Raw genomic sequence first — 67,567 nt, 5'->3', positions numbered from 1 at the left:
CACTCTCTCCCTTCAAGGTCCACATCTCTTCGGTGACAATCTGGCATTTGCGTCCCCAGCCAGGCTCTAACCTCCATCAGGGCAGGGACCATGCAGGGCTGTTCCAGTCATCCCTGTTGCCAGAGCCTAGCACGCAGTGGTTGTGTCACAGGGACTCAATGACTGTTGGTTGATTGAACGCACACAGCACGTGCAGAGGTGTGGACAGAGCAGGAGCATTTTGTAGGTGACAAGGCGCCCACAGGGACTGGCCCAGAGGCTGGGATGGTGGCTCAGAAACTCTCAGGATATGCTCTGCCCACATCCTCAGATCCCTTTTCTGCTTCCTGTACACCAGCTTCTGGTCCACGCTCATTTCCACAGCCATTACCTGGGTCTCTGTCCTGGGCTGCCTCAGGCTGCCCAGAAGCCCCATTTCTTGTGTCTGGGAGGGAGTTAGAAGAGCCTGGAAGAAACTTTCCAGCTTTCAACTTCCAATCTCTGCTGAGTGTCCTTGGTCCTGACCCTGGCATACCCACAGCATCCTCTTGTCCTTTGTCTGGGTCAGAGCAGGTGTTAGGGTACTCAGAGACAAAAGCATCAGGGATCTGCATGGTTTCCCCAAGCCTTACTTTAGGATGACTGGCTTTCTGGCTGCTATTTAAAGAAGCTGTGCTCTCCTGCTCCTCCAGGCCTTTGCACCTGCTGTTTTCCTATGCCTGCCCTGCAAACTCCTACACATTCTTCAAAGCCCAGCTCCAATGTCACCTCCTGCTGGAAGCCTTCCCTGACCATGCTTTTCCCCCTTACCTGGTGACTTCTCTGGGTACTGACTCAGAGTCTCCTGTTCCTGACCCAACATAGAGCTGGCCACATATATGCCTTTTGGTAACTGCCTCTTTTCTAGTCTGCCTCCAGGAGAACTGGGACTGATTTGTTCATCACTGAATCCAAAACACCCACCATAGGGTTTGGAATAGAGTAGGTGGTTGAACAACTGTTTGGTAAATGAATGAATGAAGAAATCCAGCCACTCCTGGATTTATCATCTAAATTTGTAGCTCAAAGGTCAGGATCTGCAGTGGATCCAACTGCTCATTGTGGGGTTTTCTGGTTTGGGGTTTCATTTCATGTTGGTTTGTTCTTTTCTAAGGAAGTGGTTTCAGTCCCAAGGGGCCCTGTCTTAATTCTCTCATGACCAGGAAATTGTGGGCCTTGGCATCATGAGAGCATTGGGCAGGTCCTGGGGGAGCTACTGATGCCCTCCCCTTTGGGGATTTCACACACACGCTGCCCCCTCCCAGGTTCTTCCTACCTCCTCGGGGAGGCCCTGGGCTGTGTAGAGAGCTGGGCTCGAGAGTCCAACACATGTCTACTTTGCTGGCTCACTGACCCTGTGTAAGTCACATCCATGTTCACTGCCTCAGTCTCCCCAGTGGATAAATGGGCATCTTAGGAGTCCATGTGGGCATTCGGGGTCTCCTCTCCCTGTCCCTTGGCCCTGGGGAAAATGAAGGGTCAAGACATGTCAAGGGGTTTTCAGAAGAGGAAGACAGAGCTCAAGGCAGGGCTGGGAGCCTCAAACTCTTGGGGCTGAACGTCCTGCCAAGCACAGCCTCAGCCCCAAGGAGGGCGGCCTTGCCACCAGGCCCCTAGCAGGGCTGGGAAAGCTGAGCTGGCAGAGAGGGAGGAGGCTTGTTTTTCAGTGCCTGGACTTCCCTGGGGGAGGCTCCTCCTTAGCCTCAGGGCTCGGCCCAGTCCCTGGCACAGCCACGCCTCAGCTGGGGCGGGAGTTACCAGGGGGCGACCCTGGCCTGGCCAGCCTCCACTTTGGCATTTCCTGCTTTTCGGCCTTGACATATCTTCCCTGGAGGCCACCCTCAGGAGCCTGGTTCTCTTAGGCCACAGACCAGTAGTTGTGAGGGCCAAGGGGTCTGCCTGTAGCAGCGACCATAGGGCTTGACCAGGGTGAGATCTCTAGAAAAGTATAGCATGGTGGTGAAGGGCCTGATGGCTGCTTTTGCAAATCCTAGCTCTGCCTTCTAACTTTGCTGGGCCTCAGTTTACCCATCTTTAAAATGGGACTAAGAATAGTGTCCATGTCTTGGAGTTGCTAAGAAGCTTGGATAAGTTATATTATACTCACTTGGCACACAGCCAAGGCTCTATAATAAATTTGTACTTAGGTTCAGAGACCTGTGGGAGACCCAAAGTACTGACCCTTTCATGAAAGTCTAGTTCATGGGGACCTGAGCAATCCCAAAGAGATGAGCAGCAGGACAGACAGGCAGAGTGTCCCAGGAGGGAGAGAGGAGAAGAGAGGGAAACTCCCCGGCAAGGCAGAACGTGGAGCAGGTGGAGCGGGCTTTCTTTGACTGGGAGGATGGAGCGCTTTACTGTAGGTTAAAAGACCCTGAGGGTGTGTGCATGTTGTAGGGGTAGGTGGGGGTGAGGGCAATGACCTGGACTGGGGTCAGGAGCGCTGGGGTGCCATTTCTAGCCTGTGTTGCTGGGTGACATAGGAAAGCCATTGCCCAGTTGTGAGTTCTGGATTTCTTGGAGGCTGGGAGCTAGAACCATCTGGTCTTAAGGGGTTGCTTCCAGTGCAACTGATGGGTTGAGGCTAAATCTCAGAAACCCAACTCAAGAGCCCGTCGGACTCTGAGTCAGAGGCAGGAAGACACGGTTTTAAGCCTCACTCTGATTAATTCTTCCTTCCTACCCAGAAAGGACCTTCTGCTCACTTTATGGATGAGGAAACAGACTCAGACTCAGCAGCTCACTAACAACCTCTCACCTTTTAGCAGCAGGAATGGGTTCCAGAGCTCTTTCGCATGCACCGCCCACTTAAATAAAGTGTCTGTCTGTTCCCCTGGGGCTTTCCCGCAGCAGTGAAAAAGCCGCCTGCCAGTATAGGAGGTGCAGTTTCAATCCCTGGGTCAGGAAGAGCCCCTGGAGGAGGAAATGGTAACCTACTCCAGTATTCTTGTCTGGGAAATTCCATGAACAGAGGAGCCTCTCGGGCTACAGTCCATGGGGTCGCAAGAATCAGACAAGACTAAAGGACTAAACAACAACAGCAGCAGCAACTGTTACCATATCACGGGACGACAATTGAGTGGATGTTCACACACCAGAGAGGGTGCGGTTGGGATGTGTTAAGTGTTAGTTGCTCAGTTGTGTCCAGCTCTTTTGTGACCCCATGGACTGTAGCCCACCAGGCTCCTCTGTCCGTGGGATTTCCCAGGCAAGAATACTGGAGTGGGTTTGCTATTTCCTTCTCTGTGAGATCTTCCTGACCCAGGGATCAAATTCAGGTTTCCCACATTGCAGGCAGATTCTTTACCATCTGAACCACCAAGGAAGCCCATGATGTTAGATACAGGCCACCCTCGAGTATTTAGAACTCATGCTGGACATTTCAGAAAGAAAGCAGATACCATCTAGCGGGGCTGGACCTGAGGCACAAAGAGAGACAAGTGGGAGATGAGGCCCGTGTATTTAAGAGGCAAGTAAAGAAAGAAAACAATCAGGGTGGAGGGATGGATATTTCAGATACAGACACTGATTTTTTTTTTTTTTTTTTTTTTTGACAGCACAGTGTCCCACATGGGATCTTTGTTTTCTGACCAGGGACTGAACCTGAGTCCCCTACAGCGGAAGCACATAACCCTAACCACTGGACCACCAGGGAACTCCCAGGGAAGCCAATTTTCAATGAAGATATCATCACAAATTCAAGTGCATGCTGTCGGAGTCAAGTGCTTCTCTGGAAGAGACAGCAGAGGTTATTTATTTAATGACAATCAACTTGATGTTTCCACTTGAGGCAACTCAAACTTCCCAGGTCCCAAAGCAAACTTCTGCTCTAGGCTACCAGTCCAGCTCCTCCCGCAGCCATCCCATTGTAGACAGTAACAACTTCCTCCTTCCTTAGGTCAAAATCCTTGTAACAATTTTCTTTTTCTTTTTGGCTGCCCCACGTGGCATGCAAGATCCTAGATCCCCGACCAGGGATTGAACCCATGTCCTCTGCAGTGGAAATGCAGAGTCTTGACCATGGGACTGCCAGGGAAGTCCCACTTGGAATCATCTTTGATGCTTGTCTCTCAATCTGTTAGCAAATCTTATTGGCACTACTTCAAGATGCATCCAAATAAGGACTTCTCTGGCTCTTCAGTGGTTAGTACTCTGTGCTTCCATTTCAGGGAAACAGGTTCAATCCCTAGTTGAGGGAACTACGACCCTGCAAGCTGCATGGCACAGCCAAAAATAAAAAGAGATATATCCACAGATATCACCACCTGCCCAACTACCAACATCATCGCTCACCTGGATGACTGAGACAGTCCTCTCATGCAGCCACACCTCCCACACACAGAATCCAGAACACCCTGTGAAAACCTAAGTCAAATCACTTGTCTGCTCAAATGCCTTCATTGTCTCTCACCTCATCCAGAGTAAAGGACAATGTCTTTGGAATGTTCTAGAAGGTCCTCCTTGCTGGCTCTTTACAATACCCCTGGGAGGTGAGCAAAGGAGGAGAGATAGCTTTCACTTTACAGAAAGGGAAACAGAGGGCTGAAGGATGGTAACGCTGCTTGGGCCACCCGTCGTGGGCTCCGTCCGCCAATCTGTCCTGGATGCCTGAGAAGGCAGCTGCTGGTGTCTCTAATCTCGTGAGCACTCATCCCACACTCTCCATGGAGTGCTGGCTCCCTGCCCATTCTCCAGAGACAAGCCAGATGCCAAAATAGACTTGCGGACACTTTGCCCTTGGCTGGGAGAGGCCCCTGGATTCCACCCCTTTTTAGGCCAGCTCGGAGCAGTGCACGGTCCACCCTGGGCTTCTGAGTAGCCATCAGAGGAATGTAAATCTCCTGGAGCCTGGAGTGGGTCAGTTCTGGGGCAACCAGCTGTACCCCAGCTTGGACTATCATTTGCCGAGTGACCTTGGGCAAGTCAGTTTTCTGTTCTCACTGTGCTCTTTCTGCTCTTATGAAGTTCCAGCATTTAAGCATTCTACTTAAGAAAAAGCCGGTGCAATGTGGGCTGCATCCTATGAGACCAACAAATAACCAGCAGCCAGAAAATATCTGATGTCAGCTCCCTGCTGGCCTGAGCAAAAGTCTAAAATGGACTGTCACAGGGTTCTGTCCCAGCTCCATCCTGTTCAACTATCTATCCATCATTTTACGGTGGAAAGATGGCCCTTTCCAGGGTGTCTGGGAAGGGGTGGGGGGAACAGCACGCTGGGTATCAGAACCAGGGTGTCCAAAGACTTTGATCAACAGGAACAATGGGCTGACTATATGAAGATGAAATATAATATGAGTGAATATCAGCTCCTATACTTGAACCCAAATGCCAACAAATGAGTTTGGGATGAAGACAAAATTGAGATGAGGTCGATTTAAGTCAATAGTTCTCTAGGGGAGCATTTTACATACTCACAGGGTCATTTGGGGCTGTCACACACAACTGGGGGCCCTAGTGACATTTAGGGACAGGGACCAGGGATTCTGGGCATCTCACTATGCATGAAACAGGCTCACTCTGTTGGAAATTGCCCTGCGTCCTTCACAAATTTCAAATGCCCATCCAATGAAAACTCAAGACAAATATAAATAGGTCAAGCTTTAGTGCATTACAATATTGAAAGCTTTTCAGGAACTGTCACATGAAAAACTCAATAACTTAGGAGAAGGTTGTTATTGACAGGAAAGCATAAATGGAATAAGGACATTAATTCAATTATTGAATAATTTTCTCTTTCTGCAGTCTGCCTGGTCAATATATTAGACCATCACTGATTACATATTGAGAGGAAAAGGTTTCAAGGCATGGATGATATTACTGCAGAAAAAAGTGAAACCAATTATAAATATTTAATAGAAGAGATATGTAACTCATAATCCATTATGTATACATAATCCTTTTTTTTAAACAGGTTTGGAGCCAAATATTAATAAATTAGAGATGCACAAAATCTGAGTTCCTTTAAGGATGGTTGCTTTGAACTTATGTTGTGAAAATTTAACATTGAGATGATTTACTTGAAGGTTACCTCTCATTTTTCAGTCTTACTCAGAAACTGTCTTCATGGAAGCACCACGAGCTTTCTTGACAGCATTAATTGGAAAACTTCCTTTTGTGAACCACCTGCTAATCCCTAATGAGGGATGTTGCAGCTAAGGACTCTTTTAAAGTCCTGAAGGCAGAATGCACCTGTCTGTTGAGGAATGAGATTCTAAAGAAGATGTGTTTTCTGTGTGGCCACACCATTCTCCTGTCCTGTGCCATCACTCAGTCAGTTCAGTTGCTCAGTCGTGTCCGACTCCTTGCGACCCCATGGACTGCAGCACGCCAGGCCTCCCTGTCCATCACCAACTCCCGGAGTTTACTCAAACTCATGTCCATTGAGTCGGTGATGCTATCCAACCATCTGTCGTCCCCTTCTCCTCCCACCCTCAATCTTTCCCAGCATCAGGGTCTTTTCAAATGAGTCAGTTCTTCACATCAGGTGGCCATAAAATGGAAATTATTTGTCATGACACTCGGCTTCCCTTGTGGCTCAGACGGTAAAGAATCTGCCTGTAATGTAGGAGACTCAGGTTCAATCCCTGGGTTGGAAAGATCCCCTGGAGAAGGGAATGGCAACACACTCCAGTATTCTTGCCTAGAGAATTCCATGGACAGAGGATCCTGTCCAGCTATAGTCCACGGTGTCACAGAGTTGAACACGACTCAGTGACTAACACTTTCATACTCCAATGCTCACCTTCCTTTCCTCTACCTGTCTTGGCGTGTTCTCCTTACTCCAATGAAAGTTATGTCTGTTATCTTACACAAATGAGTTGGGTCTGTTGTGTCTTGCTCTAACAGCTGTTTTGATTTTAATTTTCACCTGCGCCTCCTGCCCCGTCATTTTCCTGCACGGCTTGTGTATCGTGGCGTCTGATCTGTAATGTCCTTGGAATCCAAACTTATTCATTATGAGCAGATATGGGTTATTATGTCTTTTTGGGTGGTTGTTCCCAAGAACATATGGAGTTACACATAATTTTATTGTAAATGACTTCCCGTTTATACCTCCTTTATATTACAGACTAGGCATTCTATTGACATAGACATGTTTCTGTAGATTATCCTTCATGAATTTCATTTTGGAAAACAAAATGCAAGGAAGCATAAGATATTTGCTATGAAAAAGGGGTTTTGGCAATTACAGTTTTGGGTTTATGGCTGACTAGAACTGTTACAAGTTTTTACTGATAAACATGTGTAAGAATGTTGGTAATGACACATTCCTAATAATCCCAAACTAGAAACAATGTTAATATCCATCAGAGCTGGATGGATACATAAACTGAGGTGAGCCACACAATGGAATCCTCTGGAGCAAAAACAACAAGCTTTTTACAAGAACAAGCAACAATGCAGATGAATCTTAACTAAACACTGGATGAGAGAAGCCAGACACAAAAGGGATTGTCCTGAGCAAAAGCTGTTTCTATAAAGTCCTCAAACCAGCCCTATCTGATGCTATTAGAAGTCAGTATACCATATATATTAGTATGGATTAATCTATGCTATTAAAAGTCAGGATAATGGTTACCTCTGGGGAGTCAGTGATTGGATGGAAGCACAGGGAGGACAATGGTTGTGTCCTGTTTTTTCATCTGTCGTGTTCAGTTTATATGTCCACTTTCTGTGTATATGCTTGTATTAAGAGTTTTCTAGAGAAAGAGGACCAATAGGATATATAAATACAGGTATATATATGTATGTATGTATGTTTGTATGCATATAATTTGAGGTCGTATTTTAAGGAATTGACTCATACAGTTGTGGAGGCTGGCAAGTCCTTTGTCTGCAGGGGCGGCTGGCAGACTGCAGCCCTAGAGAAGAACCAATGTTGCAATTCATGTCCAAACCATCTGCTGGTAGAATTATAATTCCCTCTTTCTTGGGGAAGGGCAGTTGTTTTCTGTTAAAGGCTTCAACTGATTAAACAAGACTCACCCACATTATGGAGAATAATCTGCTTTGTCCAAGGTCAATTGATTTAACTGTTAATCTCATCTAAAAAATATCCTCACAGAAACATCTAGAATGCTTGGTTAAATACTTAGATACTGTGGGTCAGCCAGGTTGACACATAACAATGTTTTACATCAATAGAAAGCTATTAAGGGAGGAGTGTCTCTGGACTGACAGGGTTGAGAGCCACTAATTTAGCTGAAGTTCATAAGGAAATCCACAGTAAGTTACAGTCACCAGAGAACCCATTCTACATTAAACTGCATGCATAGGAGTATCATACCTAGATCAAGGGATTCATGCAGTCTCTCTCTTTCTCTCTCTCTGCTGATCAGTCATCACTTGGAGAGTTTTGGTCATTCCTAGAGGCTACACTTTCATAGTGACCCAGGTTGTCATTGGAATGTTGTAGCCAAGAGAGTAGCTGAAGGAAAATGATTGGCATGTGAAATGACATGATTCATATAACAAAATTAAAGTCTTAAAAAATGGGTGAGTCCTTATCCTGATAAAGGGCATCTATGAAAAAGTCACAGCTAACATCCTACTTACTGGCAGAAGACTAGATGTTTTCCCTCTAAGATTAGGAACAAGAAAATCATATCTGTCCTTCCTATTTCTACTCAACATTGTACTGGAGATGCCAACCAGAGCAGTCAGTTAAGAAAATAAAATAAAAGACATCAGATTGGAAAGAAGTAAACTATATCTATTTGTAGAAGACCTAATTTTATATAGAGAAAATCCTAAAGGAACTAACTAGAAAATCATTAGAACTAATGAGGCTAGCAAGGTTGTAGTATACAAGATCATTACAAAAAGATCTATTATATTTTTATATCCTAGCAATGAACAATATGAAATGAAATTAGGAAAACATTACATTACAAGAGTATCAAAAGAATTAAGTATTTAGGAGTACATTTAACAGAAGATATATAAAACTTGTATACTGAAAACTATAAGACATTGTTGAAAGAAGTGAAAGAAGATTGATCCATAGATTCAGTACAATCTCTATCAAAATTCCAGCTGGCCTTTTTTAATTTAGCAGAAGATGATAAGATGATCCTGAATTTTGTACGAAATCAAGGGACACCAAATACTGAAAACAGTCTTGAGAAAGAAGAACTAAGTTGGAGGATTCACACTTGCCAATTTCAAAATTAACTACAAATCTGCAGTAATCAAGACAATGTTTTCTGGCATTAAGAATAGAGAGATAGATCAAGAGAAGAGAACTGAACGTCTAGAAATAAGCTCTTAAGTTTATGGTCAATTGATTTTCAACAAGGATGCCAAGACTATTCAGTGGGGGAAAGAAATCCTTCAAAAAATGATGCTGGACAACTGGATATCCACATGAGACCATACATAAAAATTAACTCAATGTGGATCATATATCCAAACGTAAGAGTTAAAACTACAAAGCTGTTAGGAGAAAATACTGGCATAAACCTTCATGACCTTGATTTAGGCAAAGCCTTTTTAGGTATAATACCAAAATCACAAATGGCAAAAAAAAAAAAAAAGATAAATAAGGCTTCATCACAATTAAAAATTTTGTGCTTCAGGGACTTCCCTGGTGGCGCAGTAGATAAGAATCTGCCTGCTAACCAGGGAACAAGGATATGATCCCTGTCTGGGAATATTCCACATGCCTCGGAGCGACTAAGCCTGTGCACCACAACTACTAAAGCCTGCATGCCCTAGAGCCTGTGCTCTGCAACAAGAGAAGCCACTGAAATGAAAAGCCTGTGCACCACAATGAAGAGGAGCCCAGCTCGCCACAGCTAGAGAAAGCCCGTGCAAAGCAAGACACAGTACAGCCAAAAACATAAAAGTAAATGGACAAAACCAAACTTTTGTGCTGCAATTTCATCAAAAAGACAACCCAATAATGGGAGAACATATTTGCAAATCACATGTAGTATAAGGGATTTGTATCTAGAATATATAAATAACCTTAACAGCTATATCAATAATGAAAAAAATTTTAAATGGACTAAGGATCTGAATGGGTTTCCCAGGTGGTGCTAGTGGTAAAGAACCTACCTGTCAACACAAAAGGATCTGAATAGACATTGCTCCAAAGAAGATATACAGGTGACCAATAAGCACATAAAGAGATGTTTGGCATCATTAGTCACTAGGGAAATGTAAATCAAAACCATGATAGCCACTAGAGTGTTTATAATAAACAAAGAGACAATATTAAGTGCTGGGGAGAGTGTGGAGAAAACAGAAATTCAGACATTGCTAATGGGAATGTAAAATAGTGCTACAACTTTGGCAGTCTCTCAAAAAACTAAACAAGAGCTACTGTGTAATTCAGCAATTCCACTTCTAAGTCTATATCCAAGAAAAATTAAAACGTGTTCAGTCACTCAGTCGTATCTGATTCTTGTGACCCTTTGGACTGTAGCCCATCAGGCTTCTCTGTCCATGGGGTTCTCCAGGCAAGAATACTGGAGTGGGTTTCCATTTCCTCTTCCAGGGAATTAAAACATACATCTACACAAAAACATGCACACAAATGTTCACAGCTGCATTCTTTACAATAACTTAAAACTAGAAACAACCCCACTGTCCATCAGCTGATAAATGGTATCTCTACTAATGGAATATGACCTGGCAATAAAAAGCAACCGAATTTTGATGCTATATATGCTACAACATGGACAAACTTTGAAGTTATAATGCTAAGTCAAAGAGCCCAGTGAAAAAGATCACATATTGTATGATCCTATTTGTAGGAAATGTCCAAAACGGGCAAATCCATAGAGACAAAAAGTAGATTAGTGGTTGCCTAGGATGAGAAGGCAGAGAAGGCAATGGCACCCCACTCCAGTACTCCTGCTTGGAAAATCCCATGGATGGAGGAGCCTGGTGGGCTGCAGTCCACGGGATCACGAAGTCAGACACGACTGAGCAACTTCACTTTCACTTTTCACTCTCATTGGAGAATGAAATGGCAACCTACTCTGGTGTTCTTGCCTGGAGAATCCCAAGGACAGAAGAGCCTGGTAGGCTGCCATCTCTGGGGTCGCACAGAGTCGGACACGACTGAAGCGACTTAGCAGCAGCAGCAGCAGCAGGATGAGAAGGAGGGTAAAGAATAACTGCTAATGTGTATGGAGCTTCTTTTGGGGGGAAAAATGTTCTACTATTAGATTGTGATGATGGATGCACTACTCTGAATATATTAAAAGCCATGAAACTGTGCACTTTAAATGGATGAGTTTTATTGTATATTAATTATATCTCAATAAAACTATTTAAACCAAAAATGGGTCCTTGATTCCATGATTAGAAATTTATGCTAAGGCAATCACTGCCAACAGACTCAAAAGAGTAGTTTGCATAATTCAGAGTTCAGTTGCAAGAAACAGAAACCACATTTTCTACTTCTAGTGAAGACTTAATAAGGGAAGTTGGGTTCTTCCAAAATTATTGAAAGACCTAGTGAGTGGGATGTACTTCCAGGAGCGACGCTCATAAATCACCACTGTACTGCTGACCTGTGGGAGCTGCTGCCTCTACCACTTCCTGGAAGCTTCATAATTGTTGTCTTCAGAAATTTGTCACTGTGGGGAATTTCCTGGCCGTCTAGTGGTTAAGACTCTGTACTTCCACTGCATGGGGCACAGGTTCAATCTCTGGTCGGGGAACTAAGATCCCACAAGCCATGTGGCATGGCCAAAATTTTTTTAATTGAAAAAAATTGTCACTTCAGTTTTAATTTAGGGATCAAATGTGCTGATGCCCCCTCACCACCTCTTGACACCATGAGCTGGTGATAACACTAAGAGCACCTCTGTAGAAAATCTTAACACCTTCACAACCAGCAGTAAACAGCCAAAGCAGGAAGATAACCTAGACATTGTTTCGCCTTTAAAATCTCACACAGTTCAGTTCAGTCACTCAGTTGTGTCTGACTCTTTGCAACCCCATGGACTGCAGCACACCAGGCTGCCCTGTCCATTGCCAACTCCTGGAGTTTACTCAGACTCATGTCCATTGAGTTGGTGATGCCATCCAGCCATCTCATCCTCTGTTGTCCCCTTCTCCTCCTGCCTTCAATCTTTCCCAGCATCAGGGTCTTTCCCAATGAGTCAGCTTTTGCATCAGGTGACCAAAGTACTGGAGTTTCAGCTTCAACATCAGTCCTTCCAATGAATATTCAGGACCGATTTCCTTTAGGATGGACTGGTTAGATCTCCTTGCAGTCCAAGGGACTCTCAAGAGTCTTATCCAACACCACAGTTCAAAAGCATCAATTCTTCAGCGCTCAGCCTTCTTTATAGTCCAGCTCTCACATCCATACATGTCTACTGAAAAAACCATAGCTTTAACTAGACAGATCTTTGTTGGCAAAGTAATGAATGTCTCTGCTTTTTAATATGCTTTCTAGATTGGTCATAACTTTTCTTTCAAGGACAAGCATCTTTTAATTTCATGGCTGCAGTCACCATCTGCAGTGATTTTGGAGCCTCACACATGTGCATCCAATGGATATAAGCAAATAGGTCTCCAAACTTTAGCTGCAAGGGAATCTAGGAAGGTACATCAAAAGAAACTGAAATGAATGTCTAAACGAATTATAATAAATGTCTTCAGTGATGACCACTGTTTGCAATAGTGAAAACATGGAGAAAAAACTAAATGTGCAACAATAGGGGTTTGATAAAGTGGGCTTCATCTATTTTGTGAAATTCTGTTGTAGAAATACCTGTTGTGACCTGAAACATGTCAGACATACAATGAAAAAAGGCAGGTGTCAGAATAGTACTTATCAGCAACTGTCATGACTTTAGGAACCACAGATGTTTTGTCCTCCTGTGTATCCCACTGGCTGGCACACATTGGCACAAAGTAGGTACTCAATAACATTTGTTGAACGGTGAAAAGTAATTTCAGTTTTAGAAGTTAAATCCAAAATAAGAAGTTAAATGCACACTTATATACATTTATATACATGTAGGTAAGGAATCTTAAGACTCAGTTTCTATCCCTGGTTCAAGAAGATCCCCTGTGGGGAGGGAAAGGCAACCCATTCCAGTATTCTTGCCTGAGAAATCCCATGGACAGAAGAGCCTGGTGGGCTACAGTTCATGCAGTCACAAAGAGTCAGACATGACTGAGTGACTGAGCACACACATAAATACACATATACTTAAATATGGTATAACCAGCCTGAAAGAAATACAGCAAAATGTTAATAATTCTCTCCAGAGATAATATTTGAAATGACTTTTGCTTTCCTCTTTTGGCTTTTCTGCATTTTACAAATTTTGGAGAGTGAACATGCATTAATATCAATTAAGGAGGGAAAAAAATCATAGATGTTCTGCTAAAGCCACAGAAAAGAAATATGCCTGCCTCATTTCTCTGTGTCCCACAGGGTCTGACACAGAGGTGGACCCAAATCTATGTGTGGTGAGCAAGTGACTGCACCTCTCTACCTGAGTGGTTTCTGGATCTTTCTCAAGCAGCTGGAGGGTAGAATTGAGCTTTTAGGATAATCCTGACTCTAACATAGTATGCTTCTTCCAGCTAAAACTGGCAGAGTTCCAAAGCCATGTGCCCATCTCCCCAAGAGCCAGTCTTGAGTTTTGCAGAGGCTGTGCCAGAGTGAGGTCATGTTCAAGGGTCTTAAGGGACTTGATCAGTGACTCAGTCCTGCCTCTCCCATGCACCCAACAGGTCCTGGGGCCATTAACGCTTTGGCTTGCCAAGTCAGCAAGCAGGCCTGACATCCCTGCTACCAGCTGGACTCAGCCAGGTAAGGTCTCGGGGAACTAGAAGATGGGTATCTGTACTTCTCCAGGGCTGTCCCTTCAATATTATGAGAAGTCCATCAGTGGATGGTTTTTACCACCTTCACTTACACAGCTGTTGAGGTCTTAGTTCACATCAAGAGGAGCACAACAAAGTGAATGTACTAGTGCCTCTGAACTGTACAGTTAAATGTGGTTAAAATAGTATGTTTTATGTTATGTAACTTACATCACAATAAAGACAACATTACGGCTTCCCTGGTGGTCCAGTGGTTAGGAATTCTTCCTAACAATTGCAACGCAGGGGACACCGATTTGATCGCTGGTCCAGGAAGATCCCACATGCCGTGAAGCAACTAAGCCCATGCCCCACAACTACTAGGCCTGTGTTTGAGAGTCTGTGCTCTGCAACAAGAGAAAACACCGCAACGAGAAGCTCTCACACCGCAACTAGAGAGTAGACCCTGCTCGCCACAGCTGGAGAAAGCCCTTGCACAGCAACAAAGGGCTCCAGTGCAGCCAAAAATAAATAAATAAATAGATAATTTTTTTCATTAAAAAAAAAAAGAAGTATAGGGACCTGAATGAGAAAAGTGAGAATCCAGTTGGCTCTGGAGTTTCCCAGAGTCATATTTGGACCAATCATGTAAATTATTTTAAAAAGTTGTTTTTCTGAACTTTCCCTAGTTTTTCCAACTAACAGCAACTTTCTGCCTCATGCTTTTTGCCATGGTCAGGAAACCTGGTCATGACTGGCCTCCTTCCTCTTTAGGAAGTGAGGGTTGGAGGAGATCCCAGAATGTTTGATAGTCAGCACCAGCCATCACTTCATTTATTTTTCTAGATTAATTTTTGTTGGAGTATAGTTGATTTACAATGTTACGTTATTTTCTGCTGTATAGCAAAGTGAATCAGTTATAGAAATACGTAAATCCTCTCTTTTGAAGATTCTTTTCCCATATAGGTCATTAGAGAGTACTGAGTAGGTTCCCGGTGCCATACAGCAGGTTCCTATTAGTTATCTATTATATATAATCGTGTATGTATGCCAATCCCACTCTCCCAGTTTATCACCGCCCCCCCCACCTTTCCCCATTGGTAACCATAAGTTTCTTTTCTACATCTGAAAATATGGAACGCTTCACAAATTTGTGCTTCATCCTTGTGTAGGAGCCATGATAATCTCCTCTATATCATTTTAATTTTAATATATGCGCTGCTGAAGCGAGCACCATCTCTTCATTTATCACACCCATTAACCAGATAGAAAAACTGAAGTTCCCAAGGGGAAGGGACATGATTAGGGTCACACAGCAGAGAAGGCACTTGTAAGAAGGGGGGCTCCCATATGCACCATTGTCTTTGGAGACTATGAAGGGCAGGACCAAAGGAGAGAAATGTCACAGAAGGATGGGACCTCATCTTATTGGGAACAGCTTACCTCACAGGACATGCAAGTACATCCCAATGTCCCAGTCTCAGGATCAGCTCACCTACAGAGGCAGGGTGGGAGAAAATGCTTCTCCTCCTGGCCAGCTGCGGGCAACATATTTTGACCTCAATTTGTTCATCTTTAAAATAAGGTCCAGAGATCATGACAATCACTCAGTTTAAGCTCTAAAATTCCATGGTTAATGATTAGATCTTTTATCATTATCTTCCCCTATCACACCACTCCACTGTTTAAAAGCTTTCCCATGACTCCCTATGGGCTAAACTGAGCCTAGAACTGAAGGCTGGCTGTGGTCTGGGGCCCACCATGCTTTCCAGCCTTAACATTCCCTCCAAACACGCCTAAACTCCAGCCGCACTATTTGACATTCCATTTCCATGAATTCTCCACACTCTTTCTCACCCCTATGACTTTGCCCCTATATGCACAGATAGGTTCCTTTTGCAGCAAATGCTCTTCTTCATGGTATCTGCCCAACAACCTCCTACTCATACTGCAAAACCCAGATTGTGTTACCTCTTCCATGAAGCCTGCCCTGATCTACCACACGGAGAGAGTCTCTCTCCCATCTGGGTTCCCTCAGGCCTCAAGATTTCCTCCACCACAGTCCTGAACGCAGTATATGGGAAGTGGTGTTTACATAGTGAGTGCCTATTCCTCCCACTCACCTGAGAATTCCTTGATGGCAGGAACTGTGTCTTATTCATGATTCACCCCATAGTAGGTACTCAATAAATGTTCAATAAATAAATTATCCAATAGGTAGTCTCTTAAAAAAAAGCAAAACAGTTTTATCTCTAATACTTTATGGGTCTCAAAACAACATGAATCCTCTCTTGACTTCCGGATCCCTAATTATATAATGACAAGGCTAAACTGGTTCATTTCTCAGTGAGAGAGTCATTTCCTAGGCAGGTTGATAAGAAGTCTAGGGGTCCCCAAGGAGAGAGGGGTCTAGAATTCTCAAGGAGGAAGAAAGGACCAACTTTTTTCCTTCTCTACATTCCTTAGGATTATATAACAACAATGTATTCTGCCTGAGGACAGTCTCTGTATTAAACCTTCTGGCTACTTCTAATTATCTTAAAATTTAAATTATGGGAGTAGGTATGGTGAGGTCTTTACAACATCCAGACATTCTTTGGATTTACTGGAGAGTATACAACTTCATTGCTAACACTAACAAGCGGGTACTCTTTCTACCCCCTTCTGATGCCTATGTCAGAAGCTTTCTCTATCTCCTTTATACTTTAATAAAACTTTATTACACAAAAGCTCTGAGCGATTAAGCCTCGTCTCTGGCCCCGGATTGAATTCTTCTCCTCCGGGGGCCAAGAATCCCAGCGTCATGATTCAACAACAACCTTTCATCTGGACATGACCTCTCTCCCCACAAGCTGTGAAGAATCAGTCCCCAGTGATGCTGTCCATCTCTTAAGAACTAAGGAGGAAATTGAGATAGAATAGAGTTAAGTAATGTCCCAGTTTTTACAGCAACCAATGTGTAGGGGCCAAATCTTTACCCCTTCCTTCACTGAGTTTCCTATAAGCCCACCATTTAGACGTAGCACACCCTTCTCAGGCACCCACACTCTGCCCAGGTCTCCACATCAGGGAAGAGCATGTCAGGCAGAGGGAACAGCCAGTGCAAAAACTCTTAGCTGGGAGCATGCCTGGTGAGCTAAAGGGGTGGTGGGGAGGCCAGCATGGTGAGAGCCGAGTGAGCAGGAAGGGAACAGAGTAGGGGATGGAAAGCACAGGTCCCCAAACACAGTGAGCACTGAGCGAATGATAGCCAGGCATATACTGACGTATCAGTAGCAGCCATCATCAGGACATGTGGCCCTGGGAGTAAGATGTGAAGGACAGACAAGCATAAAGAATAGAAGACGAAGGCACAGAGGTGCAAACGTGGCCCCACCGCCTCCTCCCTAGCCTGGGCTTCCATCCTCTCCCACCTGGACTCTGACACCAGCCTCTTCTCTGAGCTCCCCACATGAGAACTGGCCCTTTGACAGGGGAAAGGTATTTTGCAAAAAGCATGGGTTTTAGAGCTGGGCAGACCTGGTCCTGGGCAAATGCATCAGTTTCCCCATCTGTAAAAGGCGGAGGGGGGCTGTGTGGTTCTGAAAGGCTTTAATAAAAGATGGCTTTAATGGGAGGTGGCTGAGCTGGTGTTTGCTGCTCCCTGCGAACCTGGGAGGGAGGGCTGATGAAGGTCAAAGTTCTGCTGACCTCTGCCTCCTCGGGGCACCGCAACAGATGCTCTGCCCAAACTCCAGCAATGCAGTCCCAGTGGGTCTTGAGCTGCTGGTCTAGAAAGATGCACCTTTTCCAGGCCTGCTGGATGGCAGCTGAGACGGCACGCCATGTGGAGGTGGTCCACTGCGTTCAGCCGGAGGGATGCATCAGAAGATGGAGCTGGGATCCACAGGGAAGGGGCAGACCAAGTGTGAAGCCACCCAACAGCCCCAGGGTCCATCCCAGCTCCAATGTCTACCCAGTGACTGCGCATGCTCAGTGAACCTTGTTGCCCTCTCACAACCTCACTCTTCTCATCTGGCAATTGGGGGGATGGAGCCATTCTTCATGCAGACAGAGAATTATGGAAGAGAAGGACAACTCAGGGTCTTTGTAGGGCCGGATGGGGCTGCAAACAAACCAATGATGAGCAAGTACATGCATAAGGCTTCTCCCCACAGAGCCGGCGCACAGTGGGTACACAAGATGCTAGCATCCCCCTCTCACCCACACCCGAGAGCTGACCTGCGGAAACAGACGGCACTTGAAGCCCCTAAAAATAACGAGTCATTAAAACAGCCAAGGTTTGTGTGGCTCCCACTGTGCCCTATGCTGTCCCATACAATAGCGCATTTATTCTCAAGTCTGAGAGACTGGAACTCTCACTCTCATTATTTGGGTGAGAAAACTGAGGTGAAGTTACATGTAACACGAAGTTACATGCATGACCTGTGTGTGGACCTGTGCTTTCCATCCACCACTTTTGTTCCCTTCCTGCTCACTCCGCTCCCACTACGCCGGCCTCCCTGCCACCCCTTTAGCTCACCAGGCGTGCTCCCAGCTAACAGCATGTGGCTGTTGCACCTGGAAGGCCTCCGTCACTCTGCCTCTGGGTATCTGGAGAGGCCTGGGTACCACCCAGGGAGGATGAGGATCTGGGAAGAAGGTGGGTCGAGGCATCAGCCTCTTTCCTCTTTCCTCTTCTCACCTCTCCATCCCCCAGTAAGGCTAAAAGCCCAACTGCCACTTGGGAAAGGACAGGGTTAATCTAATTTGAGCCTCCACACCGTGTTCAAGGTGATTCGTTTTATTCTTAAAAAAAAAAAACAAAAAAACCCTTAACCTGTCAGGTCTTGTTTAGAAACCTGAACATTCTGAAAATATTGACAAAGAGAGGGGGCTGCACCCAGGAGAAGATTCTCAGCTAGCGGGGTGATGTTAATCCAATGTGACAGGGATATTTTTTTCTCTCAGACCAGGAAAGCAGAGAGTGCAAATTGCTCTGCTGGGGGTCAGCCGGGCAGGGTGCAAGCTCAGGAAGCCATCTCTGGGGGCTGCTGTGTGTTGGGGGGCGTGTGCTGGGCTCCCCTCCCCCACTTCCCAGGAATGGTTCATCAGACAGCTCTATCTTGTTAATAGTCATAGCGTGTTGAAACCAGTGAATCTAGAGCATCAGAAATTCATTGTTGGTCCAATCTTGTCATTTCTCCAGTGGGCAAACTGAGGTCGGAGTAAAGGGGTGAAGCATTTATTCTACCAACTGTCAGCCAATCAATATGAGTTAGAACTCTCATTATGAAGCTATTCTCCCACCAAGGTGACCAGGGATTTAGAAAGGCAGCTATGACTCCCTTTAGGACTTTGATTTGGATTCAAATCCTTGCTCTGTGGTTCAACGCAGGTTATTTAGGCTCTCTGAGCCTCGATTTCCCCAGTAAAATGAAGACAATAATCCCTAAATCCCTTAGAGTCATTTAGAGAATTTAATAAGAGAAATGTCCATTTCAGTCTTTGGCTATATGAATAGACACAGACTCAGGGGAGCTTAACAGTTTACAAAAAAAAAAATCAATTGTAAGGACATGGGGATGGCTTACAGGTACTTACACAAAAGAAGTGAAAATATATGTCCACACAAAGAACTGTAGCTCCGTATTTATAGCAGCTATATCCATAATCACCCAGAGCAACTCAAATGTCCTTCAACTGGTTAACGTAGAAATAAACTGTGATGTATTCATTCAATGGAATACTTACTACTCAGCAACACAAAGGGAGGAATGGCGGGCACTTGCAACAATTGGATGAATCTCAAATGCACTGTGTTAAATGAGAGAAACCAGACTCAAAAGGGTATCTATTGTCTGATTTCACTTACATGACATCCAGAAAAGACAAAAAATAGGAACAGCAATCAGTTAGCGGTTGCCAGGCACAGAGGAAGTGGGGAGAGAATTGCCAGGAAAAGGGCAGGAGGGAAATTTGGAGGCTGTTGGAGACGTTCTAAATCACAATTGTGATGTGGTAACAGGACAGTACATGTCTGTCAGCTCATTGAACTGTATACTCAAAAAGGTGAAATGGAAATGCATGTATAAATTGCAACTCAATAAATCTGACTTTTAAAAGTCAAACAAAAGCTAAAAAGCCGAGCTTCAGAAAAGACAAAACGTGAAGTAGTTTTAGGAATGAACCAGCGAATTTTACCATCATTTAGAACTTGTATCCGAGTTGGAAGATGCCAAGTCCCAGAAGAGCTTCTGATTGGCTGTGTTTGGGTCCCAGGCCCGCAATTAACTAGAGTTGGGCAGGGCCATTTGATTGACAGCCCCATCAAGCCCGCAGAAAGGGGAGTTTCCCCAGAAGCAAACAAGCTGTATCTACCAAGAAGGCTGCAACTGCAGAGGCCTATAGCCTCGGGGTTCATTATCCTAGACGCTGAGCTCTGTAGGAACGTGGCCAAAGCTTCCATCTTCTGTGACGGTGGGATAAGGTGCTGGCAGACTACCCTCAGATGTGAAGGTTGGGTTTCAGACTGACTGGGTCAAGCTGAGGGCTGCTTCAGACCTACAAGCCCTGGGTTCAATCACTTGAGTGGTTCATCAAGCAGGCGGGAGAAACAAGTGGTTCGTTCAAGCCACACAAGTGTTCAATTTAGCCGGACAAGCTCAGCCTCTGCCCTAGAGAGTCATTTATTTCCATGAAAGAGTGTTTGATTCTTATTGACTGAATGGGGTGTGTCAGGCAGACACAACCAATGACTCAGTCTAAGTTGGGGAGAAGCAGGGTAATGCTACAGAATCCAGTGGTTCATCTCCCAGGCCTCTGCCGCCCCAAATGGCCATGGTGGCTTCGCCAGGCTCCCACACCAAGGCTGAACTCTCCTGGCATGAAGTCCCAGCCATATGGATTCCAAGTATGCACTTTGGAGCACTTGCTCTGCCCCTTCTGAACTAGGTGACCTTGGGCAAATCACTTCACCTCTCTGATCCTCCTTTTAACACAGGAAAGGATTTTTCAAGCACTTTCTTAGATTTCACTGGGATTCAGTGCTCCAGAAGCATTTAAAGACATAAATAGGACTGGGGAGTAAACAGAAACTCAGTGTACGCTTTTCAAAATTCCAAATTGCAGATGTGGAAACATTTGTGTATTTTGTCTTTACTCATGTGCTGTGCTCATGGGTTTGGTTTTGTAAGATTGTGCCAATATTGACAAAAGTTTTGTTTTTTTTTTTAATAGACTGTGGATTTTTTTTTTTTTTGCAAATTTCTTTTCTTTTCTTTTCTTTTTTTTTCCTCAGTCTGTATTTTTTTCTACCTACTAGAATTTCTTTTGGAGTATTTCCATTTTTATAAAAACTCTAAATGTAAACAGGTTATTCTTTTTCTCTTGAAAAGTTAATCTTTAATTACCAAAGTGATACATAAAAATACTTCTCTACTTGAAAATTTTATCACCTTCCAGGGAATACTGAAATCACCTTTAACCACCACTTGTTGTTTAGCCACTAAGTCGTATTTGATTCTTTTGCGAATCAATTAGATTCACCAGGCTCTTCTGCACATGGGATTTTCCAGGTGAGAATACCAGAGTGGATTGCCATTTCCTTATCCAGGGGATCTTCCTGACTCAGGGATAATTTACTCCCCAACTCCTGCACTGCAGGCAGATTCTTTGCCACTGAGCCACCTGGGAACCCTTTGATCACCACTACCGCCCCCTAATTATGGTCCTCATACTCCCCCCATCACCATCAGCAATTTGGAGAGAAATTTTCCAGACCTTCTTCTGTGTACTTCTGTTTACATATTTTACATATATTTACTTATTATTTTCATAAGAAATGAATAGTCTTGTGGAATCACATCCTAGATAATGTCCTGCAATTTCCTTTTTTCGCTCAACGTTGTGACTTGGAATTATTTTCATGTCCATACACAGAAGACTACCTCTTCTGGCTTTTAATTGTTGTATAATATTCCTCAGTTCAGTTCAGTTCAGTTGCTCAGTAATGTCCGACTCTTTGTGACCCCATAAATCGCAGCACACCAGGCCTCCCTGTCCATCACCAACTCCCGGAGTTCACTCAGACTCATGTCTATCGAATCAATGATGCCATCCAGCCATCTCATCCTCTGTCGTCCCCTTCTCCTCCTGCCCTCAATCTCTCCCAGCATCAAAGTCTTTTCCAATGAGTCAGCTCTTCACATGAGGTGGCCAAAGTACTGGAGTTTCAGCTTTAGCATCATTCCTTCCAAAGAAATCCCAGGGCTGATCTCCTTCAGAATGGACTGGTTGGATCTCCTTGCAGTCCAAGGGACTCTCTAGAGTCTTCTCCAACACCACAGTTCAAAAGCATCAATTCTTTGGCGCTCAGCCTTCTTCACAGTCCAACTCTCATATCCATACATGACTACTGGAAAAACCATAGCCTTGACTAGACGGACCTTAGTTGGCAAAGTGATGTCTCCGCTTTTGAATATGCTGTCTAGGTTGATCATAACTTTTCTTCCAAGGAGTAAGTGTCTTTTAATTTCATGGCTGCAGTCACCATCTGCAGTGATTTTGGAGCCCCCCAAAATAAAGTCTGACACTGTTTCCACTGTTTCCCCATCTATTTCCCATGAAGTGATGGGACCGGATGCCATGATCTTCGTTATCTACTGCCATATTAAAAAACCATGTTGAGACATAATTTACTCCCCAGAAAATTCTTCCATTTATAATGTTCAATTCAACGGTTTTTAGTATAGTCACATGTTTGTGCAACCATCACCACAATCTGATTCTAGAACATTTCCTTCACCCCCCCACTCCACCAAAGAGACCCTGTACCCATTATTATCCACTCTTCCATTCCCTGCTCCTCCCTTCGGTCCCTGACAACTACCACTTTCCCTTTCTACTGACTTGTCTCCCCTGTACATCTTATATAAATGGACTCATACTCTATGTAGACATCTGTGATTAACTTATTTTCCCTGAGTGTGATGGTTTGGAATTCACCCATGTTGTAGACACATCACTACTTCATTTTCTTAATTGTCAAATAATCAGTCACCCATTTCTGAATGTTTGTTCTCTACCAGGCATGGTGTTAATCCTCACAGAAAGCCTGAGAAGAAGTAAGCATGATTATTATCATACCCATTTTACACATGAGGAAACTAGGGCTTGGAAGTGCTATGACTTAGCCAAAATCACAGAGGAAAGTATTGGTTTGCCCAAAAATTTCTTTGAGTTTTCCCATAACATCTTATAGAAAACCTGAACAAATTTTCTTTTGCCATCCCAATAACTGGCAGAGCTGGCTCTGAACCAAGGTCTGTGGAGCTCCCACATACATCTGTGTCCTTCGAGCTGGACGTCAGTGCCGTGAAATGAAGCAGGGAGGGAGTGAAAAGTGTCTCAAGGGCTCCATGGGCAGATCATAAAGTGCCTTTTACTCACAGGCTGCCTCTGGGTCACTGTCATGGCCGATGGTGATGGCCCCATGAGGCTGGACTAGTAACCCAGTTCCGGATGCCCCCAGACCTTACCAACGTCAGAGCTCTCTCGTCTTCTTGTGCAGCTTTTCTGACGTCTCCCTCTCTCTCAGCACCTCCCACCTCTAGCATTTCTTCCCCCCAGTCCTAATGTCTCAGTGTCTAGCCTTTAGGGGCTGTTGCACAGGAAGGGTGTTACATCTTTGTTAGGACTGTATGTCAACTAAGTGATCACTGGTTGTGAGTAAGGGTCTGAGGCGGGTTTTCCCACGAGTAAAGCAAGTCTTGCTGCCTGAAATGAACAGGGCTCGACTCCCCAAAAATCCTAAACCCTCCATTCCCTGGGGTGTCTGGAGAGTTAAGAACTGCAACCACATAATGGTGACAATAAGAGGATCGGCTTACTCTCCTTGGGAGGGGCTGTTACTACTTTGGGCCTCCTCCTCTGAGTCCAGCGGGCTGTGGTGGGGGAGGGGAGGGGTTGTATAGGAGATTAAGACTTGAGGTCACACAGCCAATAAAGGGAGGGAGAGACTGCTGGAGCCTGGCACTCTTGGACCCTGTGTCAGCCCCTGCCACACCAACTCACCCTGATTCCATCATGCAAGTCTCAAGTTTCACCCCATTCTCGGTTTCAACTGATGTCCAATTGCCAAGTAAAATAAAAGCAACTTTCTGCCTTTCCAAAACTGAGAGGAGAGGTACAGGCCAAGACTTAATGTTCTATAGGGTTTGGAAGCCCTACCTTGACTCTGCCATAACTTGCTATGTGATCTTGAGAAAGTCATCTGCACTCTCTGAGGCTCAGCAGTGGGTCTGTCTGCTCCTAGGATCGTAGGAGATATGATTGGAGAGTAAGTTGGGCCCAGACCTCTTGTCTCTGGTGGAGGCAACAAGAACTGAAAGATGCCCCAGAATCATGTCCTTTCCCCAGGCAACCAGCACCACAGGTCCTGCCAACCAAGGCTCTAAGCTAACTGTCAGAGCCAGCCCCAGGCTTGAACAACGCCCCCATGCTCCCCCTTCTCTCTGTCTCTCTCTGAGGCAGGTCACTTGTTCATTCAACACACATCTATTGAGCAGCCACCAGGAGTCTGGTGGGTGGTGGGAGACAGACACACACACATGGGTCCTTATACAAGGCATATACTGTAGCTGTGCCCTGTGGGTGCTGGGCATGAAGGAAGGAAATCCTGCTTGGGAGCATGGAAAGCCTGGTGAAGCTGATAGGTGAAGAGGGATGGCATCTCAGATGGCACAACTTGCATCCAGGCCTGGAAGTAGATAACTTCAGGATGCATTTGGGGGGGTTCTGGTGGGGCTGGAGGGTGCAAATGTGGGAGATGTAATTGGAGGGTAAGAAGGGCCAGACCTACAGGGCCTCAACTTTTCAGCAGGAGTGGGACAAGCTCAGATCACTTCTCAGAAGGCTCCCCTTGGCTCCACACCTCCTCCCATCCTCCCATCAGCCCCCTCAGGTCTTGGTGGTAATTCCTGCTTTCACAGAAACTGCAGTTTCAGAGAAATGAACTAAAGGGTCCACGGTCTCCAGAGCTTAAGTGGCAGAGTCGGGGCCAAGACCCTATGCTGGGGGCCAGGGACCGTGGGGAGTGGGGGACACACTGTAAGTGTGGAGCTGAGGATACCATGGCCAGGTCAGCTTTTCCATCTGCAAAATGGACACATTGGGAGGGCCCTCCACAGTCAGGTGTCCTGTTCTCTGCTCCCCATGGCCTGAGACACCCAGGTTCTGCCTTAGAGAGGCCACCCACCCGCACCCTCTCAAAGGGCTGAAAAGGTCATGCCTGCCCCCTTGACATTTTCCCCAAGGCCCCTTTCCTGATGTCCCTACCTCAGCCCTCCCACCTCAGGGGAGTCTGGCCCTGCCTGCTCTGGGCTTTAAGCTAGACGCTGCTCATCCGTCATTAGTCACCAGCTGGTAGAAAAGCTGAGACCATGTCCTATCGTGGTCCCACCCACTACTGCTCAGCCCTCCCTCCACTCCCAACTCAGCCAGCCAAGAGGATCTCTGGTCTATGGGTCCCTGGTCCTTAGGGAAGAGCTGAGTTCAGCCAGGGCTTGGGAGCCTCACTGAGCTGTGTGACCCCAGGAGATTTCCCCAACCTCTCTGAACCTTAATTTCTTCCCTTCTTTCCTTCTTCCTTTTACTCTGTTTCATCCCCATACCACCCATCCCCATTCCCACCCCCATGCCATAGACATTTATTGAACATCTACAATACACCAGACACCATGGGTCACAACCACAGACCACAGCCCTTAGAGGTCTCACTTGCCAAGAGCTTTAAGACTAAACATGACCCAGGCCCCTGAGGCCCCACTCCTAGGTGGGTGGGAATGGAGGGTGGAGGGGTGGGATAGGACTGACCTCTGAACCCTGGAAAAGCCAGCAGAGGCTTTTGAACCAAGCCCAGGTTTCACGTCCCCACTTACTGACTGTGATCTCAAGCAAGTCACTTCATCTTTCTGAGTCCCCATTTTCTCATTTAATAAAGGACAAAAATCATATTGTGAGTTTTAAATGAGACTTCTGGCCAGTAATGGGTTATTTTGAAGTTCTAAAAATTCACCTTTGTCTCCACCTCGAGACCTGGAAATCCTTATGGAATGAAGGACTGATCCCTCGAAAGGGGGAGTTCAGGCCTCAGTCAGTGACCCTGGGAACAGGAAGTTCTAAGTTACCCTCACCAAATAGCCTACATTGTTTGCAACCTGAGTCACCTACACATGTCAGAATCTTCCTTTTGTGGGGAAAGGGGAATCCTGACTCTCATTTTCTTTTTGGCTGCACTGGGTCCTCGTTGCGCATGGGCTTTTTCTAGTTAAGGGGAACAGAGGCTACCCTTCACTGAGGTGTGCAGGCTTACTGAAACGCTTCTCTCATTGCAGAGCATGGACTCTGTGTCGGCTCAGTAGTTGCAGTGCACAGGCTTAGTTGTTCCTCAACATGTGGGATCTTCCCAGATCAGGGAAGATAAAACCGCTGTCCCCTGCATTGGCAGGCAGATTCTTAATCACTGGACCAAACAGGGACATCCCGGAGTCCTGACTCTTGATGACATCATCATAAAAAAGTTTTAGGTGATACTGAGCATTTACTATGTGCCCCCTGTTGCACAGATGCTATCTTTAATTCCCAACAATGGTGACTCTTATTATACCCATTTCAGAGATGAGGAAATTGGGGCTTGGAGATAACTTCTAGTAATTTACCCAGGATCATACAGACATGATGACCTCAACTGTGCCCTGCCCTGTACTTCCCCTGCAAGGGATGATGAAGGACCCCTTCCTGCACTGTCTGGGACCTTGAGCCCGTAACTATGCTCCCTGGACCTCAGTTTCCCCCTCAGTAAAATGCTTTTGAATTTTTGACTTGCCCAACGAGATAAGACAAGGCAGCATTTCCCAGGCCTCCTGAACAGATGTGAAAATGGAGTCCCACAGTGAAGCAAAGGCCCCCTGGTCAATAAGCCTGGAATTCAGGTTTTGGGGCCCAGCCTGGGTTCTTGTGTTTATTCACCACTTCTCCGAAGTCAGTTCTGACCCCAGCTGTCCTGGGATTGCTCAAGGCCCTGCATCACGTAGGTGGTCACAGTTCTACAGAATCGGCGAGAGGAAGGAAGAGGAGGTGGCTGTCTGGGTCAGGAACAGATCTGGGCCTGTGCCAAGCCCCAAGCCAGGCCCCAGGAACAACATGATGGGCATCCTAATAAGAGTCCGGTCCATTTCTGCCTTCCAGGGAGCTCCCAGGTGGGGGCAATAAAGAAAGATGAGTACCACGTGGAGAAGAACATGTCATTTTCAAATGGAAAAGAATGAACAAAGGCAAAAATTATCTATTTCTTTGGGGCAAGGCTGGCTCTTATAGAAACATTTAACCTACAGCCTTCCTTCTGCAGAGCCTGACTGTCCCCAGGCCTCCTCTCTTTAGGGTCCCTGTCCCTCAGGGCCAGGTTCTGGGACACATGGCATTTTTGCTCCAAAACTGAGACATCTCATTTATCTAGTGCTCACCAGGTACTAGTTGCCCAACCTTAGTCATTTTGGTTGAGTCTTATGCCAGGCCTGAGAGGGAGGATTCTTGCCCCCATTTTGCAAAGGAGGAAACCTAAAATACCTGGAGACCCAAAATACCTGCCGGTGGCTCCATAGTGGGATCTCAGACCCTGGGTTCTTGACTGATATTCACTTGCCCCTCTTCCTCCTCGGAGCTCTCGTCAGCTGCAGGGGACACTTTCGACAACAACCTATAAAATGGGGCAATTACAAGGTTCACCTGTGGGACTATTTTATGGGTTGGCAGGGCCCAAAATTTATGGGTTGGCTGGGCCCAAAATCATTGTGTTTGTTCACTAAGATCCCGGGCAGGGTCCATTTGACTCAGGGACAAACATCTACTGAAACAACAGGTTTATTCCCTGTGCTCTGTCACACAGGAATGGAAACTGGGGCCAATTTTGTAAGCCCCAGTCCATCAATAGATATGGAACTTTCAGGAAGTTCCATTCAGGAAGAAGGGTTGGGGGAGGCTCACAGGCCCCTGTCTCCCCAGAGACCCTTCCTGCTCAGGACTCATGGTGGATAAGAAGCACAGAAGGCTGGAGGATCAGAGGGAGAAGACTGGGTGATGCCTCCTGCCCCCAGATGCTAGGAGTGAGAAGGCAGAGGTTGAGTCCCTGGGAGACTGGCTTTGTCTCCTTCTGGCACAGGGTGGGCCTGCAAGGAGCATCATCAGTGGAAGTGAGAGGGGAAGGGGTACGTGGATGATGGGTGGATCGATGGACAGATGAGTGATTAGATTAGATGGAAGGGACAGAAGAACAGATGAGCTAGAGGGATGTCTGGGTTTTGCTGCAGAGACAGGTGTGGTATGCCTGTCTTTGCGGGTGTGTCTGCATGTCTGTACATGAGGCCCTGTCTGTGTGTGTGTCCCGCTCCCAGGATCTGCACCTTTGTGTGTCTCTAGGTGCCCCGATCTGATTTTGTGTCCACCTCTGACAGGGTGTTGTCTGTGTGTGTCTGGGAGCTGAGTGCTTCCGGACACCTGTTTATTTCTGTGTGGTTCTCAGTGGGTACCTGTCCAAGTGTGTCTGGCTGTGTCTATGCACAGGCATGTCACTGATTTTAAGTCCATGTCACCAGCTGTGTGTGTCCAGATTCATCTGCTGTATCTGTCTGTCTGTGTGTCCACATCCTTAGGTCTCCGTGAGTCTGTATCTGAGGATGTGTGTGTCTTCTTGATCCCGGGTCTGACTTGACTGTGGGTCCATGTCTGTGTATCCAGGTATGTCTGTGTGTCTTGATGCAACAGTGTGTCTGTATCTGTGTGTGTGTTTCTGTATCCAGGTGTCTCTGTCACCCAAGATCTGACTCTGTGTATCCAGGTGTGTCTGAGTGTCCTGGCTTGTGTTGCCTGTGGCTGTTGTCCCAGCCCTGCGCTCGTGTCTGCCTCCCCAGAGGGCGCCCTTGCCCAGCCCTCTCCCGTCCTCCCTGGGCTCCTGCCTCCCAGCGCGCCCCTGCCTGCTGGTGGAAAGCACGTGGGCCCAGACCGGGCAAAGCCGGCCTCGCCGGGCCCCGCCTTCCCGCGCGGCCCCGCCCCCAGCCCGCCCCTGAGCGGGCTATAAGTTCACTTCGCTCTCAGCCTCTGCATTGCCCGCCGCCAGTGGTCTGCACTTGGAGTGTCGTGCCACCAGTCCAAGGAGCACAGCCACCACCTGACCATGGCCGAGGGTGAGTATCAGGGTCAGGGGTGCCGCCGCCGCGCAGGGGCCCCAGGGTCCAGGGGCCAGCCATCTCTCCCTAGTCTTGGTGGTCCCACCGGTGCAGTGGGGTCAGGACCCGGCTGGACTCAAGCCCTAAGCCCCCGATTTGGAGCACACACAGGAGGGCTGGGCTGGATGAGAAGTGCCCGGCCCCCAGTTCTGGCTCTGCTTGGGACCTCAGTTTCCCCATCCCCAGGGCATATTCATTAACCCCTGCCTCCTGGATCAGATGAGGCAATGGACCACGAAGGCGTGTTCTAAACTGTAAGGTACCTTGTTCACGGACCATTGTCAGCTGTCCTCAGTTAGTGGAGCCTGGCTCCCTGCTGTGTGCTGGTCACGAAGCTGTGCAGAGGGTGCTGGCCTGGCCTCAGGGACTGAGCTTTGGTTAGTCCCTCATGGCATGTAAGCCAAGCCTGGCTGTCTCCTTGGTCTCAGCGGATGGAGAGGAGCTCCTAGCATCCAGTGGAGGAGAGGCCTGAGAACAGGCTTGCTCTCGCAGGCTGCCACTGCAGCCCCCAGGAAGGAGGGTGGGCGGAGGGGCCGTTGGAGGGGCACACGGGGCAGATGGAGAGGGAATGAGCGGGAGGAACCGTGGCCGTGCCTGACCAGCTGTATGTTCTCGGGCCACCTTTGTCCCCCTCTGAGAACCAGCTTCCCAACACACGTGACTGAAAGCCAGCTAGGTGGCCACGTGTGTCCCATGCAGTTTCCCATCTCTGTCCCCAAAAGCGGGGCTCAGTAGGGCTGGAGGACCTGGAGTAACCAGTTACGATGAGCCCCCTGCCCCATTGCCAGAGTGGTCACTTCCTACAGTGATCCCGGTGGCCTGGAAGACCTCAGGTCCTTTCTCGGTACAGAAATACTATGATCCTAGACCCTGGTGTTTCTGCACCTCTAGAGCTGGGCGTAATTTCTGGGAATCCTTCTTCACACAATTAGCATGAGACAGCACCCCATTTGCCCCACACCAGGGTCTGACCACCTCTCTATGGTCTCCCACGGGAGAACAAATTTCAGAGGCGAGATCTCTATGATGGGGGACGTGCCTGTGCTAATGCTGCTGGACTCAGCACCCTGAGCCTCTTTGCTGCGTCAGCTCTCTGGAATTGCAGTTTTCCTTCTTCACCCAGGAGGCCAGCAGGAAGTTCCTCCTTGTGGCTAGTGGAGGTCTCTCCTGCTATGATCCCAGGGGCCTCACCTTCCTCCCAGGTCTCCTCCCAGGTGTGAAACGCAGTATGTGGGTGGGGGATGGACAACACATCCTGAGCTGTGAGTGAGGTGGTTACCAGGCTGGGCTCCAGACTCTACAGCCCTGGATTCTGGATTCAAATCCCCAAGCTTGGTCTTGCGCTTGCCATGAGACCTGGGGCCGCATAATGTCCCTACAAAGTGAAGACAGTGATAGTAGTTGTGTCTGATGCAAAGAACTGACTCATTGGAAAAAACTCTGATACTGGGAAAGATTGAAGGCGGGAGGAGAAGGGGACAACAGAGGATGAGATGGTTGGATGGCATCACTGATGTGATGGACATGAGTTTGAGTAAACTCCAGGAGTTGGTAATGGACAGGGAAGCCTGGTATGCTGCAGTCCATGGGGTCGCAAAGAGTTGGACACGACTGAGCGACTGAACTGAACTGGGCAGTTGTAGTTTAAGTGGAGATAACCCACGTCCAAGTCCTTGGCAGTCAATGGGCAGTTTGCGCCTCGTTTAGAGGATAGATGTTCAGTGGCGGGAGGAAGGAGAACTGCGTGGATGACCCCATGGGAGAACCCACTTGCCAGGTGACTTTGCCAGTCCCTGCCTCGGGGCCTCAGTGGGAGAACTTACTCTCAAGGGCCCCATAGCTCTGGGAGTCCTGCCTTGCCCATTCTTCCGACCCTACTCTCCCCCTAATCTTGACCTTGATTATGTCAGATTGAGCTTGCCAAGGTTATGAGAGTTGTGCTTTCCTTAGCCCCTCACTGCCCCTACTTTGGTCTTTAGCTCCTTTAGAAATTATAAAGAGAACTTTCACATATCAAACTTTTACCCTGGGCTAAGCCCTTGAATCTTCAGGAAAGGAGGCACAGAGAGGGAGAGACACCTGCTGAGGATCACACAGCAGTACATCCGAACTGAAACCTAAGTCCTGAAGACTCTCAAACTCCTGTTATTAAAAAAGAAATTTTATTATAGAGAATATTGAGTACATATAAAAGTAGAGAGAATAGTGTAATAAATGCCTATGTTCTCATAACCCAATCTCAACCACCACCAACTTATAGCTACTGCTGCTTCCTGCCCCATTATCACCCCCTTCTCCACTATTTGAAAGCAAATCCCATACATTGGGCTTCTCTTGTAACTCAGCTGATAAAGAATCCACCTGCAATGTGGTTCAATCCCTGGGTTGGGAAGATCCCCTGCAGAAGGGAAAGGCTACCCAACTCCAGTATTCTGTCCTGGAGAATTCCATGGACTACAGTCCATGGGGTCACAAAGAGTCGGACATGACTGAGCGACTTTCACTTTCACTTGCCATACTTCACATTGTACAACTGTAAATATTTCAATATTTCTCTCCAGTGAATAAGGACTCCTTTTTAGACATGAATAAAAAATTCCTTAATATCACCATTTTCTATCAGTGTTCAAATTTCCAATTGTATGTGATAAATAGTTTTTCAAATCAAAATCCAAGTAAGGCTCATACAGCGCAGTGGGTTATAATGTGCCGTAGGTTTCTTTTAGTCTACAGGTTATCCCTTCAACTTTTTTTTCTTGTCTTTTTTCTTGATTTCTTTCTGTTTTGCAATTTATTGGTTAAAGAAACCAAATACTTTGCTTGTAGTTTCCCAGAGTATGAATTTTGTTGATCGAGTGCTGGTCCTGGGACTTCCCAGGTGGTTCAGTGGATAAACAATCCACCTGCAATGTAGGAGACGTAGGTTCGATCCCTGGGGCAGTAAGATCCCCTGGAGGAGGGCATGGCAACCCACTCTAGTATTCTTACCTGGTGAATTACATGGACGGAGGAGCCTGGCAGGCTATAGTCCATAGGATTGCAAAGAGTTGGACATGACTGAAGCAACTGAGCACACATGTCCTGGTCCTAACTTTAATGAGCTCCTCAGTCCTCTGTATTTCCTGGAAACTGAAAATTAAACCTAAAAGGCAAAGCCCGTGTAACTAACCAATACCAAATATCACCCCACTTTTTACCAAAAGAACCCTCCAGTCACAGCAGACTAGCCCATATCTAGAAGGTACTTAATTATGTGCAAGGCACTGGGCTAAATGGCTCACAGCCACCCTGGGTCCTGCTGTCTCTCACTGTGAACTCAGGTGGGGAAAGTGAGGCCCAGAAGAGCTGAGTCGCCTGAGGGCCACGGCCAGGAGGTGGCAGAGCCTTCCCCACCTGCCCCAGTGTACACAACCTGTGATTGTTGGGGAGGATTTCCCTGGTGGTCCAGTTAGAACTCTGAGGTTCCACTGCAGCAGGCCTGGGTTCGATCCCACATCAGGGAACTAAGATCCCGCAAGCAGTGTGGCATGGCCAAAAAAAAAAAAAAAGAATTGGGGACATTTAGGCCTGGTTTACTTCTGCACAACAGGGTTGCACAACTTCTGCAATTGAGGATTGGGAGGGCCCTGAACACCCCATGTCCAGGGAGCCTGGGGCACACAGCTGGCTGTGAGATGGAACCTTGGCTCAAGCCCCTCACTGTCTTTACAGATCTGGTCCTGGAGAGATGTGACCTGGAGCTGGAGGTCAATGGCTGTGACCACCACACAGCTGACCTGTGCAGGGAGAGGCTGGTGGTGCGGCGGGGCCAGCCCTTCTGGCTGACTCTGCACTTCGAGGGCCGAAACTATGAGGCCAGTGTGGACAGCCTCACCTTCTGTGCCATGACTGGTGAGTACTACCCTCCACCCCTTCCCATTCTGTGATTTCATTGTCCCCTGCAGACCATGGGAAAAGTGATGCCATTCCTCCTCCTGATTCCTCTGAGAAATTCCCCTTAGTCACTACCCCATTTTACAGATGAGAGAATTGAGGTCCAGTGAGTGGAGAGATGTCATCCCGCACCACTCAGCCTTATAGACAAGTCTGTGATCCTGGGTGCCTGGCTTCCTGATGACCTTTTATCACCAGGGTTGGGTATGGGGTGGGGGCGGTGTTTGCTAGCATATAGGTCCATCAAGATCCTGCCTGTCTTTTCTCACATCCAAACAATTTTCCAATTATCAACAGCTTTTTCTCCAAACCCACACAACCTGACCAGGCCTCTGGGATCGGACCCAAAGGGAGTCTGGGTGGTGGAGAGAACCCAGCTTTCTCTAGCTCTCTGAGTGGGCAGTTTTGTGTTCCTATAGTTCTTTCTCTAAGCATCAGGAGGCTGCCTCAGACTCACAGACTTAGATTCTGGTGTGGACCAGACTGCCTGCCTGCTGTGTGACCTCGGGCAAATTACTTAGGCTCTCTGAGCTAAAGCACTCCTAATAAAAGGTCCTTAGGTAAAAAGAGCCTGACATGAGGGAGTGCCCTGCAAATGTTCACAGCAGTTGCTGATCTTGCTCCAGGGACTCTAGTGATGGGTGAAGGGACATTAAGGCCCCAGCAGCCCCATCCCCAGATACCCAATGCCCAGTCATCTTTGTTTGCCATAGAAAGTGACCTTAAATGCCACTGGGTTTGGCTTCTGGTGGGAACCACTCCCTTGAGGTCAGCGAGGGGCCACCAGGCTGGGACTCTGGCCTGAGGGTGGGAAAGGCCAGCTCTAGCTCTTTCTGAGGTCTCTGAGGCCAGAGAGCAAGCAGGCTGATGCTTGTATTACCTGGGAAGCCGTTTGATAAAGCTTATCACAATGCCTGCAGACCTGCTACGGATATCCCCTCCATCCCTTTCCTCCCTCCCCTTTCTCTTCTGGCAGGGACACACCTACTAACCAGGGGCATCCCCCCCAACACACACTCACAACCAGCAGCCTTGGGGTTCATTCTGTAGACCTGAGGGGCCTATGGCAAGTTTCCCATCTTTCCAGTCTCAGTTTCCCCTTCTGTAAAGTGGAAGCCTGAATCTGTGGAACTTAAGGGCTGGGGGTGGTGCCCTGAGAAGAGTCAGGCTTGGGCTGGGGAGAATCACATCTGTGGTGTAAGTATACTTATCCAGAATCCTTCTGTTCTGAATGCGTAACTAGCCCCCATTTTACAGATGGGAACACTCATGCTCAGAAAGGTCAATTTACTTGCCCAGATCACACAGCAGGATTCAAACCCTGACCCCAGAATTGAGGCTTTTTGTTGCTGTGATCTGAGAGCAGAGACATCTACTTGCTCACCACAAGGGCCTGCTGGCCTTGGTTTATTCTTCTGTGAAACAGATGGTCATTGAACTGCTGGTATGGGAATTTCCCACCTTTTTTCCCCTTCTTTACTCTCAAGGTGTCTGGTTTCTTCTTCCTTCTTTTGCATTTGTCTAGGCAGCCTGGTGCTAGGTAATGAGGCCCCTAGTTCAGGGTTGGGACCGCAACGGGAGGCAGGCAGCTGACCTTCTTACTCCAGCAGCTAATCTCTGTTCTCTGGTCTCTGCCAACTTATCTCAAGCCATCACCAACCTGCCCTGCTAACTTCTGTAGCCCCCAGGGCAACCACAGAAGGCACTGTATCTCTGGGTGCTCTTGATTTCCCTGTCTGAGCTACCAGGACCCTCTCGTGGGCTGAAGAAGCTGAGTGACAATGCCAGGAAGCCAGGCTTCCTGCCTCAAGGCCTGGCTTGGGTCAGCCTCTGGCCGAGCCTGGCCCAGGCACCCTGCTTTGGTGTTAGAACATTCTAGCCTGTGATCCACTTCTCCTACCTCTTTAGGGAAACTGAGGACCAGAGAGGGGAGAGAGCTGGTGAAGGTCACCCAGCGACTGGAGTGTGTGGCCTGATGCCACCCATGCCCAGATGCTGAGCATCTCACCCTGACACTTCAAGGCCAGACAGGCCTGTTGTGGGGTACAGACCACAGCAGACAAGCACCATCATTTTTACGGACTAAAGCTGTACTTCCCCCAAGAGGGAGGCCAGGGTTTGAGGGTGGAGGGGTGACAGTGAGGTCAGCCTGGAACAGTGAAAAGAACCCTTATGAGGCTAATAGCAGGCTTGACTCTGGAAGCTTCCCCTCATCCACCCCACCCAGCCCCTCACTGCTGTGGTCAGGATAGAGGCCAGGACCCCTCCAGGTCTCCAGGGTCATTTATGTCCAGTGGGATCTCTGCGGAGCCTCTGGCTCCACAAAGAGTACCACATGGAACCTCAGCCAAGGAATTTTCTAAGCCAGCTTACGTGAACAGTGGTGGGGTTGGGGGACAGCCCATCCCCTTCCCATCCCCCAGGACCCCTCAGAAGAAAGGGGTGTGTGTGTGTGTGTGTGTGTGTGTGTGTGTGTGTGTGTGTGTGTGTGTGTGTACAAGGCTGCCACAGGACAGAGAGCAAGTGTTTCCTGGCCGGTCCCCAAGGGCGGTGTGTCAGTGGTGACAGTGACTATGGGACCCGGCCCAGCCTGTAACTGTGGAAACCAGAACATTGATCATCCCAACAGAGTCTCTTCTGAGAATGAAAAGATTATGAATGAAAGAATTATGCTGGGACCAGAGGCATGAAAGCGTTTCCCTGGTGACTCAGTGATAGAGTCTGCCTGCAACACAGGAGATGTGGGTTCAATCCCTGGGTCAGGAAGATCCCCTGGAGAAGCAAATGGCAACCCAGTCCAGTATTCTTGCCTGGGGAAACCCATGGAGAGAGGAGCCTTGAGGGCTATAGTCCATGGGGTTACAAAAGACTTACCACCTAAACAACAACAACAGGCATAAAATGGGACTATCCTGAGAAAACAAGGATGTATGTTCACCCCAACTTTATCACTCTCAGCCCCAGTTTCCATATCTGTGAAGTGATGCAATTGAGTTAGGCAATTACTACATTCCACTCCAGTCTCAAAATCTGTTATTTGGTGTGAGAACTCTGATTTGTAATGGTCTTGTTGGATGACATTGAGGATAGCTCATGTTTACTGAATAATTACTTTGCGCTAGTCACTGCTTTAAATGCTTTCTATGAACTCTCACCAATTCCTGTAAATGTCATGTAAAAGGTGGTAGTGACAGTAGTAAATAATTAACTATTACTTATGAGTGCTTACTGCATGCCAGGCACCTTGTAATGTGCTTTACAAGCCTCAGCTTCTTTAAGCCTCACAATGACCTTATGAGAGGTACTGAAATTGACCCCATTTTACAGATGAGGAAACTGGGGCACAAAGACACTAAATAGCTTGTCTAAGGTCACAGAGTCAGTTTCAGACCTGGAATCAAACCTTTCCTGGAGTGTACTCTAAGCCTGTTTTCGTCTTTGATGAGAAAATTGCAGATCAGAGAGGTCTCATGACTTAGCTGAGGTCACACAGCACTCCAGGTCTCATTGGGGGAAACCAGATCAGGCTGGCTCTCGGGCCCCAGTGCTGCCCAGTTCTTCCCCTAAATGCTAACTCTGGAAGACAGGGAGTGTTTAAAGGACAGCTGGCTCCTGGCACTCAGGGACCCAGAGGCTGACATCATGCCTGTTAGTTCAGAGTTATATTTGGGCCTGGTGTGGGCGGGCTGGCAGGTAGCCCCTTACTGAGCAGGCCCCTGTACTGTCAGCGGTGGATGGGCAGAGTGGCAGGGAGGGAGATGGAAGAGTAAACAGAAACCCTCCCGGGCAGCCGCCCAACCAGGCAGAGAAAGTTCTGTTTCTTCTCTCCACCACCCAAGTCCAGAAGGGGGGACTGGCCCCCCTCGCCCTCCTTATGACTCAGACCTGCCTGCAAAATCTGGGCCCTGCCCTCCCCCCGAAAAAGAACCAGGGAGGCAGGCCCTCAGCACACTGAGACCTGAGACACTATCCTCCCAACTAGGGAAACCTCCCCTTTGGGAATGAGCGACAACGTGGGGACCCCAGGGCCTGGAGACCTGGGCCCAAATCCTGACTTTGCCACAGACCCCTGGAACATTCTTGGAAGAGCCCTTCTCTCTGAGCCTCAGTTTTTCCACCTGTACAAGGGGTCTCAGGGGAAGCAGGAAGTACCAAGGGCACTTGGTAAAGTGTCAGAGGCTGCAGGGAGGTGAGGGATGGTTCTGGCTCTTCAGAGTTGCCTGTGGAGATACAGAGGCCAAGAGGTGGAGGGGGCTTTGGGGAGACAGACACCTGGATCTACAATGGCCAGCACCCTCTGCTAGCCAGGAGCAAGCAGGCTCTCAGACAGGCTCCACTGGCCACTTCAGAGGACTGAGGTCCCATTTTACTCAGAGTCTGGGCTTCTTTTTCTGAAAGAGAAAGCAGGATGCCCGCAGGTAAAGGATTTAAGTGGGAATGGAGGACATTTGGGGAGTACCTTGCCTCATTCCTGTCCATTTTACAGATGGGCAAACTGAGCCCAGAGAGGAGGATATTCTTGCTCAAAGTCACACCAGTCCAGAACAGTGTCACTGTGACCCTGTCCCAGGCCACGCTGTCCCTGCTCCCAGGAGACTGAGGACATGCTGTGTGCCTGCCACTTTCTGTGCATTCCCACAAAACCAGCCTGTACATTTTGGAGTCCAGTCCCCAGATGAAGAAGCCAAGGCTCAGAGAGATGAAACCACTCCTCCAAGTTCCTTCTGGGCCTCAACCCAGGCCCAGGGCACCCCTAGGAGTGTGCTCTGCCCCTGCCAGGCTTGGTGCTCACCCTCCCTCACCACCCCTGGCTCATGGCCCACTGCTCTCTTCCTCTGCAGGCCCAGACCCCAGTGAGGAGACCGGGACCAAGGCCCTTTTCAGGCTGTCTGATGCTATGGAGGAGGGGGCCTGGGCAGCGGTGGTAGTGGACCAGCAAGACAGCACCCTCTCGCTGCAGTTCAGCACCCCGGCCAATGCCCCTATTGGCCATTACCGCCTCAGCTTGGAGGCCTCCACCGGCTACCAGGGCTCCAGTTTCATGCTGGCTCAGTTCACCCTGCTCTTCAACAGCTGGTGTCCAGGTGAGCTGCACTGTGTCCACGGGCAGGATGGGAAGATGGGCAGGGCTGGACCCACCCATGGGAACCACTTGGTGGCAGGGTGGTGATGGGCGGAAGATGGGGCAGCAGAGACATCCAGGTGGACTGAATGAGGCTCTAGCCTTCTAAGACTTCATGATGTCAGAACTCTCATCATTCCCATTTATAGAGGTGGGGACAGGCTCGCAGAAGCAAAATGACTTGCCCCAGTCTACACAGCTACCTGGGCTTCCCTGGTAGCTCAGAGGGTAAAGAATCCACCTGCAATGCGGGAGACCCTGGTTTGATTCCTGGGTTGAGGCTACCCACTCCAGTATTCTTGGGCTTCTCTGGTGGCTCAGATGGTAAAGAATCCACCTGCAATGCAGGAGACCTGGGTTCAATCCATGGGTTGGGAAGATCCCCTGGAGGAGGACATGGCAACCCACTCCAGTATTCTTGCCTGGAAAATTCCATGGACAGAGGAGCCTGATAGGCTAAGAGTCATGGGGTTGCAAAGAGTCAGACACAACTGAGCGACTAAACACAGCACACAGCTACAAAGGGATTCCACCTTGCCTGGAGGTGGCCTGGGTTCAAAAGCCCCATTCAGGAAAGGACTGTCCAGTGGAGGCCCAGGGCCATGGCCTCATACCTGGTTCTGTTTTGTGGGGCTCTGTTTTAAATCTCACCAGATTGGCTTGGGGAAAAGAAGCAGGGAGATGGAGGGATAGGGTACCCAGAAGAGGTGTGCAGGAGCAGTTTGGCCACCTAAGTGCTCCTTATACACTCGTTTATTTTTTAAAATAAATTATCACTATCACCATTTTTTTTAACTTCTCTTTTGATTTCTATTTTTGAAATATATCTTTATTTATTTATTTTTGGCTGTGCTGGGTCCTTGTTGCTGTGAGGCTAGTTTCTCTAGTTGCAATGAGCAGGGGCCACCCTTTGTTGGGGTGCCTTCTCATTGCAGTGGCTTAAAGCACAGGTTCTAGGCATGCGGGCTTCAGTAGTTGCTTCACCGCAGCACGGGGGCCCCATAGTTGCAGCTCTCAGACTCTGTAGGGTGCAGGCTCGGGAGTTGCGGTGCACAGGCTTAGTCATCTCATGGCAGGCGGGATTTTCCTGGACCCTTACCATTGAGCTGCCAGGGAGGCCCCTTTATACACTCTTTTAATGGTTGCTCTCAACAACCCAATGGCACCCCACTCCAGTACTCTTGCCTGGAAAATCCTATGGATGAAGGAGCCTGGAAGGCTGCAGTCCATGGGGTCGCTGAGGGTCGGACATGACTGATCGGCTTCACTTTCACTTTTCACTTTCATGCATTGGAGAAGGAAATTGCAACCCACTCCAGCATTCTTGTCTGGAGAATCCCAGGGACGGGGAGCCTGGTGGGGTACCGTCTATGGGGTTGCAAGGAGTCGGACATGACTGAGCAACTAACACTACTACTGGGGCTCATACCTAGCCAGGCAGAGAGAGGGGCCATGTGGGCAAGCCCAGCTTGGTGATGGACTTCCCTCCTCGAAGCCCGGCCCCAGAACAGAAATTCTGGCCTCCTACTGGGCCAGACCAGACCTCCAGACCACCAGCCTCCTACTGGGCCACTGCTTTATTTATTTATTTATTTTTCTTCTCCATCTGGGGGCATTTTCTTTGAACAGAAAGGTTTTTTATTTTCTCTTTTATACACTTTGGCTGTTCTTTCTTTTTTTCATTTTGTTTTGGCTGCGCTGGGTCTTCCTTGTCGCATGGGCTTTTCTGTAGCTGCAGAGAGTGGGGGCTACTTTCTATTCATAGTTGCGGTGCGTGGGCTTTTCACTGAGGTGGCTTCTCTTATTGGGGAGCACGGGCTCTAGGCTCGCTGGCTTCAATAGTTGTGGTTCCTGGGCTCTAAAGCACGGGCTCAGTAGTTGTGGCACATGGGCTTAGTTGCTCCCTGGCATGTGGGATCATCCCAGATCAGGGATCAAACCCCTGTCTCCTGCATTGGCAGGTCGATTCTTTACCACTGAGCCACCAGGGAAGCCCTGGCTTTTACTTTTAATTATAACAGTAAGATCTGAGAACACCCTCTTTCTAAAAGCTTCAAGCACTACAGAGAGATAGCCTCCCATCCTTCACTTCCCTCCTTAGGAAACACCATTATTAGCTGTCTCTGGAGGGCTTATCTCCTTAGATTCAGTGTTTGTGTCTGGAGACATCACTGTATTTTTTTTTCTTCCAGTTTTATTGAGATATAATTTATGTACAACACTGTATAAGCTTAAGGTATATAGCATAATGATTTGACTTACATGCATCATGAAATGATTATCACAATGATTTTAATGAACATCCATCATCTCATATACATACAAAATTAAAGCAAAAAATATTTTCCTTATGGTAAGAACTCAGGATTTTTTCTCTTAAGAATGTTCATATGTAACATACATCAGTGTTAATTATATTGATCATGTTGTAGAAGACATCATTGCGTTATGGATTTCCCTGTCTTAAACATTAAAGAATCCCCATTGTATACATCAGCCTACAACTTGGGATTTTTTTTTTTCTCCCTCTACCGTCTTGAGGCTCTTTCCACACAGTTTGCATACATTTGTTGTTGTTTCGTTTTTGTTTGGTTTATTTATTTGGCTGCACCGGATCTTAGTGGTGGCCTGCAGGATCTTCAGTCTTTTTGTCGTGGTGTGCAGAATCTTAAGCTGTGGCACGCAAACTCTTAGTTGTGACATGTAGGATCTTGTTCCCCAAACAGGGATTGAAACTGGGTCCTTTGCATTGGAAGTGCGGGGTCTTAGCCACTACACCACCAGGAAAGTCACTGTTCATCCTTTTTAAGAGCTGCAAGTGCCCCGGGCCTTGCCATCTGGCTCCCATCCACAGATATGAGTTGGTTCCCTATGGCTTATCACAGGGAGGAGTTTCCTTGCTCACATGCCCTGTGGCCACACCAAATGGTTTCTCAGGACAGAAGTGGCCTTGCTGGTCACACTGTCTGCTCATTTTTATTTTAATCAGTGTGTGAACTTACAGGTAGTTGGCGACCCTGCCCCTGGGCAGATACTTGGCAGTGCCCCTCCCCAATCCCATCGCTGTGGGGTTTCAGAGTTCAAGGAACGGGCAGTGAGGTTCTGGGGGATGACCCCTCCCTGTGGCCTTGCCTCTTCCCTGCCCGGAGGGATGGGGTGGCAGCCAGCCAAGCACCACAATGACTAAAGGGAGCAACATCCCGGAGGGTAGGGGGAGCTGGAAATAAGGAGATAGGAAGTTGGGCTGAGTGGGGGTGTGGGGCGCTAAGGGAGGAAACTGCTCTCCCTCTTGGGGGAGAGGGCAGCATCTGCCTATGACCTGGGGGCCTCTGGTCCCTGAGTTCCAGCATGGTCAGGATCCCAAGGGAGCATCCCCAAGACCTCCATCTTTACCAGCCAGAGACCTGAGTGGGGACATCTTAGTCCCAGCCTCCTGGGCTGAGGTGGGGACAGTTCAACATGTGCTGACCCTCCCACTGGATGGGGAAATACCACGGCCTTTTCCTTCCCTCAGATTCTTCCTCCCACGCCACCAGCTGGTTTACAGCCACATAGCTCATTTATCTGAAGACTGGTGTTCATTGCGCAATCGCCCGCCCAAGCCTCCTGGCAGGATGCATAAGGTGCTCAGCCACTTTCACATTTGTTTTCCTCCAGGTGGTGCAGGCAGGGGCTGCCTGCCTGTTGCTGTAGAGGGGCCCAGGGGTCTGAGGGCCAGGCAGCCACTTCCCCAGGCACTGGACATGTTTCCCCAGGCTGATTTCAGTAGGCACGCTGACTGGGTCCACCATACTCTTAGGGACCCGTGAAAATGTGTTCATTTCTAATTAAAATTTTAAAAAAAAATTATACTGTCAAAAAAAAAAAAAATCAGAAGACCAAGAAAAAAAAGAGGTTCAGGCCAGAGAATATGTTTTAACATATAATGTTAATTTATTTGGGCTTCCCTGGTGGCTCAGAAGACAAAGACTCCTCCTGCCAATGCAGGAGACCTGGATTCAATCCCTGGGTTAGGAAGATCCAGCGTTATACCAATGCAGTCAAAAAATATATTACAAAAAGATTTTCTTTAATGGAGGAAGGAGCCCATGGAGGCAAAAATGCCTAGGACTGATCAAAGCCATACAATGGCTCTGGATTTCCCCTTCCCAGTCTTAATTTCTTCACTTGTGAGTGGGAATTGGAAAAGTTGGACTAACCTTTGCCCTCCAGCTGGTCCCACCCCCTCAGGCCCTCTTCTGTCGTCACAAGCCACAGGGAACTAAGTATCGTCCATTTTCCAGCAGCTGCACCGCCCATCTCTAGTCCTCTGCTTAGAATGTCATCAAGGCAACCTTCAGATGCCACCTGACCCCCAGGCTGGACAGATCTGCTTCCTCTGAGTTGCAGCAACCTTGCGTTAACTTTCTCTGAATCATGCTCCTTCCTCACACCGCCTCAGGGCTTCAGCTTGCAAAGCACCTTCCTGTTCTGTGATCACATTTGACCTTCAGGAAACACAGTCAGGTGGTAGGAGAAATGAGCTGCCCAGAGTCATACAGCAAAAATCCCCTACTCAGAGCTAGGGGATTCCTGACTCCTGGCCCCTGTCAGTGCTCCTCTGTCTCTTGTGCTGGTGTGATTTTCCCATTCGTAAAATAGTCTCAAGCCTCAGTTTTGCCACCTGTAAAATGGGGCTTCCAAGGATGCCTTCCATGTGAGGCTTTGGTGGAGGTTAAACAAGTTAACTTATCTCATTACATTTATCACAGGTCCTGGCAGGTGGCAAGTGTTGGATAAAAGACAGCCATTGTTATCACCAACTGATAATACTTTATCTTATTGGTATGAGATTATTAATTAATGAATTAGTTTTTCTGATTTAAAGAGAGAATGGCCTCTGGGGAGCTGCCCTGGCCCTGAAGGGTTGGCACCCCAGGTGCCATGTCTGTGGGGAACCTGGGCCTTGCCGGACCCTGAGTTGAGGCCTTTTCCTTTTTACCCACAGCGGATGCTGTGTACCTGAACTCAGATGAGGAGCGGCAAGAATATGTCCTTACCCAGCAAGGCTTCATCTACCAGGGCTCAGCCAAGTTCATCAAGAGCATACCTTGGAATTTTGGGCAGGTAGGGCCACACTCTGCCCCTCCTAACCATCTCTGGCTTGCTGTAAGTTGGGCCCTGGGTCTGAGACAAAACCAGAAAGTGTAAGCAAGGTCTCAGAGTCACCCACCCCATACTGTCAAGGATTCAAGGGCTCTGAAACGGCTGGTGGCTCAGAGAGGGCCCAGGCCAGGCCTGAGGTCACACAGCAAAGGATGGCGCTGTGCACTGTGGGAGCGGCAGCTCAGAGGCAGAGAGCCTGTAGGAGCTGTGGGGCTGGCGAGTGCTCCAGGAGGGAGGAGGGAGCCATTCACAGCCATAGCAAAATAGTGGGCAGCACTTGGAGAGCACTGACTGTGCTAGGCATGTACTGAGAGGGGCTTTAAACCATTGTCTGAATTAGTGGTTCTCAAACTCAAATTATATGTCTAAATTGCCAGAAACATTTGCGTTAAAATACATTTTTAACATACTGGTGCGCAGTGTCCTAGGGAATAGCATGAGCAGAAAGCACAGAGGTGGGAAAGTTTATGTTGTGCCTAAGAAGTGTCCTGCAGCTGGGGGAGCACTTGCATGAGATAGGGCCCCAGGAGATGACCTGGGAGAAGTCCACAATATTCAAGCTGTGAACAGCCCTGAACGTCAGGGCGATGGCACTAGGGAGTTGAAGAATGAATGGATCAAGCCAGGGGGGACTGCTCTAAGTTATGGAGGGAGGCCTGTGATAAGGCCTGATTTGGGACAAGGCCACAGACGCAGAGAGCCGGGAACAGACCGGCGAGCCTTTAAATGTGACCAAAGTGGTCTGAGGGATGGTGACAATGAGAGATTTTGATAAAGACAGCACCTAAGCTGCAAGGATGAGAAGGTGTGCGTCATAGAGAGAGGGGCAGAAAGAACATTCCAAGCAAAGGAAACAGCATGTGCAAAAGCCCTGGGGCAGAGTGAGTGTGGCTGAGAGTGGTGAGAGGTGAGGTTAGGATGGAGTGGGACACCGATCATGAAGGACCTTGCAGGGAAGTCTCCATCTTACTCTGGGGGCAGTGGAGATGAGTGATGAGATTAGATTTACATCTTTGCAATTTATACTTTGGTTCCAATCAGCGCAGTGTGTGGGGGTGGGGGAGGAGGGACACTTATCAGCTCTGCGGGGTGAGTCAGGCTTTAGGGAAGTGAAGGTTTGGCTGTGGGGGCAGGGAGGGCAGTGGCTGGGCCTGAGGTGACTGAGGGCAGTCAAGCTCCAGGGACTCTGGGCTTTCCTTCTACTCCAAGTTCCCAGGACCCCCGCCTCCCCTGCACCCCCGCCAAGTCTGGATGCAGGCACACCCCACCCCCTTTCTCATACACTCAGTCATCGTCCCATCCCACCTCCCCCCCTTTCCTGGGCCAGGAAAGCTGGCACCACAGCAATGTGACAGACCCAACCCGAGCCTCCAGGTGTGATGTGTGAGACAGAACAGGGGGGTTCCCACAGCCGCTGGACTTCAAGGCAGGCTTCCTGGAGGAGGTGACTTAGCTCCCTCATCCTCCCTTCTTTCCTCTGACACAGTTTGAAGACGGGATCCTAGACATCTGCCTGATGCTCCTGGACGTCAACCCCAAGTTCCTGAAGAATGCCGGCCGAGACTGCTCCCGCCGCAGTAGTCCAGTCTATGTGGGCCGGGTGGTGAGCGGCATGGTGAGTGAGTGCAGGCCCACCTCAGGTGATAATGGAGACCAGGCCCTGGGCTGTCATGGCCGGGGAAACCTGGGAGATGGTGAGTCTCAGCTAGGAGACCTTGTATGTGGACAGACTAGATGTACACAAATGAGGGTAAGGCCGTGTGGCCCCGCAAAGCAATTCATTCATTCATTCACCCAGCAAGTATTTATCAAGTGCTACCCATGTCCCAGGCACCAGGGAAAAGCAGGTGGAAGACATGAATGGTCTCTCACTTCCTAGAGCTTCCGTTCTAGGGAGTGTGAGAGAAGACGGGAGTTAACCACAGGATCATGTGAGCGCCCAGTCATGTTGCAATGCACTCTCAGAGCCAGACGTGTGATAGTGTCTGACCACAGGGCACAACCGCAGTGGAGGACTGGGGGACTTCCCTAAGTGATGATTCTTGAGCTGATGTAACTGGGAGGAGAAGAGCGTCCCAGGCAGAGGGGACCGCTTGTGCACAGGTTCCCCGAGGAGGGATGACTGGCAGATTTGAGGAGCAGAAAGGAGGCCAGTGTGACCGGAACAGAGAGCAAAGGGGCGGCGGTGGGGGGGTGGCGGTGGTTGGGGAGGGTTGCAGGTGGGCTGCAGAGGGGGCGGGGCCAGACCCTGCTTGGCTCAGGGCCAGGGCAGCAGGATGCTGAGAGTCGGGGGGCAATGTCACCGTCTGGGCAGGGCCAGAACAGGCCCCTGTAAAACTCAGATCATGCCGCCTGCCAGCCCACGCACACATTCACATCCCCAGCATCATCCTCATGACCCTGACCCCTCTCCACCTCCTCTCCCACCGCCGCTCCTATCTCCAACCTCCCCATCAGTCATACCTCGGGATCTTTGCACCTGCTGCTCCTTCAACCTGGAACGCCCCTCCCCTGCCTTTCACCACGTGCTGAGTTCGTGCCCACTCTATCACAGCCGTCACTAACCCCAGACTTGGTCCCTATGATGCTCTTGTGGGTCACAGGTCAACTGCAACGATGACCAGGGCGTGCTGCTGGGGCGCTGGGACAACAACTACGGGGACGGCATCAGCCCCATGTTCTGGATCGGCAGCGTGGACATCCTGCGGCGTTGGAAGAAAGATGGCTGCCAGCGCGTCAAGTATGGCCAGTGCTGGGTGTTTGCAGCTGTGGCCTGCACCGGTGAGTGGCAGGTGGACGTGGCGGGGCCTGGAACCGCCCTCGGCTTCCAGGAACTAAGGCTGAGTCAGGGTCCCTGTGGCCTTCTCCCAGGCCTGATGTGTAACAGATCCTGGGAAAACTTGGTCAAGCAACAGGACGTCTGACCCCAGTGATTATGGAGTTTCTTCTCTTTTTTAATATTTATATTTATTTGGCTGCACCAGGCCTTAGTTGCAACATGCAGGACCTTTAGTTATGACACTTAAACTCTTTAGTTGCAGCATGTGGGGTCTAATTCCCTGACCACAGATCAAAGCCCAGCCCCCTGCATTGGGAGCTCAGAGTCATAGCCACTGGACCACCAGGGAAGTCCCAGCTGTGGGGTTTCTGCAGGGAGTTGAATAGTGGATCAGCCCAGGGACTGGAGTTGGACTTTCCGGTTTGAATCCCAGCTCTGCCTCTAATCCCTGGGCAAGAGAATCGGGGTCTCCAGGCCTCAGTTTCCTCACCTGTAAAACGGAGACAGTGGTAACTAACCTAAGTCACAGGGAGCTCTTAGGACCCAGGGGAGGTCACTTAGCACAGTCAGTCAGGTTAGGTTGGGTTTCGGGGTTTCCAGGGACATGTGGGATTCCTCAGCTGGATCCTGGGACATCTTCTCTGTGTCCGTTAGTTGGCCAACAGTAATTGGACAGATACTTGCAGTGACGGGCACAGTGACACACTTTTCTGTTCTGCCAGACTGCTCACACCCATCCCTCTCTGAATCATTACAGCATCCCGACAAGCTGCTATTATTAGCTCCTCTTAGAGGAGGAAGTGGAGGCTCAGAGAGGAGAAGTGGCTTGGCCAAGGTCACAAAGCTGGTGATCTGCACAGCCAGGAATGGAACCAGGTGGGCCCGCTTCAGGCACAGCCTCCTGGTCTTAGACTGTGAGGATGCGGCCCCCGAGGGACCCCATCCCCAGGGACAGGAGTGGAGCCTTGCTCCTGGGTCAGTGGGGACAAGCCTCCTCCAGCCTGCAGTCTGTACTCTGAAACTTGTCGTGATGGGGTAAGGCCTGGAATTGGAACACCAGCTCTCCCCACGGGCAGCAGAGAGTGGGGAGTGTCCCTACCCAGGCCAAAAGGCACAAGAACCAGGCAAGAGGTGGAAGGTCACAGCTGCTCCTTCCTCCCTCCTCCCAGGGCTCTCTCATCTCCTGACCTGAATCTGGGGCCTTCGGGGAAGTTTTTGCCCTGATTGATGGCAGGCACTGGGCAAAGTTCACATTCCTGACTCTCCCCCATCGCAGAGACTCAACCTCATCAAAACTAAAAGTAAAACAAAAGTCCTACAGATTGTATTTAGTAGGCCTTTCTGCTTCACTTCTTTTTTTAAATGTTTCTTTCTTTATCTTACCCTGAGAATATGTTGCTTTTACATTTTACATAAAAAGTATATTAAAAAATGAAAGGGAAAAAGCACGCATAATCCCTTCTGTCAGGAACACCCAGCACCACTATTTGAGCAGGATTCTATGGTCTATAGATGCCAATTGACCTCCTGCCTCCTCGTTACCTACCACTGCAACACCAGCCTCTCTGAAAACCGTGCCTCGACACAGTGGAGGCCCTCCTGGTCCACAGTGGAGCCCCAGACCACTGGAACTCTGAGCCAGAGAGGATGAAACAAGGCCCAGAGAGGTGAAGGGACTGGCCCCAGGCCGCACAGCCTGGAGCAGCTGGGGCTGGAACGGAAGGGTCCTGACCTCTGTTGCCTCCTGCCTACCCCACTGCTCACTCCTCGCTCTGAATCTGTCATCCCTTTTCTCCTTTCCTTCCTCCTTCTCTTTCTACTTCCTTCCTTCATCCCATTTGACCAATTAGTCTGTGCCGGGTCTTGCAGGGCTCTGGGACTGTAACATAAGACAGATCACTCACTGCCCTCAGAGGACTAATTAAAGAATCCTTCACATACCCATATATTGAGAGTGATGATGCATCGCTAGTCTTACTGTGAATGCAGATGATGGGGTAATCTAAATCTGGCAGGGTGGCCTTCCTGGCTGAGGGATGGGCATACGCCAGTATCCTGGGGCAAGTGGGAACAAGGCATGCTGGAGGGCAGTGTAGCTGGAGCAAAGTGTGCAGGAATTGATCAAGGGCCAGATCCCGCAAGGCAAGGCCCATAGTGGAGGTTTGGCCTTGACCTTGAGGGCCGTGAACAGCCATTGAGGGTTTAGCAGTAGACTCTTAATGTCAGATTTGCGTTTAGAGTCTTCTTTTGTTAGCTGTGAGGTGAAGGCGAGAGGCGGGCAGTCAGCAAGGTGGGCACCATTGTCTGGGCAAGGTGATGGCACAACCTCACCACTTGAACAATGAGTACAGTGCTCCCTGGGGTACAGATGGGTATGTGGAGGCCTAGGCAGAGCAGATGTCTCTAGGGCCCTAGCCTACCCCCTAAACTCTCTCCACCATGTCTTCCACCCAGTGCTGCGGTGCCTTGGCATCCCCACCCGCGTCGTGACCAACTATAACTCAGCCCACGACCAGAACAGCAACCTGCTCATCGAGTACTTCCGCAACGAGTACGGGGAGATCCAGAGTGACAAGAGCGAGATGATCTGGTGAGGGGTTGCCCAGTAGGGAGGGTCACCTGAAGAGGAGATGGGGCGATGTCTCAGATGAGGTCACCTCTGAACTGGGTTTAAAAGTTGAGCAGTATTTGGACAAAAGGAAACAGGACTTGGAGAGGCTCCCAGGGAGGCAGGAACAGCAGGAGCCAAGGCCAAGAGGAAGGAAAATCAACACAGGACACGTGAAAGGAGAACGCCTTGTCCAGAGTCTGCACTGCGGGCTGGGGGTCTGGGCTTGATTCCAAAGGCTTCAGACTGGAGAGGAGTGGTCTGATGACTGTGGGGATAGATCAGAAGGAAGGGGGTGGGGTGTGGTCCAGGTGGGTGTTGATGGGGACTGAATCCAGGCAGAGCCTGTGGGCTGGAAAAGAAGGGGCAATCAAGAAATTAGGAAGTCAAGTCAGCTGGACTTGCAGAGCCACTGAGAGGGGAAGGGAAGTGGGTAGAGGGGTTGAGGGGTTGAGGATGACTCTCAGTGTAGGAAGGAATACCTGGCTGGGACCCTTGGAGGAAGAGCAAAGTGTTGGGAGAACGTGATGGGCTCAGCTTAGGACAAGGCAAATGTGAACAGCACATTGGAGGTGACCGCGAATGTCTGCGTGTGAGTCTGGCTCCATATTCTGCTTTGTTTCCCCAACAGGAACTTCCACTGCTGGGTGGAGTCGTGGATGACCAGGCCAGACCTGCAGCCGGGGTACGAGGGGTGGCAGGCCCTCGACCCCACGCCCCAGGAGAAGAGCGAAGGTGGGTTGGGCAGGAGTGGCCCCATTACTGAGATGAAGAAACAGAAACTGGAGGGGACCCACCCACCTGAGGGACTCCCCAGAGAAGGGCAGAGAAGGGCAGAGCTGGGATGCTAACCCAGGCCTGGCTGACTCCAAAGGAACTTTGAGTGTTGGTGTTTTATGAAACACCTCTTTTATAATTTGAAAAGCGATTCATGCACATTGTGAAAAGCAGAAAATATGGAGAAGCACAAAGAAAAGAAAAATCAAATAGCATCTTTGTCCTCTTCCCCCCAAAGAAATTTCATGAACATTTACACACAGTTTCCTATAATTTTAAATGACTCTTTTCTCAGAATAATATTTTAAATGCACACAATATAACACCTATATTGAATATAATACCTTCATAAAGATGAAGCTTCTTTCTGCTACTAATGTTAAATCAGGAGTGGAAAAAGGGTTGAATTCCATTGAAACATGGTTATCAAAAAATATTTAAATATTTTTGTGATATAGTAATATATGTGTTACATAACATGATCTAGTGATAGAGTCAGTAATTTCCCTAATCTCTTGATAGAGATGAACATAATCTCTATTTTCAGTTATCTGTGACAACTATAAAGATATATGAAAATATCTGTGGTTCTTATGAGTGACAGGTCACAAGTGCACCTAAGACTGTGGTTTGCGGTCTGCTCGCACAATCAAAAAAAAGTGTTATCAAAATATAATGAAAATAATGAGGCGATTTTTTTTTCCTGTCCAAGTTCATGAACTCCTGAATTCTATTTACTGCGCCTTGGGGGGATCCATGGGCCCCAGGTTAAAAACTCTGGCTGCACATGACCTTTTCTCCTGGCCCCCTTGCTTCTCCATATAGCATTAGCAGATCTGTATCAGGTCATTTTCTGTGATTTGAATTTTAATTGAATGTTATGTTCCATCAGATAGATGCATTGTAATATAGCTACAGCCTCTAATCCTCAACATTGCAATTGTGACTGGTTTGAGGCAGTTGTAAACCACACCTAGATAAGCATCAAGCTGTCTTGTTCATGAGTTCTCTTGTTCATTCAGTCAGCACACACTCCCTGCGTCTGTGTCGGGCTCTGACTGCTACTCTCATTCTGGGCAGGAAACCAGACAGACACACGCCCTTGTAAAGTATTGCCTACACTTGGCTCCCTCATTTCCTAAAGTGCCTTGGGATACATTTCTCTTTATCAAACACATAGCGGATAAGAGTTTGTGAGTCCTCATTTGTAGGTACAAATGTCATCACATGAAGCCAGGACTCAGAGAGGTTAAATGAATTCTCCAATGTCACACAGCTAATAGGAGGCTGTGCTGAGATTTGAATTCCAGAAGCTGAGTTCCAGAGTCCCCTGGAATTCTCCTTTTTGACTGCATTGTGAGATTTGCCAGCTCTCAGTTCCCGACCAGGGATTGAACCCAGGTCCGAGCAGTGAAAGCGCAGAGTTCTGACCACTAGACCACGGGGAACTTCCTCTCGGGGAGTTCTGAGTTCTTACCTGATGCTGCTGTCTTAGAAATGGAGTTCCTGGGTCAAAGTGCTGTATCATCTTGCGGGTTTTACCCACATGTGGTTTGATTGTGGAAGGTTTGGGAGATGCCATCCTCCCATCAGCCCAAGTCCGTCTCTGTCTCCTCCTCCCCCCACCCCAGGGACTTACTGCTGTGGCCCGGTTCCCGTTCGTGCCATCAAAGAGGGTGACCTGAGCACCAAATATGATGCCCCTTTCGTCTTTGCCGAAGTCAACGCTGACGTGGTGGACTGGATCCGGCAGGACGATGGGTCTCTGCACAAATCCATCAACCACTCCCTGGTGGTGGGGCTGAAGATCAGCACGAAGAGTGTGGGCAGAGATGATCGGGAGGACATCACCCACAACTACAAGTACCCGGAGGGTAGGTGCTGGGGCTCATCACTGCCTTGCAGATAAGCAGCTGGTTTTCCCCGCCCGGTGGGCATGCCTCTGTGTGTGTGTGTGTGTGTATTTATCTGGCAGCCTGGTCATGACAGTGATCTGTAGGTTACTGTCTATTTCAAGAAATTCCTTAGAAACAAGTACAAATTTGACACACACACTGTGTGGTGGGGAGGCAAAGGTAAAGGATTTCTCATTTAGGGAAAGAATTTTATATTCCACAAAAGGATTCCATTTGGTTTTTAAGCCTCACTTTCTTGGTTGGTTTGACTCTTAGTAAAACTGGAAGGGACGGCTGTTATACAGGAGAGGCATGCATCGTAACAAAAAATTAGGATGTCCATGTTTATTAATAGTGCGTGCATCTGTGTTGAGTCGCTTCAGTCGTGTCTGACTCTTTGTGACCCTATGGACTGTAGCCCTCCAGGCTTCTCTCTGTCCATGGGATTCTCCAGACAAGAATACTGGAGTGGGTTGTCATGCCCTCCTCTAGGGGATCTTCCCAACTCAGGGATTGATCCCATGTCTGTTACATTTCCTGCATTGGCAGACAGGTTCTTTACCACTAGTGTCACCTGGGAAGCCCCTTATTAACAGTACTCATTAGTCATGGGAGCTACAATAGATGGGCAATTCCATGCCTTTTACTGCAGTGTATTTGTGCTGAAGAGGCTTGGAAGTCCAGAGGGGCCGTGTAAGAGAAGCTCCATGGAAGAGAAACTGTAGTGTTTATCGTTGCAGTGTTTCATATAGAGCTGGGGAAGTGGGTATGAAGGTAGATTGGAAAGGTTTAAAGAGAAATGGACCAAAAGAAGCTTAAAGATAATAAGATGGGCTCAGTCAGACACAAAGATGAAGCTTCTTTTTGCTACTAATGTTACATCAGGAGTGGGAAAAGAAAGTGGTTTAGTTTGCACATCCAGTGGCCGATTCAATAGACAGATATATTTGAAGCATCTACTGTGTTCCAAGCACAGTAGGTTTCACAGAAGTGACTAAGAAACCACAGCCCTCATCTGACCCCCATTGACCTTTGAAGGGCTGCCTGGGGATTGGCTGTGAAGTGGCCATGCTCCTGCAGGAAGGGATAAATCAGAAGGAAAAGATGCTTTCCCTGGCCTCTGAAATGTCTAGAGCTGTTGATTTAATAGAAGAAATGGATATATACCCAACAACACTTGGGAAAAAATAAAAGGCACGTAGGGGAGAAGTAAATGGTATAAAGGAGGGGCAGTTCTGCTGGAGAACTCAACAGTTGGAGAAGTGATGGAAAGGATTTCAGGTAAAAGCAGGCCCTGTGCAAATGCTTGGAGATGAGAAAGTTTGAATTGTATTAGTGCCTGCTAGGCACTAAGCACTGTTGTAGGCACTGGGTTTGACTTAAGATTAAGTGAAACACAGTCTTAGTCCCCAAGAGACTTGAGAGGGTAAGCATATGAACAGAAAAAAACCCTAGTGGGCCAAACAAACAAACAAAACATGGCAGCTATGAAACTCCAAAAGGTTTTGGGAGTCAGTCATCCTGGGGAAGTAGTCAGAGAAGGCATCCTGGAGGAGGGGTCATTTGGGGATGGGTCTTGAGGGATGTATAGGAGTTTTCTTGTGGGAAGTAAATAAAATACTCTTTCCTCCTCCTGGCACAGTAATGTAAAGAAGGGGCTCCTTCTGGGTGCTCTGAGTCACCAAGACTTTGAGAAGCCAGCTTGCTCTGCCCCTAGCCTCCTCTTCATTGATCCCCTGTCCAGCTGTGATGAAGCTCTCTACCCTATCCCCACAGGGTCCCCAGAGGAGAGGGAAGCCTTCACAAGAGCCAACCACCTGAACAAACTGGTTGATAAAGAGGAGACAGGGGTGGCCATGCGGATCCGTGTGGGCGAGGGCATGAACAGGGGCTGCGACTTCGACGTCTTTGCCCACATCACCAACAGCACCCCCGAGGAGCACACTGGCCGCCTCCTGCTCTGTGCCCGCACCGTCAGCTACAATGGGATCCTGGGACCTGAGTGCGGCACCAAGGATCTGCTCAGCCTTTCCCTGGAGCCCTACTCCGGTAAGGTTCTGTGTTCCTGGAGCAGCTGTTGACCACACTGACTGGATCGTGCCCTGAGCATTGAGCATGTACAATCTACCTCACTGCGGGGCTGGTCTTATCCTTGGCACTTTATAAATAGCAACCCAGTTCTTTCTTATAACAGAAGTAGGAGGTGGATTCTTTTATGGCCCCTGTTTTCAGGTTGAGAAGACTGACAACAGAGAGGTTAAGTAGCTTTCCTAATGGCACACAGGTAGGAAGTGACAGGATAGAAACTTGAACCTGTACGTGCAGCAACTATTCTGTTATGTTTCAGCTCATCTTCATGTGACCCCTGAGTGCTTTCCCAGACTCTCTACTTACTGCCCCTTCCAGCACATTCCTTCCCTCTGTCTCTAGTAACTCACGCTGCAGCTGTCTCTCCCCAGAGCCCTTTAGAGAACCTCTCCTGTTCCTCTGGAGGTTCTCAGGCTCAGGGAGAAGAGATTCAAGACTAGTGGTGCCCAGGGAACTGTCGGAGATATGAGAATGCTCTATATCTGTGCTGTTGAGTGCGGTGACCACTGGCGCCATGTGGCTATTGAACGCTTGCAGTGTGACTCGTGCAACTACGGGTCTAAAGTTTCTATTCCATTTAAACAGCCATGTGTGGCTGGAAGATGCCATATTAGACAGTGTTGCTCCAGCAGTGATGGGAAAAGCCTTGATCTTCTCTTCTTAGGTTTCTATCTTTTTAATTGGGGGTATAGTTGCTTTACGTTGTTGTGTTAGTTTCTGTGTCCAGCAGAGTGAATCGCTGTATGTTTACAAATATCTCCTCCCTCTGGGACCTCCCTCTCACCCCCTGCTCCCTATCCACCCCTCTAGGTCATCACAGAACATTGAACTGAGCTATACGGTAGCTTTCCATTAGCTATCTAGTTTACACATGGTAGTGTATATATATCAATCCTAAATTTCCAATTCACACTTCTCCCAACTGTGTCTACCCGTCCATTCTCTATGTCTGAGTCTCTGTTCCTGCTCTGCAAATAGATTCTTCTGTGCCATTCTTCTAGACCCCACATTTATGCATGAACATATGCTCCAGGGCCTGGCTGGGCCTCCCTGGGAGCAGATCCTCTTCCATGTTTGGGGCTGAGATGATGTCAGCAGCTCACCCAGCCCTCACCCCTGGGCTGAGCCTCTGTCGCTCTTTCTTCCTGGTCAGCCGCCTGCACAGTCATTGTCTCCTTGATCCGTTTCACTGCCTGCTTTGTCACCACGCCTGGTTATCTCCCTAAAAATAAGCCGGAGGCCCTGAGCGGGGCTGTGGCTAATGAGGTCACTTAGTGACGGAGCGTGGAGCCTGGTCTCTCCCCCAGCAGCCCTTTCCTGGCTTCTGCGTTTGGAGCCTACGGTCATGACGAGGACAGGGGAGTCTTGGAGTTGGGAGGGGACCTGGGAACAGCGTGGTTTCAGTAGAACATCAGTCAGCTCTAGGGCCTTTATCTCAGGCCACAGCAGGCACTCCTGGAGCTGTACTCCAGGACAGAGCAGACTCGGTCAGGGTCCTGGAGCAGTGGGGAAGCCTTGGGGGCAGAGCCAGTTGGTACCAAAGCTAGGGCCTCAACACTTTCACTGCTAAAACACATATGCAGAGGCCAGACTTGGCCTTGAATCTGGCTCTGCCACCTTCTATTATTATTGTTAATTATTGGTCACACCAGGCAGCACGTGGGATTTTAGTTCCCAGTCCAGGGATCGAACTGCTGCACCCCTGCATTGGGAGTATAAGGTCCTAACTACTGCACAGCCAGGGAAGAACCTCTCCCACCTTCTAGATGTATAGCCTCAGGCATCACACCACACTCAGCTGTCAGTCTTGGGTGTTGACCCGCCCCTCGTGGGTGGCTCTGAGGACTGAAGGAGATGTGTGTTCTGGAGAGATCTGAAAGATGTACAGTGGTGCCCAGCCATGGTGGGGCCCTTCACGCCCCACTGAGCAAGTGCAGATAGGTGTGGGGAGAACAAGAAGCACCTTTGCTGAACAGCTGCTATGCCGGACAGTGCTTTCCAGGCTGGGCTCAGAGCTTCCTGAGTCATGGCCAACCCTGCTGGTGTCCGGAGGACGGGGGTCTCAACTCTGCCTCCGGGCCCCAAGTCAGGGGCAGGACTCCGGCCTTCCAGGTGTGTGGGATGTTTGGGATACACCCAGGTCCTAGTTTCTGCAATTCTGCCTGCAGGCTGTGAGCTCCTGTGTATTTCTCTTCTCAGTTTCAGGCCTCAGCTTCCCTATTTGAAAAAAGGCTGGTTCATCTTTTCTTTTCTTTTTTTTTTTTTTAAGTAAAAGGTTGAATCAGGGAGGAAACCCACTCCTTAAACAGAGTAGGGGCCACCTCCGAAGGCAAGAGAGACCCGGTTCATCTTTAGAGAGCGCCAGCCCCGTTGTGCGAACGCCTGTCAGTTCTTCCTCACATTCAGCACCGCTTCAAAGGGCGGAAGGGTCTTTCCTGGAATATGTTTCATAAGGTGAAGCCCAACCTGAACCAAGATGCCAGAGTAACTTCCTCCCGGGCTGCTGTTGAGTCACACTTCGCCTCCCAGATATATCTGGGCTCCTCACAGCATTGTTCTGCTTCAGCCATGCCTGCTGGTGTCTCTTCCTGGGAAAGTGTTCACAGCAGAGGGGTCCCACCTGCTCCATAGACCCCCGAGGGGCACAGCCTGTTGGGAGAAAGCGGAGGAGGGCAGCAGTTTGGGGCGTTGCCCTCAAGCTGGAGGGTGGGGTTAGGCCAGGATGCGCTATTAAGGCCTCCCAGGCCAAGGTTACCCTGAGACTGATTCTCCCACCCTCTGAGACCCTGAACTTTGGCTTAGTTGCTGGTTATGCTGTGATGATAAGATCCAGGGGATTTCCACGTGCTGGTGGACAGGAAGCCAGGCCTAGGAGAGCTGAACTGAAACCAGCAGCCCTTACTCTGGCCTCCTGGCTCTGCGGCTCTCCCCCTTCCTGCCCGCGCCCCCTCTCTCTGGGGCCCTCACCCCTCCAGGTGGGGCAGCACAATCGCTGTGATGATCAAAGGGACCATCTAAGGAATGAGTGACACTAACCGCACACGTTTCTTTCGGCCAGCGCTGGCCCGAAGCCAGGCCAAGGCCCCTAGCCTGTGGATGGCAATTCTCGAAGGTCCAGTCCCACCCTGACCTCAGCCTCCTGGAAAAGTTAACAGTGGGGGCCACCCCCTCCAGACTCCTGGAGAGCTGTGTTTTCCTTCTTCTCTGTGGAACTGGTCAGAGTTTCCACTCCGCTCCACCAAGTCCTGACCCAGGAATTTTTCACTCCTTTTTGTCCTTTTTGGCAGAAGCTGTGTTTTTTTCCCTTCTATGTCATCGGAGCCGAGGTTGGGGCAGGTCCACCCGGGGAACGAGTGACGAGAGGGCTGGGCGCTCATTTTTCAGAGAGCAGGATAGGGGACACCAAGTGTGCATGGCCAGGACCTACACCTTGACCCATGCAGAGAGAAGGTGGTCATCTGCTCAGGCCTTCACGGTTCTGTAGATGACCTCCCAGCGGGTGCTCACTGGCCTGAGCACCCCTGACCCTTGTTAATCTCCCTCATTAACCGCGAACTCAGGTCCCAAACTCAGAGCTCTCAGCAGACAAGAATATGAGCCTGAATTGAATGAACTTGACTTTGTTTGCTGGTGTTTGTTTTTACCAGCTTCCTCCTACTTGTGGTAAATAGACAGGTTTGCTGCAAATAATGGTAACAAGATTCCCTAACCAGAAAAGGTTGAAAAGTATGAAGCAAGCGGACTGAAAGAAAAATAATGAGCAAATAATGAGGATTTACTCAGATGTGTGAAACATCACGCGAATGACTGGAGTTTGGGAAACTCGAGTCTCTTGCGGGGAGAAAGGGAGCAGATGACAGAAAAAGAGGAAGCAGCATCTCCCATCATGGTTGACTGGGCTCCACGGAGTCTCAGCACCATCCTTCCAACATTCTTGTTTGATGGGGGAGGCTCTGCCTGCAATGCAGGAGACCTGGGTTTGATCCCTGGATTAGGAAGATCCCCTGGAGAAGGGAATGGCAACCCACTCCATATTCTTGCCTGGAGAATCCCATGGACAGAGGAGCCTGGTGGGCTACAGTCCATGGAGTTACAGAGAGTTGACATGACTGAGCAGCTTACACACACACACACACACACACACACACACACACACACACACACAGAAAAGATTTCTCCCAAGGTTCTCTGTGACCACGTGAACAAGCAGGGCCTGCCATAAGCCTGTGGATTCTCTCGCTCTTTTTTTAAAAAAATTACAGTATAGTTAATTTACAATGTTGTGTTTCTGCTGTACAGCAAAGTGAGTCAGTTATACACTTATATACGCTGTTTTCTCCCAGACAGGTCATCTCAGAGTATTGAACAGAGTTCCCTGTGGGTTCTTATTAGTTATCTAGTCTAAATATCGGAGAAGGCAATGGCACCCCACTCCAGTGCTTTTGCCTGGAAAATCCCATGGATGGAGGAGCCTGGTAGGCTGCAGTCCATGGGGTCGCTAGAGTTGGACACGACTGAGCGACCTCACTTTCACTTTTCACTTTCATGCATTGGAGAAGGAAATGGCAACCCACTCCAGTGTTCTTGCCTGGAGAATCCCAGGGACGGGGAAGCCTGGAGGGTTGCCATCTCTGGGGTCGCACAGAGTCGGACACGACTGAAGTGACTTAGCAGCAGTCTAAATATAGTATGTATATGTCAATCCCAGTCTTCCAATTTATCCCACCTCCTCCCCTCCCCGCACTGGTAACCAGGAGTTTGTTTTCTACATCTGTGACTCAATCTCTATTTTGTAAATAGGTTCCTTTGTATCATTTCTTTAGATTCCACATATGAGTGATACCATTTGATATTTGTCTTTCTCTGTCTCTCTTCACTCAGTATGATAACCTCCAGGTCCATCCATGTCGCAGCAAATGACATTATTTCATCCTTTCTTATAGCTGAGTAATATTCCACTGTGTATGTGTACCGAATTTTCTCTGAGGTATGTGGATAATCAGTCCAGTTCCTGTGCCCTTTTCCACTGCTCCTGCCTGCCTCTCACAAGCTGACCCTGGTGCCCTAGGGCTTCCATGTTCTTGTCTGAGAAACAGGGCTAAGATCCACACTTTGCTTTTCTGCAGTAGGGAGGTTGGCCCTGCCAGCTTCGTTCTCACCCCATCGCTGTGTGACTTTTACTCTGAACTGATCTCTGGTCTTATCTCTGCCCGATGGGATCCAGATGCTCCTGGGAACAGAGAGGGAACAAGCAGAAACAGAGCAGGGAGGTCGTCTCCCAAGGCTCACACAGTCAGTCAGTGGTCCAAACAGGACCAACTCTCCCCTTCTGAACACTTATGGGCAGAAGTGTTCCTTCATCTGTAAAATGGGTACAATTCCACCAACCTCTTGGGTGAAATGGACATCCTGAGAGGTAGGGTGACTTACCCAGCATCCCCAGGTAGCAAAGGGCAGAGGCAGGATTAAAACCCAGGCCACTCCTCCCACTTCCTTCCTGGGAGTGCTAGAGCCAGGGCAGGTGGGGGAAAGTGCTGGCACCCGCCCAGTCATTCACCAGCTGTGTGACCTCAAGTTCATCCCTTGCCCTCTCTGTGCCTTGTGGAGGTGCCATAGGAGAGGTGGGGGCCACAATTCAGATGGCATGAGTGTTCTCCCCTCTCCCCTTCTGCAGAGAAGAGCATTCCCCTTCGAATCCTCTACGAAAAGTACTGTGATTGCCTGACCGAATCGAACCTTATCAAGGTGCGGGGCCTTCTCATTGAGCCGGCTGCCAATAGCTACCTGCTGGCCGAGAGGGACATCTACCTGGAGAATCCAGAAATCAAGATCCGGGTAAGGGCTGAGTCCCCAGGTCCAGATCCCACACCTGCATGTACCTCCCTCCCTGCAGACTCAAGATCTCTGGTGCCCCAGGGTTCCTCAGATCTAGTTTCATCAGAGAAAAGCATCGTGAAACAGAATTTGGGACTCACAGCCTCTAGGAATGAATCCGCACATCCCACAGTAGTAGAATCATGACATTTAGGGATCTCAGAACTGTGGGCCCTTAAAAGCTAAACTCCTAAGGCAAGATTCTGAGGTCCTGGGGCCCTGGTGGGGCAGGAAGGGGTGGAGTTGTTAAGGGCTCAGACTCTGGAGTCTATTCATCTGTAAAATGGGTGTTATAAGGATTAGCTGTGCGTCTACAGGAAACACATAGACTGTATCCAGCATGTCATGAGGGTGCAATAAAAGCTGATTAATACTGACCATCAGCGTCGTCATGGTCATCACAGTGATTCACTTGGAGCAGTCTCAGCCCCAGGTCCCCAAGTGCTGCCGTTACAAATAAATGGTAAAGGGCAGGGGGTGGCGGGGTGGGGAGTGAGTGCTGTGTGCCGGACAGTCTGCTAGAATCTTGCATATGTTAGCTCAGTGAATCCTCGTGAGAACCCTGCAGTCAGGCATTTCTCTCCTGTGAAGAAACCAAAGCTCAGAGAAGGTGGTATCTTTGCCAAGGTCACACAGCAAGGAAGGGACAGAGATCAGCCTGCTTCCAAAGCCTCTGATTTTTCCACCCCAGACCTTAGAATGAAGGAGGCACTTTACACATCCCGTGGGTCACGTGGAGCCTCTCTGCACCTCCATGACGGAGGAGGCCTGGGCAGGAGTCATCATCCGTGTTTTCTGGGCGAGGCGAGGAATGACAGCGGCGGAGCTGTGCAGACATGGGGCCAAATTGCTGCAGAGATGGACCTGGCTCATTTGGGACCCTGCCTGCCCTGGAGGGGCTCTGGGCCCCTCTCCCTCTCTGCTGCCCCTGACATCCGCCCCGTGTCTCCTCCAGATCCTGGGAGAGCCCAAGCAGAACCGCAAGCTGGTGGCTGAGGTGTCTCTGCGGAACCCGCTCACCGAGGCGCTGTCGGGCTGCACCTTCACTGTGGAGGGGTCTGGCCTGATCGAGGGGCAGAAGACGGTGGATGCGTAAGTGCCCATCCCTCCCCCCAGGGCCGGGAGCAGAGGGCGGACGCTCGTGGAGGGGACGGGTACCCTTGGACGCCAAGCCCTGGGCTATAACCCCCTCCTCTCATCACCCACACACTCACCCACACTGGTCTTCGTCCAAACACCCGCAGATCAGCTGCATCCTGCACACACGATTCACACACCTGAACAGATACACATTCAGTCACTAAACCCCTGCCTCAGGACACACAGATCCTCCCATGCACACAGGTGTACACGCGTGCCTATGCCGTGTACCCTCACAGATAATTGTCTATATACACATATGCTTATGAGCATTTACACTTGTTTTTTACTTTTTTGTTGTAATATCATTTGCATACAGTATACAATACAAATCACATAGGTACAGCTCAGTGCATTTTCATGCATGTGGTCACGTGAGCATCCACACTTTTATGCCCTGGCACACCATTCACTCTCATACACACACAGGAGGGCGGATGGCCCAGGCCCTTGAGAGTTATGAGCAGGGCCCATTTTATCCTGTCATTATTCAGCTGTACATCCATGGAGGCGCTGGACTGAGATCTCAGTAGTCACGTGTCATCCCGGCCTGGCCTCATCATGGGGACCAGGCCAGGGCCCCTCTCCTCACCCTCCTTCTCTCTCTCTCCCAGCCCGGACCCCGTGGAGGCAGGGGAGGAAGTCAAAGTGAGGGTGGACCTGCTGCCGCTGTACGTGGGCCGCCACAAGCTGGTGGTGAACTTCGAGAGCGACAGGCTGAAGGCCGTGAAGGGCTTCAGGAACGTCATCGTTGGCCCCGCCTAAGGGGTCCTCGTGCCAGCCCCACCCCAGCCACCGAGGGCCCCCAAATTGACCCCAGTCTTTATCCCAAGCTAGTGAGCAAAACTTGCCCCTCCTTGGGCCCCGGACCTCAGGGCAGGGGTGGGCTGCCTGCGGGGGCCCTTTGGAATCGAATGTCCTTCCCGCCCACCTTGACCTCCGAGCTTGTCTCCCCACGCCCCTCACCTGTGAGGGAGGCTCTGTGCCTGCACTGTGGAAGCCCTCCTCTTGGCTGACTGGGCCTAGGGGGTAGGCCGTCTCCCCCTCCCTTCCCAGCCTAGAGGCCCCTGGAAAAGCCACTGACCACCCGCCAAACTGATTGATCGACGTCAGAGCCCCTTTCCTGGGAGCAGGCAAAGAAAGTGTGCCCAGTGACTGGATCAAGGAACTCAGCTCCCTAGAGTACCCTGAACCCCTTCCCCAGGTTGAGCCCAGACCCCGGGGGCCCTTGGCAGAGCCTGAGCAGGTGCGGATGGGGAGGGTCCCAGGAACAGACCACACCCCAAGTCCCCTCACCTCCCAGCAGCCCTGACCCAATACTTCCCCCACCCTCTCACAATGGCAAGGCGCCTAGTAAGTGCCTGGCACCTCCTGGGCTTACTGGTGCTCACACGCCCATCAGCCCATTCAGTCCCCACGGGAAACTGCAGAGCGGGAGCTGAGGAGACTGGGCTTGGAGAAGGGAGGCGGCTGGCCCTGGTCCCGTGGGATCCTGGGTATTTGCAAGACTGGCTAATGTAGAGGCACAGGAAAGGAGCCTGGCCCTTCTGATTCTGCGTCCAGGGCCCCATCCACCACTCCAGCCCTGACCTGGCTGCGTCAGAGAGGCCATTTGGAACCTGATCAAAAAGGATCCAATTAGGACAGGAGACAGGGAGGGCTTAGAGTCCTAGGTTCGAGCCCCAGGCCTGGCCAGCTACTGCCTTCCCCTCCTCTGGGCCTCAGTTTCCTCTTTGGTCACAGGGAGTGATTGAACCAGCTCATCTCCAAGGCCCTCCCAGCTCTGCACTTCCGGTGCCTTGTATGACCCAGCCTCGCCAATGACAGCAGGTTGTCCTCCCGGGCTTCACAGAGCCTTGGGTCACAGGATGCCTCGAAGTGTGAGACCATAACCATGACCATCTTCCTGTCCCCAGTTGTGTCTGGGTCCCCCACCTGTGCCCAGGCATCTGCCATGGGAGCCCATTTCTAGGGGGAAAGAGACCCCCCGAGAAACCCCCATCCTAACCATGAGCCCGCCCACCACAATGCCTAGACTTCACAATAGCCTTAGTTGCCTGTGCTGATCACCCACCAACAAGACTGGCATCTTAACCATCTCCTCTTTGAAGAGCCAGAGTCCTGGAACACAGCCCCTGCCCCCCTGACTGAGCTCGGGGACCCCACGAATTGCCATCTCTGACTTTATTCCTCACTCTTTCCACGTGACCGGGGTTCCCTCAGCCTGGAGAAGGGAAGTGGGAGAGAATTCTGTGAGTGGGGTCAGAGCCCCCAGGGAGCCCCCAAGCCCCAGAGAGGGACTTGGGGAAAGTCACGCTGATGCACTTAGAACTTTCTGCTTTGCACAAGGAGAAACACAAGATGAGCCAGTATATATTCCTTCTATATAAATATTGCTCTATTTCCCTATGGTTTTATAAACGCTTTTGGGTTCCAAGCAAGCAGTAGATGTGCTTTTGAGCCACAAACAGCGAGCACTGAAATAAAAGTTTATTTTTCACATTCAAACAAGGTCTGATCATGCTTTTGAGGAGAGTGAGTGGGTGAGCTCATCTAGCATCTGGACAAGCCACTTCATGCTAAGAGCCTTTCCCTAGCTTTAGTGCCTCCCTCAGATCTAAATTTAACCAGTATTCAAGGCTCTACAACTGTTTTGCTCCGTCTCCAATCCCATCTCCAAACAGCCATGTTCAGATCACAATGAAGTGCCTGTTTCTCTTCTAACATCCCATGCACTTTCAACCTCTTACCTTGGAATACTGCTCTTTTTTCCTTACTCAGCTTATGAACTCCTATTCATTTTATAATGCTTCACATTAAAGTCACCTCTTCTGTGAAGACTACCCAGATTTCTTCTCAGAACCCTGGAACATGGACCAACTCAAACATTTATCACAGTGGCTTTTTAGTTCCATGTTGATATACCTGCCCGTCACTTCCTATCTGAAGTCCTCAATGGTGGGGACCAAGTATCTCTTAAACAGACCGTAATAAATGCTGAATTGGTCAATTGATGTGTTTCAACTCAGTTCCCCTAAGACCTGTGTTGTTCAGTAGAAAAATAATGTGAACCACAAATGCAAGTCATATATGTAATTTAAATTTTTCTAGTGGCCCTATTAAAAAAAAGAAACAGGTAAAATACATTTTAGTAATGTATTTTGTTGAACCTAATATGTCTGAAACATACTATGTTTAATAAGCATGTATAATAAACATTGTTATTGCAACACATAATCAACATAAAAATTATGAGTGAGATATCTTACATTCTTCTTTTCATACAAAGTCTTTGGAATGCGGTATATATTTTATACTGACAGCCCATTTCAATTAGGACTAGCTGCATTTCAAGTGCTCCGTGGCCTCAGGTGGCTACTGGCTACCACACTGTGTTAGCGAGCAAGGGCTCATGTGCCTGCCACACAGAAAGCCAAACGCTAACAGCGGGTATTTGCAGCAAAGTAAGCTTTTATTTGCAAGGCTCCAACTGCCAACAGTGTGTTTTGAGCTTCGCTGATGGCCCCATTGGTGAAGAATCTGCCTGCCATGCAGGAGACCTGGGTTCAATCTCTGGGTTGCGAAGATCCCCTGCAGAGGGATAGGCTACCCACTCCAGTATTCTTGGGCTTCTCTGGTGGCTCAGACGGTAAAGAATCCACCTGCAATGCAGGAGACCTGGGTTCGATCCCTGGGTTGGGAAGATCTCCTGGAGGAGGGCATGGCAACCCACTCCAGTATTCTTGCCTGGAGAATCCCATGGACAGAGGAGACTGGCAGGCTACAGTCCATGGGGTTGCAAAGAGTCGGACATGACTGAGCAACTAACGCTTTCACTTTCTTTTCAAGCAAGGAGAACAGGCAGCTCGTGCTCCAAAGACCTGAACTCCCCTTTGGCTCTCAGGGAAGGGTTTTAAAAACAGTGTAAGGGGAGAGGGTCATAGGATGCTTGATCAGCTGGTGGACCTTCTGATTGGTTGGTGGCGGGGGGGGGGGGTGGCGGTAACAGGTGATGTTTCAGGAATCTCAACCTGGTTCCAACTAGTCTAGAGTACGTGCTTGTGGTCAGCACATAGCTTCCATCCTCCACCTGGGCGGGGGTCTTAGTCTCCTCAGAGCAACTCAAAGATATGCACCAGATTGTTATCTATATCCCTTCAGGAAGAACTAGAAAGCCTGTAATTTTAGTCTTCATTGTTAACTGCTTGCACCTGCTCCTTGGAATTTAAGGACGGTCTAGAAGACTAAAGCCTCCCTCCACGCCTTTTTTTTTTTTTTTTTCACTAACAAGAAACAGGGGACACAGAAGGACTTTTGTACCTGGGAAATCCCCACAAGGTCCTGCTTGGTATAGTCCCCCTTTTCCTTGATACTCCTCAATCTTTAGGGGAATGGGGGTGGGACAAGAAAGGGAATAAAGTTTTGAACAGAGACATTAATCATAAACTCACCTGGGGAACTCAGTTTCAGGGGACTCAGTTTCAATTGGATGGTGCTGGGTCTAGACTATTTCTCGAAGTGCAGGGACCTGGTCGTTCATCTCATTCCACACCGGTGAAGCTCTCATCAATGTTCGTTGATTGAACAGAGGCTGGGAGACAGATCTCTTTCTTCAGGGAACTCGTGTTGAAACACCTGACATGCAAGTAAAAAACTCAAAGTGCGTTATCACGTTTTTCAGGGTGCTGAATCTTTCTGTCCCTAAAGAATTACACCTGGGGCGTCCCTGGTGACTAGTGGTAAGGAATCCACCTGCCAATGCAGGAGACACAGGTTTGATCCCGGCTTCGGGAAGATCCCACGTGCTGTGAGATCCAAGCAACTAAGCCTGTGCCCCAGAACTAACTAAGCCTGTGCTCTAGAGCCCAGGAACTGCAACTTCTGGAGCACGCGATCCCTGGAGCCTGTGCTCCACAGCAAGAGAAGCCCCTGGCATGAAAAGCCTGGGCCCTGCCACTAGAGAGTAGCCTCCGCTCTCCACAACTAGAGAAGAGCCTGCATGGCAATGAAGACGCAGCACAGCCAATAAATAAATAAATAATTTAGAACATTGCACCTGGGTCTGGCCTGAGCATTGTATCAATTAATGCCCAGCAAGAAAACAGAACCATTATTTCAGGTGGGGAAGGAGCTTATAAGGGAAATGGACTCCCAAGGCATCTGAGATGCCGAAAGAGCAGAGAAGAAGGAGTGGTACCCAGAAATTGGGAGTCAGCTACTGTCCAGGATGCTCAGCAGCGCAAGAGCTGTTCCCCACCACACAGCTGCTGGAGGCGCTGTCACTACATCCCTGGAGCCAAGAGAGCTGCTGAATCTACAAATGCTGCTGAAGTCAGTGCTGGCCGCAGCCAGAGGCAGGCTGGCATCTCTCATCCTCCTGCCTTCTCCCCACTGGCAGATCCTCACCAGAAACTGGCTGGCAAGGGGCTCGGGTAGTTATCATTTTTAGGCTTCCAGCCCCTGAAAAACAGAGATGGCTAGGCAAGGGTGGGGGCAGGGGAGGCAGTTAAGTAGCTGATACTTATTGCTGCTCTCTCTTTAAGAACACACGTCCCTTCATCGCCACCTAAGTAACTCTTATTCAGCTTTCAAAACCCTACTCCAAAGAGACCTCCTCTGGGAAGCCTTCCTGGACTGCAGCCAACTGCTTCAGCTCTGGTTCCACTTAGCATATGGTAGAGAGCCCTTTACAATTATCTTCTCAGTCTAGCTTAGGATGTTCACCAGTGCTCTAGAGCACTCCAAGAGCAGAGTCAAGGCACACCTCCCAGGAGGGGGCCCCCACGTGGACTTGGTAGTGCCAACTCTAGCTCCCAGGGCTGACTGCCTCCTCTTCTAAAACATGACAAGGCCTCCCTGGCCAGGTCTGCCATTGCCCTGGCATTTGGACCTCCCAATAGGCTTGCCCCAACCCAAGAGCTCACTAACTGGGAACCCAGGGAGGAGGAAGGCTTTGTGGGCCATATAGGCCCATTTTATAGATAGGGAAAATGAACCTGAGATCCTGTTCCCCAAGCCAGAGCTGAGGGTTGAGTTTGGAGCCCTATAGGACAGTGCTAGTCACTGACCTGTTGGAGCTCAAGACTGCTGGGTGCCTGCCCAAGCTCAGCTTATAAGCCAAGTTGTCAAGGGCCTGGATTCTGGAGCCAAACAGACCTGGGCTCAAATCCTGGCGCTATGATGGGTTCACAGTGTGGCTTCAGGAAGGTTCTTGACCTCTCTGTGCCTCTGCCTCCTCATCTGTTGAATGGGGGTGATTTGGGGTCTGCTTCCATGATTGGTGCGCACGTTCAGTAGAACACTGCACACAAAACATTTAGCTGGCTTCTGACACATTCTAACCTAACAGCTCACTTTCCTCTGGGCCAGGAAACTTTTCACCCAGTGAGCTATTCACGCCTCAAATATTCTTACCCAGAGTTCCCCCATTTTACAGATTTGATAGTCACACAGTCAGTGAGGCATAGAGTGGGGATTTGAACACAACCAGTCTGCCTTGCACGCCCACCCCAGTGCCTGGTCTATCCCAGAGAAGGCCAGTTTTTACTGGGACCCTCCTTTTCCACCATGTGCCAGAGTACGTGAGCAGAGACCTCCACCACAGCCCTCGTGGAGTGGGGTGTCTGATTGGGTCCATCTTTCCGCCTCCAAAAGTCCCTCTCGTTTCCAGCTGCTCTTGTTTACTTGGGATGTCTGCCAGCTCACCCCCCAGCCTCATGGCAAGCCCAGAATAACAGAACTTTGACAGAATCCATGAGGAGAGGCATAAGTGGGAGGGCCAAGAGGGGCCTCCTAGAAGCACAAGCATGGGGCCAGGACCAGGTCAGAACATACACTTTCCCAGCCTCCCTACCTCCCTCCCCAACAGACCTGAGTACATCCACAGAGACACATATCTGCAAGTCTGTGCAGCCCTATACTTTGTTTCAAGAGGCAAAGTCCAAAGGTTTCCATAAAAAGGAGAAGGGATGACAGAAACGATGGACTGTACAGCCTTGAGAGGGGCTTCCCAGGTGGCACTAGTGGTAAAGAACCCACCTGCCATTGCAAGAGACATAGAGACACAGATTCAATGCCTCGGTTGGAAGGATCCCCTGGAGGAGGGCATGGCAACCCACTCCAGTATGCTTGCCTGGAGAATCCGAT

General features: G+C 49.1%; 1 protein-coding gene across 1 annotated transcript; it reads left to right on the top strand.

Moving 5' to 3' along the window:
* On the top strand, window positions 28,774-63,658 carry TGM2 (transglutaminase 2). The gene is made up of 13 exons (XM_005688548.3): window positions 28,774-29,018; window positions 32,772-32,951; window positions 37,835-38,077; window positions 43,103-43,221; window positions 44,747-44,875; window positions 45,864-46,041; window positions 48,494-48,629; window positions 49,279-49,382; window positions 51,056-51,298; window positions 53,096-53,368; window positions 59,082-59,242; window positions 60,237-60,373; window positions 61,036-63,658. The coding sequence occupies exons 1-13, from the start codon at window positions 29,009-29,011 to the stop codon at window positions 61,184-61,186; spliced, it is 2,064 nt and encodes a 687-aa protein (XP_005688605.1). The 5' UTR covers window positions 28,774-29,008; the 3' UTR covers window positions 61,187-63,658.

This window comes from Capra hircus, chromosome 13 (assembly GCF_001704415.2).
Source record: "Capra hircus breed San Clemente chromosome 13, ASM170441v1, whole genome shotgun sequence".
NCBI lineage: Eukaryota > Metazoa > Chordata > Mammalia > Artiodactyla > Bovidae > Capra > Capra hircus.
This window is presented reverse-complemented; position numbering and strand designations above follow the sequence as displayed.

Bases quoted from the DNA above. Each gene is read 5' to 3' on its own strand.
- TGM2 (XM_005688548.3), top strand. The intron at 38,078-43,102 runs GTGAGCTGCACT...TTTTACCCACAG, and splicing joins CTTCAACAGCTGGTGTCCAG to CGGATGCTGTGTACCTGAAC. The intron at 44,876-45,863 runs GTGAGTGAGTGC...TGTGGGTCACAG, and splicing joins GCCGGGTGGTGAGCGGCATG to GTCAACTGCAACGATGACCA.